At 38.7% G+C, this 72,089-nt stretch overlaps 2 protein-coding genes and 1 long non-coding RNA gene across 4 annotated transcripts; 2 read left to right on the forward strand and 1 right to left on the reverse strand.

Moving 5' to 3' along the window:
* The first annotated feature begins 11,344 nt into the window (after nucleotides 1-11,344).
* On the forward strand, nucleotides 11,345-22,620 carry LOC141598209 (uncharacterized). Of its 2 annotated transcripts, none has more exons than XR_012523327.1 (3): nucleotides 11,345-12,880; nucleotides 13,321-13,369; nucleotides 22,484-22,620. It is a non-coding gene; the product is annotated as an uncharacterized LOC141598209 (long non-coding RNA). The 2 variants fall into 2 exon arrangements; XR_012523328.1 differs by lacking the exon at nucleotides 22,484-22,620 and adding an exon at nucleotides 16,959-17,170.
* A 2,289-nt stretch (nucleotides 22,621-24,909) lies between these two features.
* Nucleotides 24,910-32,196, forward strand: LOC141601348 (uncharacterized). Its single transcript, XM_074421623.1, has 6 exons — nucleotides 24,910-25,050; nucleotides 28,715-28,870; nucleotides 28,974-29,374; nucleotides 29,472-29,585; nucleotides 29,701-29,839; nucleotides 32,024-32,196. The coding sequence occupies exons 2-6, from the start codon at nucleotides 28,861-28,863 to the stop codon at nucleotides 32,194-32,196; spliced, it is 837 nt and encodes a 278-aa protein (XP_074277724.1). The 5' UTR covers nucleotides 24,910-25,050; nucleotides 28,715-28,860.
* A 16,907-nt stretch (nucleotides 32,197-49,103) lies between these two features.
* LOC141601349 (uncharacterized) lies at nucleotides 49,104-51,941 on the reverse strand. Its single transcript, XM_074421624.1, has 5 exons — nucleotides 50,693-51,941; nucleotides 49,966-50,095; nucleotides 49,609-49,693; nucleotides 49,306-49,418; nucleotides 49,104-49,224 (listed from the first exon to the last, which is right to left on the reverse strand). The coding sequence occupies exons 1-5, from the start codon at nucleotides 51,939-51,941 to the stop codon at nucleotides 49,104-49,106; spliced, it is 1,698 nt and encodes a 565-aa protein (XP_074277725.1).
* Nucleotides 51,942-72,089: the final 20,148 nt, after the last annotated feature.

Consider the following 72,089-nt stretch of genomic DNA (forward strand, 5'->3'; position numbering starts at 1 on the left):
CTTTCCTTGGTTTAAGTGTTGATAAGGATCAGAGTACGCAGCGGTTAGGATTTCGAGATGACTTTTGTTGATGATCACTTGTAATTCTTACCTTCTTTTGATCTTATCTTTGAATTTCAAGTTTCGAGGACGAAACTTCTTTTTAGGGGTCGGATTGTAACACCCCGTATTTTATAATAATATTTTATTATAAAAGTATTTATTAAATTGATTTTTTCGGAATTTAATAATATATTTTAGAAATATTTATATTTATCATATTCGTTCTCTATTTTATTATTTCTCGTTTTGACCTAGTTTTAAATGGGTTAAAATGTCCGTGGACGATTTTACTATTTTAATTTTATAACTACTTTTCTAATATAAGCTCTCCTTACGTTTTAATATGGTCCAACCTGATTTGTAATCAGATAATCCATTGTATGAGCTAATGCGTCCAAAGCCCATTAGTTAATCTTCTTATAAATAGAATTAACCTAGCAAGCAACTAGGTCAATCCTTTTTCTGGCTCGCTTAAACATAACCTAGCAGGCAAGCTGCTCTATTTGGTTTCCCGTGAAGTGCCGCACGGCATCCCTCCTCTATTTCTCTCTTTTGTTCTTCTTTTCTCCCTTTAACTCTATTGTTGAATATCTTTTCTTCTTTCAAACTTATACACAAATTATATTTTCACAATCCTTGCTCTTATCTCTACAACATATTCATCTCCAAATAATTTTATGAGAATTATTTGTATGGACTTTTAGACCTACATTTTGGTTCTCCTATTTTATTGAGTAAAGAAGAGGAAGAGTATTTTTATGGTGCTTTCATGGATTTAGATTCGGGTATTCTATAATGTCGGTTTTTGGGGACGTTTGCACGTGTTGGAGACAAGGATTTGATGGTTGTGTCTTTCTTGGAGGTTTTCATTAATTTGCATCATTAATTGCTAAAAAGGTAACTAGGTGTTTTCTTTTAATTGTGTTTATGCCAATTGATGTAATTAATATGATTTAATGATTGTCTTGTATGATTGGTACGTGTTGGATTGTTTATTATCATGTTAATTATGTTTTCGCATGTTTGTATATGTTTTAATGTAATAATTATGTAGCGTATGTTGTTTATGTGTTTATTATGGGTGTCATGTGCATAATTAGGGTTTACGAATCAAACCCTAGTGGCGGCATGATAGGCGGCCAAGAGTTCTCTCCAAAGTTATAGCTAAAGCTAGTATAACCTTGATGATGATTCAAGTGTTATAGCTAAAGTTAATACAACTTTGGGTGGTTACTCTAGTTATGGATAAAACAGGTATAACCTTGGAAATATGAATCTAGGTTATAGGTGAATCTACTATAACATTGAAGTACGAGTTAAGGTTATAGCTGGAACTAACATACCCTGAGATTATGGCTCAAGGTTATGGTTGGAACTAGTATAACTTTGAGTTTCGTGTCAAGGTTATAGTTGAGGTAAGTATAACTTCAAGTTATATGCGTTGAAGTTATAGTAGAGGTTACTACAACCTCGCATCCAGAGTTCATGTTATGGTTAGGGTTACTATAACATTGAATTGTTAATGTTAAAGTTATAGCTGAAGTTACTATAACATTGGTTGCTTATACTTGTGTCATATGTTGTATTGTGTTCAATGTGTTATGTCCTTGTGTTTACATATATATCTTTGGTTACTCTTGTTCATATGATAAGTAGGATGGTCAGTTATACTATCCTATGGGTTGAGTCGTGATGTTGTTCACGCATGTTAGTACAGTCAGTTATATTGTGCATTGGTTTGTTTGCTAGTTTGAATAGATGACGGTAGTATCAATTATATACTATCGGAATGAACCAACGCTACCCGCTGATGCGGGATTTGTTTTGATATATGTTCGCGGGTGGCCAGAGGTAGTGGTTATACGCTCTGGGTCCCGAGTGTCGTTTGGTTTACCGAGAGTCTGGCCAGGTCTTAGACATATAGGCAGTGGTTATACACTATACATAGTACCGTGGAGGCAGTGGTTATACGCTCCACACCGATGGAGGCAATGGTTATACGCTCCATCAGCTAGAGGCAGTGGTTATACGCTCTGGCAAGTTAGATGCAGTGGTTATACGATCTAATGGGCGTTCGCTCTATTTGCTATGCTTTGTTGCTAGCTTTTTGCCTTCTGTTACTGTGGATTGTGTGTCACCATGTTTGCTATGCTTCAATGCAAGCTTTGTGCCTTAGGTCGTCGTGGGTCATTTGTCACTACTAGTCATGTAAGTGTTCATGGTCTAGTGATTGCATATGGTCTAGGTTTGCATGATTGCATTCGTCTAAGGTTAATAAGACGTGGTAAGCTTTGTTGGGTTTTCATGAGTATAGATGATCTCGCATGTTTACTGGTTTTACATTTCATTTGTTAATGATTGTTAATTATATTCAATTGTTGTAAACATGACCGAGAGAGCATCTAGTTACTCCCGACTGATTGTCGACCCCCATTCTCAGATTGTTCAGATGTTTGCTGTTTGGATCTTATCTTGCTGGGGAAGTGCTGTGCGGCGAGATAAATAATAAATTAGGAGTTTGTTTTCATGTTATGAGAACCTTTGAATAATGTATTAGTTTGTTTTGGTTTTAGTAGCGAACCGGATTGGTCAGGTATTTCCGCCACCTTGACTCTTTTATCAGTATCATACTCTGATATTTATTTTATATAAGTTTTCCCTTGTTTTATAATCCGGGTTGTTACAATTCTTGCTCAAATTCCTCTAAGTCCTTCAAAAATTGTTTGAATTTCCTTCGAGACATGGCAACACATGTGGCAAATGATAAACTCAACGCCCAAGACAGATCTATTGAGAAATAAATCTAAACCTGGCTCTGATACCAATTTGATATAAAATAAGCACGAATTTTACTTTTCAGAGATAATTTTGCAGCGGAAGTAAAAACAATATATAAAAGGATATGAATTAGTTGTGAAAATTTCGCAAGATCCCTCAACTAAAACTAGGATATGACGTGATCACGCTAAAATCTCAACCTCGCAAGAAAGAAATAAAGAACTTATAACGCGCAAGCAATAAGCACAACAAGAAATTCTTCTATTAATTCTCAAACTCTAATTGAATAAAACTGAATACAAAGCCCTCTATTTAAAGTAGAGTAGGCCGACTAAGAGGACTCCTAAAAATGCCTAAAAACAACTTTCCTAAACTCGACCCTTAGAGAATTGGCAAAATTGCCTTATTACAACTTGCTAAAATTAGGAAATAAACAACAATACCTTAAAATTATTAGGAAAAATAAAATAAGGAAACTAATAATAAAACTCGATTTAGGGAAGTAAACTTGAGTCAGTTCATCACCCGCGTAGAAGTTGGACATCTCAACTCAAAACGATCATATCTCCTTCATTACTTGACCAAATAAGCTGTATGACCAAAAATCACACCAAAAATAACCATATTTTCGGAGATATTGAGCTTTTAAACCAAGTGAACGAATCTGAAAGACAAAAGTGACTTGAACTTGCGTTTTTAATTTATACCTGCAGTGTAAGCTTTGGGGACAGACACTTTTTGAACATACCTTGAAACAGACAATGAGCAATTCTCAGAGAATGCAAAAAACTTAATGATTTTTGTAAAAACAGTAAATGGACTTAAAAATTATGAAAATTGGAGACAATTTAGTTAAAATGGAAACTTAAACTGTAACAAATCTCATAATTGTACACACACTCTAAGTATTTTTAACGATTAGAAAACCAGACTAACACAATTTGATTCTTAGACAGTTTTCTCAGATGGAATGAATGACTCTCTTTGTGACTAGAAACCAGGATATAATTATCAAATTCACCCTCAAGCAAGCACAGAGGTTAAACTTAATAATTTAGGGAGCCTGGAATGAATTTACTCAAGCAAGCACAGAGCAAACTCACAACAAACAGACAATGCACTCACAACAGTTCAAGCAAGCACAGACTTGTTCTAAGTAACACCACAGATCCTTAATCACCTTCTAAGCAAGCACAAGAAGATATTAAGTCTGACTTACAACTAAGGCTCAGCAAAGTTAATAAGATTTGCAAATTTTTGAGAGAAATCTCAAGGTTTTCATTAATCAAAGTCTGAGTAAAACAGACCGGGGAATGGTCCTTATATAGGCCTTCTTGTGAAGTTTCAGTACAAGTAAAACCCTAGATAACTCCATATAAGGGCCATGATTAGTCTAAGGAAGCAAACAAGAACATTGGAAATATATTACAACGGATACAAAAGGAAATTAAAGCAAACCGAACAAGAACAAAAGAGCTGCTGGTTGATAGTGACAGGTTGTCCTTTCAGTTGTTGTATTTCTTTGGCTGGTTGTTGAAGGTTAAATGGCCTTGGTTCAGGCATCTTCTGTGGCTCAAGGCTCTATCTAATGAATGCTGAAATAGGCCAAGAGTTCTTTTGTTGAGAATTTTCCCTTGTTTAGCCAAAAATAGCAACTTTGCTTTATCTGAATTTACTCTCCTACAACTAGCTTTTCAGTCTGATTTTTTGTGCTATGCTTTAGGAATTTGACCTGGCTCCTTAGGATTAATTTGTGATTAGTTGAACAAAGATTCAGTTGGCCAAGGTGGCAGCTGGTGGCTAGCCTGATTGCTGCATTGGTGGCCTGATGAACCTGGACTGACAGTTGATGTTGCCTGAGTGCTATTGATGTGATTGTTGTTGGCCTGATTTGTGTCTGGTATCCCTGGCAACACAAGGGTGTGCTTGTTTTGTCCCTGGCCATCCTCTAAAAGATTGCTAGCCTGGTTAACAGTTCCTGCTGGAATACCCATGTCCCTCATGTATCAACTCAAAAAATCAATATGTGGCTACAAGTCAACACAATATAGTGTCAACCCATACGTGAACATTTAAGTTCTTTATTACACTTCGAGTAGTTTTTAGATCTCCAATGTCAAATATTGCCTTTAATAAAATTTCCACACGAGTGAGTTTCAGCACTTGTCTTTCATTAGGATAAACTTCAGGTTTATCAAAACGTGTATAATAGCAACCCGGATGGCTTTAATTGTCACATATTAACCATTTCATGTCAACTTTCATAGTTTGCACATAATCCATATCCATCTTTAATAAGAATTGGCTGTGTAATTTCACTTATCACGCGCCACATTTTTAGTTGACTATATTTCTCATGCAAATCTTCTGGTTAGCAATAATCATATCATATAAATTCAAATTCATCATTCTCTATCTGGCCATATAAATGATTAGGGCTGTAAACGAGCCGAACTGAGCTCGGGCTCGGCTCGACATTTTTAGCTCGAGCTCGGACTCACCTCGAAGCTCGTCGAGCCTAAAAAATTGAAGCTCGAGATCGGCTCGGAAAAAGTTCGAGCTCGGCTCGAGTTCGAATCGAGCTCGTTTTGTCTTTATATTATTTTCACTTTTTCGCTTTTTGAATATAACTAAATATAAATATTTTTAAAAAACAATTAAGATTATAAAATACTAAAAAATATTGTGTTATAATATACTTATAAATGGCTAGATAACATATAATTTAAAATAACATTAATATTAAATTATATAAATTATACAAAATAAAATTATAAACGAGCTTCCGAGCCGAGCCTTGCTGAGCTCGGGCTCGGCTCGTATTTAGCCAAGCTCGGCTCGAGCTCGAGCTCGTTTTGATCGAGCACGAGCCAAGCTTTGACCGAGCCGATTCCGAGGGCTTGTCGAGCGGCTCGGATCATTTACACCTCTGTAAATGATGTGACATAATAACATAGGACATAACATGTGTCTCATATATATAGGCAAGACTCATGAAAATATCTATGTTCTCATACTTCACGAGCTGGTGGTATAATTTCCTCTAATCAATTCCATTATATGCTTCCATATTCATTTCAAGGAATAATGGTCATTAATCAAAATTCGTATATAATGTCATATTCACTACCAGGATTAATGACATTATATTAATCAATAGGACGAGGCTCATGATTATAATATCTCATATATTAATAACGTTTAACAACCATGCTAATTTATAAGGCCAACATTACCGTAATATGACTCATATCTCAATAATTATGCCTACCTTAGTAATCACTTGTATTAACAACATATTTGGCACAATAACCAATATCCAAACAAATTAACAAAGCATAGAAAATGCATATCAGTTTCATGATATTCTTATTACGCTCGGATTCAATCTTGGTCATGATTCAAACTATTACAAATTGATTATTTTCGTATGATTTATGATATGAAAGTACTCTAATAAATAGAAATACATGTAGAACCAAGCTAAGTCTCAATGCTAGATAGACATACACAAATTATACTTTATCATTACTTCATTACCATCCAACCCAAAAATATTATCCTATCTTAAAAAAAATATAATCTCAAACTAATTTCATGAATCATAACTTTGTAATCCATTGAACAAAATAATAACAAAATAACCATGAAAATGCATATTCATCCTTATATCCGACTATCCGAGAATTTTGTTGTGAGCAATGGGCATTATGATATAAGGAGTAGTAAACAAATACGTACACATGGGTTTTGCCTAGATCAAGTATTCAAAATTGGTTTGAGTCAAATTAGCCGCTTCTTATATTTGTAAGATATGGTTGAATGTGTGTATAAATCATTGATTACTTTGGCAAGGATATATGACAAAAGACAATTAATGTGTGTATTTGAGTCAAATTCTTGCGAACTTTTGTTCTTACCTTTGTGGCTTTTAAGGGATGAGTTTTTTTCTTGCCCATATGACTGATCAGAATTAGTATTAGACCTCTGGAAAAGTCTAAATTGCTGAATCCGCCACTGGTGGTGCACTTAGGTCTGTAAGGTTTATGAATGATTGAGTTTTTATTGATAAATTCAAGCAATACAATGAGGCCTTATATACTAGAAATACATTGGAGAACAAGAAACATATTTACCCTAAAACTAAACTAAGGTAATTACATAAGATTGCAAATAACAAATTAAGGAAATATAGATACAAGCAAGATTGTACGATCAAATATGGAAAGCTAAGATACGGAAATATTCCTAACATGTCCCCGCAAGACGGACGACACAACAGAGAGACTGATCTTGGACAGCAGTGAAGTAAAACGAGGTGACAGAAGCGGCTTGGTGAGAGCGTCAGCAAGTTGATCATTACCCGAAATGTGTTGAACACGAAGATGGCCGTGTTGAACCTGGTCACGAACGAAGTGAAAAGCGAGAGCCAAATGTTTCATTCGTGAATGAAACACGGGGTTAGAAGCATAATGAGTAGCACTTAGGTTGTCACAATAGATAACCGGTGGAGTGGCAAATGGAACACGAAGTTCAGTGAGGAGCGAGCGAAGCCAAGTCAATTCAGCAGAGGTAGTGGCAACCGCTCGAAATTCGGCCTCAGTGGAAGAACAAGCTATAGCCCGTTGCTTTTTCGAGGCCCAAGAAATAGCATTACGCCCCAAGTAAGTAATGTAACCCGTGGTAGATACGTAGGAGTCACGGTCCCCAGCAAGGTCAGCATCACAATAAGCATGAAGGCGAGTTGGTGATGAACGATACAATTGAAGACCAATATGAGATGTACCATTCAAATAACGAAATAGACGTTTCAGAGCACTCCAATGGAGATTGGTTGGGCGTTGCATGAACTGGGCAAGTCGGTTGACAGCGAAAGCAATATCGGGACGAGTAAAAGCAAGATACTGAAGACTTCCCAATGCAGCACGATAAGCAGTAACATTTGAAAGAACAGGACTCCCGTCGTTATGTAAGGGAGGGTGAACAGCTAAAGGTGTGTTAGCCGGTTTCGACTCAAGCATATTGTGATTGTACAATAAGTCATGGATATATTTTGATTGTGTCAAAAGAAGACCTTGGGGATTGGGGGTGACCTCTATGCCTAAGAAATACGACAAAGTACCCAAATCTTTGAGGGCAAAACGTGTGGCTAATGAGGTGATAAAGGATGACACATGAAGTGGGTCGGAGCCAGTGACAATAATGTCATCGATATAGACAAGTAAATACAAGGTGTGTGAATGTGTCGTGTATAAAAAGAGTGATGGATCAGCAAGAGAAGCCGTGAAACCAAGGCCAAAGAGGTGCTGCTTAAGTGTCGTGTACCAGGCTCGTGGTGCCTGTTTGAGTCCGTAAATCGCTTTGTTGAGTTTACAGACATGTGTAGGGTGTTCGGGATTAGTGAAACCCGGTGGTTGTGATATATAAACTTCATCGGAGAGATTATCTTGTAAAAAAGCATTATTAATATCGAGTTGGCGCAAACACCAACCTTTTGTAAGAGCAAGTGATAGCAATGTACGTACCGTGGCAGGTTTGACAACCGGACTAAACGTCTCAGAGTAGTCGACCCCAGCACGTTGTAAAAAACCTTTGGCAACCAAGCGAGCTTTATACTTGTCAATCGTGTTGTCGGGCTTGTATTTGATACGATAAATTCACTTACACCCAATAACATTATAGGATGGGTTATGAGGAACGAGTGTCCATGTTTTGTTGTTTTGAAGGGCATCAAATCGGAAATCATGGCAGCGCGCCACAAGGGGTCCAACAGGGCCTGTTTCGTCGTGTTGGGCAGACGGGATGGTGGGAGAAGAGTGGCGAGTTTGGCATATTTCGGGTTGAGTTTGAGAATGTTGTTGGTTAAACGAGTGACAACACGGGGAGGTGGTGGTGGTGGGGGGTGGTGGGGTGAGGTAACGGGTGTTGGGATGGTACTGGGTTCGTTTGTCGAAGGGGGAGTGGGTATGGTAGGCGAGGCAGGGGAGGGTAAAACAGGGGAGGAGGTGGTAGTTGTTGAGGTGCGTGGGGAGGTAGGGGGAGTGATAGGTGGAGAGGACAGGGGTGGGGAAGTCGTGGGAGATGAGTTGACAACTTCATGAAACCAGGAGGTGGTGGGAATGGAGGACAGGGAGTTAGAGGTGTCGGGTGTGACAAGGTCCGGGTAAGGAAAGCGATTTTCTACGAACTTAACATGTCGGGATATGTAGATTTTATGTGTGGCGGGATCAAGACAGTAGAATGCACTTTGTGTCGGAGAGTAACCAACAAAAACGCATGGTTTGGAACGTGGTTCTAATTTGTGAGACATATATGGTCTAAGCCAAGGATAGCATAGGCAACCGAAACTTCGTAGTTTGGCATAGTTGGGTTGTTGGCCAAAAAGACGAGCATACGGGGTAGAGTTTTGTAACGTAGCTGTGGGTAAGCGGTTTATAAGATAAGTGGCAGTCGAGAACGCGTGAGGCCAAAACGTTGGTGGCAGCCGTGAGTGGTTAAGAAGGGACAATCCGGTTTCGACTATGTGACGGTGACGTCGTTCAGCATACCCATTTAATTCGGGGGTGTGAGGTGGAGTAGTAAGATGACCAATGCCATTGTCATTAAGAGTATGAGCCATCTTAATATACTCACCTCCGTTATCGGAAAAAAGTTATAATATTGGTCGATTAAAGAATTTTTCAACAAGTTTTCGAAAACAAATAAAAACAGTTGTAGCATCGGATTTCAACTTGAGCGGATATAGCCAGATATACTTAGTAAAATGATCAACGAAAATAATATAATACTTGAAATTATCATACGACACAATAGGAGATGACCACAAGTCGGTGAAAATTAAATCTAAAGGAGCTTTGGATAATAATGTTGAATTAGAAAATTCAAGTTTGTGGCTCTTGTGTATATGACAAGAGTTACAAAATCGACTAAAGTACTTGGAATTGAAATAGAAAATTTAGTAATTAAATAACGTAATATTTTTGCCGAAGGATGTCCAAGACGATGATGCCAACCATAGTCTTTAGATAGCCGGCTAGTGTAAGCGATCGGTTTTGGAGGGTGCCATTCATAGACTCCACCGTTAGACGTCCCGCTTATGAGAATCCGATGAGTTTGAATTTCCTTTATAGAAAAAGAGGTTTGTGAGAATTCGAAATAAGCTTTATTATCGCGACAAAATTGAGAAACTGACAAGATGTTACGAGAAATTGAAGGAACAAATAAAACATTGTTAAAAAATAATTTGGAAGAGAAATTAGCGGAAGCAGTAAACGAACCTATGCGCGAGATAGGTAAAGCAGAGCCGTCACCAATCACTAGTTCATCACTACCTTCATAAGGGTTGTGTAAAGCAAGGTTTTCAAGGTCATTGGTGATGTGGTGAGTGGCACCACTGTCGACAAGCCACGGACGAGATGGGTCAGAGGTGGGCTGTTGTGTCGTGGCGGTGTGAGCTTGAGGTTGAGAGCGGGTTTGACGGGCATAAGTGAAAGTATTCGAAGGAGGAAACACGACATTGGGATAGTCACGTTTGAATTTGTAACAGCTTGAGATGACATGGCCAATAGCTCGACAATATTGACACTTGCCTTTGAATGGGGCAGGGGTGTAGTTATCAGTCACGGGTGGTGGTGGTGTGGCTGAGGTGGAGGCACGGCTGTGGTTTGGTGTGTAGGTGCGGGTGGTGGCTCGAAGAGCTTGGGCAGGATGAGCCGAGGCTGGAAACGGGGTGGGTTTGGTGAGGTTTTTCTGAGTGAGGTCGAAGTTAATGAGTTTTTCGTGTAAAGCATCGAAAGAGATAGGGTCATCACGAGCGTTGATGGCATCAATGATGGGTTTATAGGTTTCGTAGTCGAGGCCACGAATGATTTCAGCAATGATATCGTCGTGGTCCATAGGTTTTCCTAGGATGGCTAGTTTATCAGTGCAAGACTTTATGGAGTGCATATAGTCGGTGACAGATTGAGTGGACTCTTTTGAGATGGATTTGAGGCGATCTTTCACCTATAAAATATGACCACGAGTGGATTTGGCGTAGGTGTTGGTGAGGATGGTCCATACATCATGGGAGGTGGGTGCTCGCATAACGAGGGAGTGGGTTTCAGGGGTCAAGGTGCCAAGTAAGGCGCCCTTGATCAATTGGTCTTGGCGTTTCCAGGTATGGAAGGAAGGGTTGGTGGTGGCGGCTGTTTTGTCGGTGTCGGTGGGTGAGGTGATGGTCTCGGGTGGACAAGGGTGGGTGCCGTCAAGGTACTTGAGAAGATCGTAACCAACAAGGAACGAAGCGACTTGATCTTGCCATTGCATAAACGTCAATGGAGTGAGTTTGTCGACCATGGAGAGGTTAACAAGGTAGAGTGGGACACTCGGTTCATGGGTGTTTTTGATAGTATTGCTCGACATGATTAGGGTTTTGGGTGGGACGTTTTGTGTTGTTAGGATCGTAGGGCGATTGATATCATGTAAGGTTTATGAATGATTGAGTTTTTATTGATAAATTCAAGCAATACAATGAGGCCTTATATACTAGAAATACATTGGAGAATAAGAAACATATTTACCCTAAAACTAAACTAAGGTAATTACATAAGATTGCAAATAACAAATTAAGGAAATATAGATACAAGCAAGATTGTACGATCAAATATGGAAAGCTAAGATACGGAAATATCCCTAACAAGGTCTTGGGTGTTAGTATTCCCTATGACTGCTCTCAGGTGTTGAGTAATCCTTTTAGTCAAGTTTCTGTCAGTGTTAGATATTTAGATCAGCCTTTATAAACCACTGACAGAAACTTGACCAAAAATATTCATAAACCAATGCAGCCTGTGTAGTTTTTCATCCACTGACATGCATACTCCATATACCCAGTAGGTTTAGAAAATCACGCGGAAACAGTGAAAATGAGTGACAAAATCCCACCATCTGGTACCAAGTTCTTTTCTGAGAAATAAAATTGGGGAATTTTCCTTCAAAAATACAGGGGCATAAATACCCCAGTTGTGTGCTTGCATCTGTCACTTCTTGGGCTCAAGGTCATTGAAATTCTGTAGATTGGGGCCATGGCCTCATCTTGACCGGGTTTTAGCTGATTTGATATGGTTTTGTTGTATTGTGTCTCCTTGGTCCTAGCAACCCCACATTAAGCTTGTGAGATGATTGGCTGGATCTTTTTGTTTTTGCTCTTCACTCCGCCCGCTTTCAGCAAGGATGATATTGATAGTTTTGTTGACCTCGTCGATTAGACTATGCTTATTGCTGGGTTACTCAGACACACCGACACGGCTATTTGGGGTGAATTTTCCTGTTTTGTGGTCTAAATTGAAGTGTCGAAGTGTCGTGTCGTGTCGGACACCGACATGCGACACGACAGTTAAGTGAAGTGTCGGAGTAACATAGGCTTATTGTTAAAATGAGTGGTACTCCTATTTCAGCTTCTATTGTGAATTGTAAACAAGCACAGGAATGAAGGGTGTACATTATTTTTCTTGTTTTGGTCAATATTTTATTTTGCCTACTAAATGCACTTATATAACATATCCCAAAGGCAAATTTGATAAAGTTACTATGTAGAAATCATATTTCATATCTCTGGTCTCTGGACCTCATGGACCTCAGATGTTTTTCCTCACAAGAGGTTGGATGGAGCTTTTTTTTTAAAATTTATTCTGTATTTCATTCACGATGTCCTTCATATCTAAAGGAGTCAAAAGAAGCATCATTCTTCGGTTTTGGAGTAAGATAGACGAAAACAAAATGACTCTCTAAGATGTTAGTGCTTCTTATATTGTGATGTAGTAGTCAGTTTGCAATTCTCGACACAATTTTCATTATGGGTCATCAAGGGCACACAAGAAAGGTTATGTACAAGTACAACAAACCACTCTTAGCTCATTATAGACGGGAGCCTTTGAGGCAGTGGGGTAATGTTCTTCATAATTTAGTTATCAACATCACTATTGTTATCAACATCTTTTTATGATTACCATATTTATCGATTTCTTTCTTCTATTTTTCATGTGCCTGCAATCACTCAAACACAACTATGCAAAGATCAGAGGTATGGGACTTTAATTAATAATGGTTTTGTAATTGTTTAGGATGTTGTTGCTCATATCTTGGGAGGAGATTCTTTACTTTCGATTATGTGGTAGAAGTTGATGATGGGTGGTCTTGGTAATGAGTGGTGAGAAGTGGCTCTTTGTTGTAAGAGTTTTTGTTCCTTCAGTGACATAGACTGCAATTTCTTTTTATTGCTGTGTTGCAGCTTTAGTGTTCTTGGCTTTGCCATTCATTGACAAACTATTTACTAAATAAACTTATGTGTTACAGTAAAATTCAAATGTCTAGACATCAGATTGGTGTTAGTGATAGTGTCAATCAGAAAACACTAGATCTGCTAATAAAATGCTGCCAGCCATTTTCCTTGTTCCTGAGTAAACTGAATGCTTTTAGCATTGTTGGGGCTTAGCCTTAGATAACTCCTATTACTTGCCGCAGGCATCCATGTTATGCCAGAAATCGATGTGCCTGGTCATGCGGAATCATGGTATGTAATATTGTCTGACTTTCTTATATTTACTTTTATATCCACTGTTAAAAAAATTTGGTTTATTTATTTTTCTGATTTGCAATTATGTTATGGACCATTGGGTAATACTTCAAAGTCATATTTTATTTCGTGTACATGGGTATTGGATATCCTGACCTCTGGCCATCTTTAACCTCGATGTGTCCAAAAATTTCACTTTTGATGTGGTTTCTGGTATTATGAAAGGTAAAATATTCAGATTTTGTAGGCAGTTCTCATTGCTTTTGGACAATAGAATGACTCTTTGGAAGTCCATCCTAGTTTTTGGTGAAGAAGTCTGTCATAGTGGCATAGTGCTATCATTTGTATTAGGTTTTATGGTTGGATGAAACAGAAAGATATTATTAAAAGTGGAGTATTTGTTTTTAGACTTTTAGTCAGGAGCTATATGACCATTCCGTATATTTAAGTGGAGAACCATTTCATCAGGCTCTCCTTGTTTCCTTCCAAATATGTAGTGAAAGAACCTAGAGGGCTAGAGGGAGGGGCTAGAGGGAGTTGACTCATAACTCATAAGGCATGAAAGAGGCAGTCACGGCTATAGCATCCATGAAGCAATAGAATGTCATCACACTCCCGATACAGACTAGATTGTATTGATATGGTGACAACATTGATTCTGATATTTGAACTTTGAAAGAATGATCGTCTCTTTTATGTACCTGATTTGAGAATCAGTAGCACCGGGCAGCTCGGAAAATACTTTGAACCATATTATCATGAAATTGGCGTCTTAAAAACAAATCATGGGCTTTGTTCCATCGAAATTGGGAAATCAATCTTGGGGAGAAAGAGGGGTTCACTGGGGTTTACAGCTTCTCAAACCTCATCTTTCTTGGCAAATTGGATTTCCCTCTTTTCTCGATGTTTGGCGTGATAAATGGATTCAAGGGAAATCTTGAGGAGAAGCTCTAAGCCTTCCTGATGAGGTTATTAGTAGTAAACCTCCTCTCACCGTCTGTCAGCTACAACTGCCATCAGGGACATGGAATATTGATGCTATACATGCTAATTGTGGCGCTCTTGCCGTTCCTTTGGTGTGTTCTTTGTCAGTCCCTACTACTGATTCTGCAGATGTGGTCTACTGGATCCCCTCTTCCAATGGTAAGTACTCAATTAAAAGTGGCTATGGCATTGCTTTTCATCATCTTTGGACGACATCTGCATCAACTCAAGATAAAACTCGGATGCACCCGTTTTCCATATCTTTCTGTAAAAGAAAATTATGGTCTCTCCCGATTTTGAGTAAGTGGAAACTTTTGCTTTGGAAAATTCTATCCAATTCTTTATCGGTTGGTGAGGAAGCTGTTAAACGGAATCTTCAATGGTCTCCTAATTGTCACCTATGTTCTTCTTTCAATCCTGAAATTGAAACCTTAAGCTATCTTTTTCGAGATTGTCCTATTTCTTCACGGCTTTGGGCAGCTTCTCCGCTGGGTATCCGGTGTCAGATGGCTTCTAATATTCCTATCAGTCTATGGGTTGTTAACTGGATTCACTTCTTCAGGGATGATCCAAGTAATACTTCTCTTTCCCTCTTCATAAGCACTTTATGGAGAATTTGGAGTTTGAGAAATTGTCTTATTTTCCAAGAAGTTCCCAAGGATCTAACTGTCTCTGTTACTACCAAGGTTTCCGATGCCTATACTAATATTTTGGTGCAAAATATGAAGCTAGCTGACTCCAAAAAACAATTTCTATGTGTATCTGACCATCTCTCTGACTCTATGAGGATCAAGAAGCACTTTCCCTTCTTCTTAGTTGGGTCGTCTTCTTGTTCTAATCATATTCGATTAAAATGCGATGCATCCTGGAAATCTAATTTACAAGCTGCTGCTGGATGAGTTTTCTTCTCCCGAGATGGTCGCCCTTTTCACTATGGCCATTCTTCTTTCTGGGCTACTTCTGCTCTTCACGCTGAAGCTACTGCTTTGATGCTTGCTCTTCAGGACGCTCTCTGCCTAGGTTATCGCCATATTGACGCTAATACGGACTGTCTTGCTCTTGTTGTTCAATTGGCAAAGTTAACGGAGGGTCATCAAGACATTCGGGTTACGTTGTCCTTAGTTAACGGAGGGTCATCTATCTTCTTTGAATCAACGGGAGTATTGTGACACGGATGTCGCAACCCTATCAAAAATAAACCAACCGGCTCTAACTAATATAGTAGAGGTAAGTCGGGTATCGTACTCCACAAGAAGACTATTATATCTACTTGTTATTCTAGTCCGTCACGGTAACAAATTGGGGGTGTTTAAATTGTTTTCTAAACTACTAATGTAATACCCGTAATTTGATAATTATTTATATTAATAATTTACGCATTTTAAATAACTAATTATAATAAGCTCATAATTTATAAGCAGGTATATGATGGAATAATATATAATATCATGGAATAATATATAATATCATGGAATAATAAGTGAGTCGGAAAGTAATTAGGTAATAATACAAATATTACTAATATTACTAATATTACTAATTATATTATTAATTGTATTTTCTAATAATTAAAGTAATTAGGTAATAAGTTTCCTAATTAGTATTCTATACATCTAAACCTAGACTATATATATATATAAAGAAATCTGAAAATAATTCATAAAAAGAAGGAAGAGATCTAAAAGAAAGAGGGAGAAATCGTCTTGCATAATCGTGTTAAGGTAAGAATTAAAAACCGTCTTAAATTAATTGTATATACGTTAAACAGCTTGTAACATTGACAGTTAATGACCACTGTACGCCGCCTTACACGGAACCCTATGGACCACGACTTTGACCATAGGTATAATGGACCACCGTGACCTCAATGGACCATGCCGTGACCACCGACAACCGACCTAGGGTGGAAATTAAGGGTGGTTTACGCGGGTGGTGATGGTTATAGCTGTCGAATTGGAAACCCGAATTAGACCCTTAATTAGATGAGCCTTGACCTGGGCTTGGTGGGGTTGTGACGGGGTGATGTAGTCGACCATGGGAGATGTGTCGTGGTGGCTGTGCGTGGTGGTTTTTAGCGGCGGTGGTCGGATTTCGCGAAAACAGGGGAAACAGGGGAAGGATATGAACACGGTTTTAGGACGGGAACCGTGGCCATGTTGGTGGCTGCCGTGCTCATGGTGGGTATCAGGTGGTTGCGTCGTGTGATTGTATGGGTGTTAGAGGGATGCGGGTTGAATTGTCGTGTATGGAATTTTGGTTTACACGTGAGTAGGGTGATCATACACATTATTGTATTATAATATTTGGGTGAGGGACCCGAGTTTAAATTGTTAGTCGGGTGTGGACACGAGTTTTGAGAAGTCGGGATTTAAATATAATAACTCCGTATTTATCGTATAATTGTTTTATAATTAGTTTAATTATTTAACACGGGTTGAACATTGGTTTAGTTTGTATAGCTTGATATGGGTTTTGACCGATAATTAAGACGGATTTTACATAATAATTTACACGATAACATAATTAATATAATTAAATTATAATTGATTAAAATAATGAATATAATTTATAATTGAATTATTATTATTATTATATTTGTTAGGTGACGGGTTGTTGAAGAGTTATTTGATTGATTTGCTTTGCTTGGATTGCGTAATTGGAGTGCTTGCTTTCGAGGTAGGATAATCTACTCAACTATATCTGGTTTGCGTGTTTAATACGTGAATGCATTGAAAGGATGATTGGTGTATGATTGCTTATTTAATTAAGCTAACTGAGTGATTAACTTTGTTAATTGTTGGAGTTTTGTATATTTTATACGATTATATTGTGGAATGGTTTATGAGAATTGGACTGCCCCAGGCTTAGTCTCTGGTGGATAACGTGAGTGGTGATTGGACTGCCCCAGGCTTAGTCTCTGGTGGATAACGTGTGTGAATAATTGGAAGGCCCCAGGCTTAGTCTCTGGTGGATAACGTGGATGGTTGATGTCGTTATATGACACGTGAGCGATTGAGATTGGAATATTGACAATTGTGAGAGATTGGTTGTTTTAATGTTTTTTATCCTACTCAACCTCGTGGTTGACCGTGTATTCGTGAACACCTGTGATGAACCATAATGGGAGCAGATTTGTGGTACTAAAGATTAGCTGACTTGGGAGCTATGGGATGCGTGAGGACTTGGCCAATCTACCTAGAAGTCTAGACCACATAGAAGATTTTATCACTTATTTATTTTCCGCTGCGAGTTGTATTTATTTTATATTAAGTTTAGTTGGTTAATTTGTAATAAATATGTAATCATTAAAGTTTTATTTAAAGTACTTTGGTGAGTTGGACTTTGTTATCTACTACCTCGGGAAACCGAGATGGTAACAGTCCTATTTATTTGGGAATGTCTAGTTAAAGGCTCCTGAATAAATGGGGGTGTTACAAAGTGGTATCAGAGCAAAACGATCCTCAGGCCTAACCAATGAACATAATAATGAACATAGGATGTGTCTAATAAAATGAACCCGGATAGAAATTGTTAGGAGCCCACTTAAGGCTTGGGATGAGTTAGGGGCCCCCTCACACCAAACTTCTGGCCCTTTCAGTTTTGAACCGGTTCCCTTGAGAGATATTACAGAGTGGGGTAATTTAAAATGGATATTGTTTATTTTGTCGTAGGAGTTTTGGTTGCCTTGTTTGAATATTGTTTTCATTGATGACTGAGTTTACGGGACGTAACCTTGATTTTAAGGGATGTGGAGTGGATGAAATGAGGAGTTGATGTTGAACTGTTTTGATCATGAGCATGAAAGTAATTATAAATTGATTATATGGTTGAACTTTGTGTGATAGTAGAATCATGTCTAGTGATATGCGGTGGTGTGAATCCCAAAGCCATGTTATTTAAAATATATTATGAAATGATTAAGCTTGTGATATGAATGCTTTAGAGTATATACTAGTCGTGTGTGAAAGTTTATCGACCAAGTTGTGTTGATATAGGAGTAGAAGGGTGTTAATAAGGGTTTGTGACCTAGAAGAAAGGAACCTAGAGCTGAACTTTATTCCGTCAGATTTTACCTCTATTTGATTTAGTTGCCATTTGACCTCCGTTCATCATACATGGTTGGAATTTTTATGAGTGATAACCCAATGAGTTAGCTTACCAATTCCGTTGGTCTCGTGTTTAAAATTTTTACGTTTTGGGAGAAATAAATAATTTAGTGGACAGTGGTCAGAATGTTCCTGTACAGTTAAGTTTTCGACAAACGATTTTGTAAAATTTCTCATTTAATTTGTACTTAACATTTTTACCTAATTCCAACTCCATTGTTTAAAAGACTCAAATATCTTTTCAAATTGATAAGCCACGTTTCAAGGTGAATTTTTGACAATTAATAGTGATTTTTACAAGTTGACCTAAAACTTTGACTTTTGCTGATGAGTTTTTGTTTCGACCCACTGAATTGCAAAAATCTTTATAAATTAATTATTCGAGATTTGTACTTAATTCTTTTTCTTATGCTTTAAAAATTCTTTATGTTCTCTGGAAAATATAAAAAACTCAACGTGGAATGTAATAGTTAATTAATGGTGAATTTTGAAAGTTACAGCTTGACTTTGATTCCCGAAAACGAGAGTCTTTCCAAAAGATTAATATAAATGTCTTATAAGTCCTTAACCTATGATAGTTGAGGGGTAGGAGTGATCATGGGAAGATCTAATAAAGGGTTATAAAAAGGATAGAATTGACCACACCTTATCTTTGTAAGTGTAGAATATTTAAAATGTTAAGCTATCTTTATTCGGGTAGGAACTTATGTTGTCTTGTTTTACTTTTATAGAACCATGCCTCCAAAGAGATCTACACCTACACCCTCTACCATGTCCCAAGAGGAGATTGACCGTTTGATAGCTATGAATGAGGCTTTGACTGCGGCATTGAAGGCTAAGGGGTCGATTCAGGATCCAAAAAAATGAGTGCTAGTATTGCAAGGCACAACCCGACGAAGTATGACGGATTAGGTGAACCATCCTTACTAGGAGATTGGCATAGGGAGTTTGATAACCTTTTTGAGTTGCTAGGATGTCCTGCGGAGATGCAAGTAGATCAAGCTGCTTACTATTTGAGGGGAAAAGCGGGTTTGTGGTGGAATCGTAGTAAGGAAGTCTTAAGGGAAGCTTGGAGGGAGAGTGATGAACCTTTTATCACTTGGAAGGGTTTCAAGGAGAATATGAGAGCTGTATTTGTACCAGAACATATTAGGAGTAAGATGAGAGCTGAATTTGATTCTTTTCAAGATGATCGAGGAGATGACAAGAGAGACTTATTATAACAGGTTTATGGAATTGTCAGAATATGTAGCTGATTTGAATTTTAGTGATGAGATGTTGGCACTTAGATTTGAAAAAGGATTAACAACCACTATTAAGAAGAGGCTTGCAACTGGTCAACTAAGTACCATGGATGATGTTTATCAACGAGCTGGGCATGCGGAGAGGATTGCAGATATGTTAAAGGAAGAGAGGAGGGAGAAGGAGGAGAAGAAGGGAAAGAGTGAGAAAAGAAAGGTTGAGTCTTCTAGTGAGAATGTTGGGAGTAAGAAACAAAATTTTAACCAATACCACTCTTACTTTGCTAATAGTGCACCGATGGGAGGAGTGAGCCGTGGGAGTGATGGTCGGTCGGTGGCTAGTAGAGATTTTGTTGGTAGTTGTTTTAGGTGTGGTAAATTGGGCCATAAGATCATAGATTGTAGAGTAAATTTGGGCAAGCAAGGAGGTGGCAATGGAAATAGGGGTTATGAGAGTCAAAACCAAAGGAACTATCAAACTCCGCTACAGAGTACAGGGAGCAATAGAAATGCAGGGCAATGGGGTACCCAGAGGAGCTACAACAATAAGCAAGGCAATGGACGTGATCAGAGTAATGGTGGAAAGACATTTGGAACAGCTAGTACAGTACAAGGGAATGAGGAGAAGGGTAACTAGTATTTATTTGAGAGGATTAGACTCTTGTCATTTATATAAGTATTAAGTTGTTAGTAGTTTTAATAAAGTAGTAGTAGTTCCGAAACTTCGGGACGAAGTTTATTTTTAGGGGGGTAGAATGTGACACCTCTTGTTTTGAGTTAATTTTGTGATACATTTCGTGTTTTAAGTTTATTTGCGATACATTTTGATAAATATGATATAGTTTGATAATGGTTAAGTAATTTAATTGTGTTGCAATGATAATGAGTTAAAATGGCAGTCAGGTGTGTTGATGGTTCTTGAGACTTTTGTATCATTTTTTTTAGTGAACTTCGGGACGAAGTTCGTTTTAAGGAGGGAAGACTGTAATACCCGTAATTTGATAATTATTTATATTAATAATTTACGCATTTTAAATAACTAATTATAATAAGCTCATAATTTATAAGCAGGTATATGATGGAATAATATATAATATCATGGAATAATATATAATATCATGGAATAATAAGTGAGTCGGAAAGTAATTAGGTAATAATACAAATATTACTAATATTACTAATATTACTAATTATATTATTAATTGTATTTTCTAATAATTAAAGTAATTAGGTAATAAGTTTCCTAATTAGTATTCTATACATCTAAACCTAGACTATATATATATATAAAGAAATCTGAAAATAATTCATAAAAAGAAGGAAGAGATCTAAAAGAAAGAGGGAGAAATCGTCTTGCATAATCGTGTTAAGGTAAGAATTAAAAACCGTCTTAAATTAATTGTATATACGTTAAACGACTTGTAACATTGTGGTTAATGACCACCGTACGCCGCCTTACACGGAACCCTATGGACCACGACTTTGACCATAGGTATAATGGACCACCGTGACCTCAATGGACCATGCCGTGACCACCGACAACCGACCTAGGGTGGAAATTAAGGGTGGTTTACGCGGGTGGTGATGGTTATAGCTGTCGAATTGGAAACCCGAATTAGACCCTTAATTAGATGAGCCTTGACCTGGGCTTGGTGGGGTTGTGACGGGGTGATGTAGTCGACCATGGGAGATGTGTCGTGGTGGCTGTGCGTGGTGGTTTTTAGCGGCGGTGGTCGGATTTCGCGAAAACAGGGGAAACAGGGGAAGGATATGAACACGGTTTTAGGACGGGAACCGTGGCCATGTTGGTGGCTGCCGTGCTCATGGTGGGTATCAGGTGGTTGCGTCGTGTGATTGTATGGGTGTTAGAGGGATGCGGGTTGAATTGTCGTGTATGGAATTTTGGTTTACACGTGAGTAGGGTGATCATACACATTATTGTATTATAATATTTGGGTGAGGGACCCGAGTTTAAATTGTTAGTCGGGTGTGGACACGAGTTTTGAGAAGTCGGGATTTAAATATAATAACTCCGTATTTATCGTATAATTGTTTTATAATTAGTTTAATTATTTAACACGGGTTGAACATTGGTTTAGTTTGTATAGCTTGATATGGGTTTTGACCGATAATTAAGACGGATTTTACATAATAATTTACACGATAACATAATTAATATAATTAAATTATAATTGATTAAAATAATGAATATAATTTATAATTGAATTATTATTATTATTATATTTGTTAGGTGACGGGTTGTTGAAGAGTTATTTGATTGATTTGCTTTGCTTGGATTGCGTAATTGGAGTGCTTGCTTTCGAGGTAGGATAATCTACTCAACTATATCTGGTTTGCGTGTTTAATACGTGAATGCATTGAAAGGATGATTGGTGTATGATTGCTTATTTAATTAAGCTAACTGAGTGATTAACTTTGTTAATTGTTGGAGTTTTGTATATTTTATACGATTATATTGTGGAATGGTTTATGAGAATTGGACTGCCCCAGGCTTAGTCTCTGGTGGATAACGTGAGTGGTGATTGGACTGCCCCAGGCTTAGTCTCTGGTGGATAACGTGTGTGAATAATTGGAAGGCCCCAGGCTTAGTCTCTGGTGGATAACGTGGATGGTTGATGTCGTTATATGACACGTGAGCAGTTGAGATTGGAATATTGACAATTGTGAGAGATTGGTTGTTTTAATGTTTTTTATCCTACTCAACCTCGTGGTTGACCGTGTATTCGTGAACACCTGTGATGAACCATAATGGGGAGCAGATTTGACAGGTACTAAAGATTAGCTGACTTGGGAGCTATGGGATGCGTGAGGACTTGGCCAATCTACCTAGAAGTCTAGACCACATAGAAGATTTTATCACTTATTTATTTTCCGCTGCGAGTTGTATTTATTTTATATTAAGTTTAGTTGGTTAATTTGTAATAAATATGTAATCATTAAAGTTTTATTTAAAGTACTTTGGTGAGTTGGACTTTGTTATCTACTACCTCGGGAAACCGAGATGGTAACAGTCCTATTTATTTGGGAATGTCTAGTTAAAGGCTCCTGAATAAATGGGGGTGTTACAACTAAACTGAGAATAAGGCAGAGAGAAAGACAACAATAAAATTAACAAGGATGAAATAAGATGTGATCAAAAATAGAGAGAAAGGCTAGGATGTCGGTTCACCATGATAATTAGCCAATTCGGTCATAATGAGATCAGTCGGTCTAATGTGAGAAGGTAAAGGAAAGGTCCTTCCGGTCCGCTATCCGCCCTAAAATACTACTAACTTAGCTTTCAAGCTCATTAGTGTAGTCTATTGTCCATAACAGGTCTATTCATTCCAATCTTTCGATCTAGGTCTGAATTTAACGAGATTAACTAGTTTAGAAGCGTGCACTCAACTAAACGATTACAATTAAATTGCTATGAATCAATTCTCACATGTAAACCGTCTAGTCTAATTATAGCATCATTGTTTTACTACCATGGCTCCCCTAATCCTAGTAAGAGAAGAATTAGATACGCATGTTCATAATGAAATTAGCAATAATCTATCTATCTATATCTATATAAAAATATAATACAGAAACCAGCTGACATCAGCTATTACACGTGGCAACACCAGGTTTAACACATTCCCGCCTAACCCACTTCATTATTCAGACTAAACTAGTTTTAAACCCGTGAAATTCACGGACTGTTTTATACCCCGTGGTTAGATGATTATCTTTAAGCTAATACTCCGTATATTGTTAATAAACTTAAAGTCATCCGAAAGTCAATATTATATAAATGTAAAACACAACAAATTAGAGTTGGTTATTTGTACAATTCGTATCCATATTATTTTAAGTAAATGATAAGTTATGAGTTTAAGACATGACTAAAATATAGACCTGTCAAATTTCGACCCGACCCGATCTCATCCATTTTTCCCAGGGTTAAAACTCGAAAATCTTGAGCAGTAACCCGTTCGATCTGGAACCCGAAATGGGACCCGTTAATTTAATGAAAGTGTGAAACCTGACACGAACACGTCGACCCGTTGAGACAAAGATAAATTAAAATAATTTTTATCAAAATATTTATTATATAATATATTTGAAAAAATAATTAAAAAACTAACCGTTGAATATGATTAAAATATTGATATTAAATATACTTTAGTTTTTAAAAAATATTTTTCCGATCTATAAAAGGCCTTAGATACTAATTGTTGACCCACACTTTGCCCCTAATAACCCGACTCATAACCTGTATGACTCGACCAGTATTTGAACCCACTGTACCTAACATGTATGATCCGACCGCCCAACCTGTTTGAGATAAATAGACAACATAAAGGATATATAACCCTACTTAAATGGTGTAAGAAATTATCGGGAATATATCTCAAATGATGTCCGCCCTTCTACCCTCGTCTACACATTAAAAAGTCATCGGAAAAAAAAAATTATAATGCTTGTAAAATGTATTCATAAATTATAGGTTAAAACAACCTCAACTATGAAACTGTCCATTCTTGTAAATAAAAAAAACGTTTTATTATTAAATTAATAAAAAAATTGTCTTTTTACGAGTTAAAAATTACTCGTATAAAATAAGAGGGTCTCACACAATGAGACGATTCATTTTTATAAAAAAAAACCTATTCATTTAATGCTAACAAATAAGTTGTCTTTCCATATTATAGAACCGTCTCACAGTATAAGACCCTCTTAACTTAGTAATTATTGATAACCACAATAGCTGATGAAGGTTTATTTTTTTTACCATTACTGTAGTTTGTAGATTTAACGTGGTTAAGAGTACGTTTGTTTTTGGGAAGAGTACCATCAATATAGGAATTTAAAATATATTCCGTACCTTCGGTTATAAATTAGTTTTAGAATCATGTATTCCGTATGTGCTTATATAAATTTATTTTGTAATTTTGCTTGTAAGAATATCATATACCTATAGACCTATAGTAAATTAGTTTATAATCTGTTTTTTCAATTGATTATATGAACTTGAAATATTCGTGAATTTAGAAATTGATTGATAATCATAATTTATTTTTGGTAAATAATGATATGTTTTATATTGCTTCTTTAATTGATTTAAGTGTCATGTTAAACTTTCCTTTTTTTTCCGTAATATATGTAGTGTTCAAATAACTCAAAATAATTACAGAATGTCATGTAATCATGGCTGATATATTAGCATGCCATTTGGCAGTAAATGTTAGAGGATTAATATATATATAGATAGATATAGATAGATAGATACTAAAAACAACACAAAGAAGCATCGCTCTTCCCAGCAGTTTCACCATGGATTCACACATTCATCTATGAGGTATAACAATCCTATCTTAAGGCAAATTTTTCTTTCCTTTCTCAAATTTTAATCATTCAACCCAAATCCCTATTTGGATGAATATTTGAACCCTATTTGCAATTTTAGACGATCAAATAATCAATTTTATACGATATGACCTTCTTATTTGTTCCCTTTACCAATTACGGAGTATTTGATTATAATTTGATGATTTTGTGCATGAACTTCAGTCACTTCGTTATTTTAAATATTGCTCCATATTATTCTGCACTTCTAACATTTATGAATCCATCATGAAACATTGATTGTTTTTGGTATACTGATTGACTATGTGTTTAATTGAGGAAAATGGTTTGTCCAAACACATACTTCTGATGAATTATTTGTTCATGCGTTTTGTCTTAGTCGATGACTTTGAGATTGCGCTGAAGGTGTTTGTCGAAATGCCACTTCATTGTATGTCTTAACATTCTTTGTAAGCACTGGTGTATTAATCCGCAAGTGTTAGTGTGAATAGTAGTCTAATGACCAGAATAGTCTTCTTTACTGTTTAATGGAACGGGAGATTCAACCAAACGTTATGCTAAATGTTGGATTGATCTACTCGGTGAATTAATGGTTCTAGACACTTTAGTTTTTGTCCAACAATATTGTATCAGTCTGATACATCTGAACATTTTCAAAAGATTACGGAATATGATTTAGTTGCATTTATGTATAATGTACAATGATTAAACCCTTCGTCAGGATACAAAATGAAGAGGGATAGGGAATAAGATTGATAATGGGAGAAGGGGATGGCGGTAGGGATGGTAATGGGTAGGGTCTACCCGGACCGGAACCTGGACCCGAGATTTTTCCATTGGACCCGTACCCGACCCAGACCCGCAAGGGTCTAAAATTTGAGGACCCATACCCGGACCCTATGGGTAAGGGTCGGGTCTAGGTCTACCCGCGGGTCCGAGTTTCAGTCACTTTAATAGCAAGATTAACAACTATGGGATCTATAATATTAAAAAAAAAAAAAAAATTCATACTACCTTAACATTATGAGTTTATTAATCTCTATTATACACTACCAAATCTAATATACATACCAAGAGTTTATTAATCTCTATTGTACACTACCAAATCCAATATACATACCAAAGAGATTAAGAAAGACAAAGAAGACCTAAATTAATTTTACCTCCAAATACACGTGAAAGAATCAAACTCGGAACCCTAAAATCAATACCATACTTGATAGCCGTCTCCATCTAACCGTCGCTGGCTGCCTTTAATAGTGGTTGTCGGTTGCCGCCTATTAGAGTGATGGTTACCAGTGGCGTATCAGTGCTGTGGTGGTGGTTTCCTCGTGTCAGTGCCTCAGTGGTGGAGTGGTGGTATTGTCAGAAGAGTTTGGTTTGGTTGGGTTTTATCACTTTATGAGATGAGGGAAGAGAAAGAGACTTTAGTTGCTTTGTTTTCTACGGTCTGCCAGTATGAATTCAGAGATGTTGTGATTTTTTTTTTTTTTTAATAAAGGGTCTAAGGGTTGGGTATGGGTCTCATAACTTATACCCGGACCCGAAATATTTTCTAAAGACCCATACCCGGTCCATACCTGTTGGGTCTGAAAAATGAGACCCATACCCGACCCATTAGGGTCCGACCCTCAAGGTCTAGGTCGGGTCCCCGACCCACTGCCATCCGTAGATGGCGGAGAGTAAAGGGAGTGAGATGGAATGCACTATGGAGCAATGGAATACTGTTGTTTGTTTTCCATATCTTTGTATATTGGACAAAGTTCTACTTCATTTTATAGTAATAATACATACTCGACTTCATAGTTGAAAATCATTAGGTCTTCCTTAAGACGGATATATTCTAAGAATAAAACGGGTCAAATAATACTCTACTTGCATAGATGGAACAAATCTTTTATATTTTGTTTGTCTTATGCGTGATATTTGACCCGTCTTAAGGGTTAAGACAGATATGCCCGAAGACAGATATGCCCGTCTTAAATGAGAATTTGTGGTTAAACATTTTATTGTTAGATAACAAGATTTTAATATGTATGGTAATTATATGAAGTAGTTTTTTTTTCGAGATTATAGGTGCATATAGTTTGAGGAATTGAAAAGTTTGGTAGCTATACAACATAAGATGTAACAAAAAGCAATTTTGATTGCTAACTTACATAATAATGGTTGGTCTAACCATACTATCTGAAATGTTGCAAATGTAATCTACAGGTCCTCGCATCGAAAAGCTTGCTAGCTGCATTATTTTCCAAACGGCTGTTTTCACTATTCCTTACAAATTTTATTATGTGATTTTTTTAAAACCCATGCCTAAATTGATTTTCGTTGAGAGTTGCCTCCCGTCATTAGTGACATTGCAATCAAAGATCAACAATCAGTGACAACAAGACCATTATTGATTATGAGACTTGCAAGAAGGACTAACCTTTGATTTTTTTTTCCCATTATGTAATAGAGCAGAGTATACTGTTTTGGGTAAATTTTATCAATTAGATTTTAATATGTGAGGTCAAAGTGATCGTCTGTGACTTCGAATAAGTAAAGATATCGATGAGCAAAAATAGAAAATAACGAAAGGAGAAAAATGACACGGGGGAATTTTGGTGACGCGGAAAACCCGTTGTGGGAACAACCGCGGGGGGAGTCGGAATCCCGCCGAATATTTTCACTATAATTTTCGAGGTTTTCGTAGCAAGTAAGGGAATACAATGGAATTTCTTAGTCAATAGTCGGCTTGAGAATGATCTCTTCTCACGTATGCTCCTCCCTTTTATAATTATTTTTCTAGGGTTTTGGCTGCAGCAGGCTCCTCCGGGTCAGGCTCCTAGGATCCAGGAGACGTTACCTGAAAAATAGGAACAGTTTGTTTTGACTTTTTCTTCTACTATGATTTATGCATGCCACTTGCGTGTGTTTCTTCAAGATAATCTAATGGTCTTCTCTTTGCCACGTCAGCGATCCTCAAGCCATGCGATTGTCCAGTCAATTTGCGCCACGTGTCCTGCTAATAAAATTTGTGAATTTTATCCCCAACAATTGCCCCCAAATTCCTGGGCAAGTACACTTGAGCGGGAATTTCAGTTTCTCAAACCGTCAGAAGTTTTATTGACGTGACAAGACTGGACTTTTCAGTTTCCCTGGGCACTTCAACTTCCGCATCTCATCATTTCTCCAACCACCCACTTGCTTCCCTATTTCCCATAAACTCTTTTAATACATCTCCCTTTTTTCCTAGGTTTAAGGTTTCCTTTTCCAAAGTTAGTTCAAGATTTTCTTCGTTTTAACAACCTTGCCACATGCCAAGTTGCTCCTTATGCTTGGCGTACTCTGATCCCTCTTTGTATTATGAATGACTTATATGATTCTGGAATTGATCTTGGGGATCTGGGTCATCTCTTCACCGTGAGGTCTCTGGGACATGGCCAAGTGACCTTACGCGTTAGGGAGAATGAGGAGCACTGTATAATCTTTCCTCCAAAACCCAACGATGCCGACTGGTTCCGCCGTTTCATTTTCGTGGAAATTAGTTCTCTCCCTCCTCCGGTTGATTATTTGTTCTCTAAGTGGAGATCTACCACAGGTACATGGTACCTTCCACCGTTTGTTCCTTTGTTCTTTGCTTTCTTACTTTCCTTACTTGCTTTTTTGTGCAGGTTTAAATCGTCTGGTTCCTTCGTCGGACGAAGTAGCTTCCTTGACGAAGCTCTTTGGTCTGTCTCCTGAAAAGCGCTCCTTCAACCGCCTGCTTGGTTTTTCTCCTGGTGCACCGACCCCTGCTGTGGAAGAGGAGGAAGAAGAGATGTCGTCTGGTATGACCTTTTTCCCTTTATTTCTTGCTTTTCATCTATGGTTCCCGAAATTTTCTGGCTCCTGAAAATTCCTGGCTCCTGAAAATTCCTGGATCCTAGCTAGATTCTGCTAGGCCCAAGGTTACCTTGCAAATGATATTGGCTCAGAGGAGGAAGAGGGCCACTGGAGGTGCCCCCAAGCCTGCCTCTAAGAGAAAGAACGAGTCCTCTCTAGATGCCGAGGCTGCTTGCTCGAAGAAACCTGCTACTTCTTCTGACTCGGTGCCCGTTGAAGTTACTCCCCTTGCATCGCTGCCTCCTGAGGATAGGGAAGTTTCCACTCCTAAGGGCCCTAATGCTCCCCTCCCCGAAATGAACTTGAAGCTCCCAGAAGGATTTGGCAGGTCCAGGGCCCTTGGTCACTGGCCTTACTTGGAACGTTTGCTGCTTCCTGGACCTCGTTCGTCGCTGGAGAAGAGGCCCCTAAAAGAGATGGCAGATCTGGAAGCTGAGCATGCCTTTGAGGTAGACCTTTCCTCCAGCTTTTTTTTTTTTTTTTTTTTTTTTTTTTTTTTTTTTTTTTTTTGAATTTCGTATTGAGGATTTTCCTTCTTCCTGACAGTCGCTGCAGATATCTCTCCTTATTAGGGAGAAGCTTGCTAAGCTGGAAGATGAGGTATGCCTCCTGCAGACGGAAAAAAGGGAGCTTCTTGATCAGTTGGACGAGGAGAGAAAGGTAAATTTGGTCTTCAAAGGAGATCGAATCGGTGCGCATCGGCTGACTGAAGGAGTCAGAGGAGCGTCTTGCTCAAGTGCTAGAGGTGAATAACTCTCTGACTGCTGAGAACAAGGTTTTGAAGGAGAAGAAAGCCAATCTTTCCAAGGCCCTGACTGACGCTGCCGCTTGTTCTTCCTGGGAGATGAAGATTGCTTGCATCGGGGAGTTTCGGGAGGGGAAGCTTTGTCTTGGGATCCGGAGGAGGAAGAACGGTTGTTTCCGACTCTTTCCCGAGAGAAAGTTGACTTGGGAATACCGTCGGATTTTGAGATTGACGCTTTGGAGGAGGATGACGGCTTCTCTGCTGGCCGAGGAGGAAGAGGTTCGGGGAGGAACCCATACGGTGACAACCTGGTTCCGGGGGCAACTCGTTGTTCACTGCTCCCGGAAATGTTTCGGCTCCCGCCGCAGAGGTAGAGCGTGTTGTCTTTGGGTCGACGAGGCTCCTAAACCGACTTCCTTTTCCATTCTTAGTACTTTAGTTTTCGGGCCTGTGTGGCATAAAACTTTATTAGTTTTTCGGATAATTTTCGGTATGTTTTGGCCTTGCTCATGGGAGCAAGGCGTACTTTTGATATTTTGCCGTTTTCAGGCGCTTTAGTTAATATTCTGCCGTTTTCTGGCGTACCTTTATTTTGTCGTGCGTGCACCTTTTTCGTTGTATAATTGCGGCTTAGTTGATTGGAGGCTCGGGATCGATTGCCCCTGTTTGGAGGAACCCGCTTGCACGGATCGAGTCTCTGCGGGAGCCTAGTTCATCCGATCTGTGGGTACTTAGCCATAAATCCGTGCTTCTCTGTGTAGGGACATAAAAACTCCACCAGATTAGCTTTCGCAGGCTCCTATCTTCTAGAGCATGCAGATTTTGAAATAAGCCCAGAGTGCATTTGTTGATAAAACTTTAGATTTTTAGATTTTTAAGGCATACTGAAATTTTGGTTATAATTTGATAACTTTGAAGTCAAAAGTTTTATTTGGAAGCTCATAAAAGGAAGTTTAAGGTTCTATTTGAAAAATTGAAGCTCTTAGAAATGAAAAGGACACTTTTGCAAAACCTGGAACCTGGTGGGGTCATATTGCATGTCTGGTTGCTGACTACTCTGGTCGCTTTATATGTAATACTTCTTTAGGTGGATGATATTCCATGATGCGGGGACCATTTGCCCTTCCATTGTCATGAGCCCGTAGGCTCCATTTAAACGATACTTTCCACGGTACGGTCCTTCCCAATTGTAGGCAAATTTGCACGCTTTGCAGTTTTAGTGTTACGGAAAACTTTCCTCGGGACCAAGTCTCCTACTTGCGGGGTCCCGACCTTTACATTTTTGTTGTAGCTCCGGCCACCTTTGTCCGCCTGTATGAGGCCATCCCGATCCGGGCGCGGTTTCGAGCTCATCCACCGTGTCTAGGCGCTTGCCATTTCCACCGGTTCCGCTCCTCGTCGGGCATCCGTATCGTGTGTAGGAACCCTAACCTCTCGAAGGAATAATCGCTTGACCCCAAACACCAGTGAAGGGAGTTTGCCTGTTGCTACTTTAGGGGTGGTTACGTCGCCCCACAGGACTAGTGGTAGCTCCTCCGCCCATTTGCCCCCAATTTCTTCCGACTTCTTTCTCGGGTTCTCCACTATGATTTTATTCTTTGGACTCTGCTGGCCATTGACCGAGGGTTTCGGGAGTAGATTTTGCAATGAAATATTCCAACTAGCACAAAATGCTTCGTTTTTTTGCCGATAAAGCGGGACCCATTATCGCATATTATTTCGGATGGAATACCAAACCTACAGATGATGTTGCGTTTAATAAAAGATATCACCTGGCCTCGGTAACTGGGAAAATGATTCGCCTCAATCCACTTGGAGAAGTAGTCCGTCATGGCAAGCATGTAGACCTTGTTTCCTGGTGCCTTGGGCAGTGGTCCCACTATGTCCATTCCCCATTTCATAAAGGGCCAGGGAGAAATAATCGGGTGCGAGAGGTTCGCAGCCGGTGGTCGATCGGGTGCATGCCTTTGGCGGGCGTCACACTTTTTGCGTATTCCATAGCATCCTCGCGCATCGTGGGCCGAAGTACCCCCTGCTGAGGGCCTTGTTGGGATGTGCTCCCGCCCCCGCATGGTTTCCACATTCACCACTTTGTGGATAGCATGCAAAAACGACTGGGCTTCATCCTTATCCAGGCACCTCGGGTAGGGTCTGCGTGGGATTTCCTGAACAAGACACCATCAATTAACACAAATCTGGAGGCTCGCATTTTGAAGCTTCTTACCTCTTTTTTGTCTGTTGGAAGTGTGTCATTCTGCAACCACTCTTGATAAGGCTTCCTCCAGTCTGACCTCCTCCTCCGGGCCGTGGCGGTGTTTGTTAACACCTCTTTTCTGTGATTGTGGTGAGCCAGTGTGCCTTCGTTGCCTTGCTTTGCTTTTGATATCGGGTTCTAAAGACGTGGACGATAGGTACGGTGGAGATTGTACTGCCTTGAATGTTGCCCCCGGGCGGCTAGGGCGTCGACCTCCACGTTCGGTCCCTGGGGATTTGCTTGATGTTGAAGGTCTGGAACCTGAGTTTTAATGCTTGCGCTATTTCCAGGTAGGCCATCATAGTGGGGTCCCTGGCTGCATAAGTGTTATTTACATGATTCACGATGAGTTGGGAGTCACTGTATACCTGGAGGTGCCTGATTTTTAGATCTAGAGCCAGCTGCAGACCCAGGATCAAGGCCTCGTATTCTGCCTCGTTATTGGTAGCTTTGAATTCGCACCGAACTGCCTGGACCAGCTGGTCCCCTTGAGGTGACTTAAGGACCAGACCAACTCCTGCTCCCTTCATATTTGAGGCTCCATCCACATTCAGCTCCCATACTTGCTCTCCTTTATCCTCCTCCAGAGTGAGGATTTCCTTCTCAGCCTGCATCTGGAGGGAGGGGGAAAAGTCGGAGACAAAGTCGCCAGAGCCTGGGACTTGATTGCTGTCCGAGGTTCGAATTTCAGATCGTAGCCACTCAGATGTATGGACCATTTAGCCATTCTTCCTGATAACTCTGGTTTCCTCATTATAGTCTTAAGAGGGTAGTTAGTTATCACAGATATAGTATGGGATTCAAAATAAGGTCGCAATTTATAGGAGGCTGTCACCAGCGCAAGTACAAGTTTTTCGAGTGAGGTGTACTGGTCTCTGCGGGTAGCAGAGACTTACCGACATAGTATCTTGGATCTTTGCATTCCTTCTTGCTCTCGAACTAACACCGCACCGATGACCACCTCCGTCACCGAGAGGTACAAAGACAAGGGCTCTCCGTGTTCTGGTTTTGATAGGAGTGGTGGAGTGCTCGGATATCTTTTCACTCGTTGAGTCCGCCTCATGTTCCTCCGTCCACTCGAACTTCTCGGCTCTTCCTTAGGATGTCATAGAACAACGCGCACTGTCGAGGACCTTGCTATGAACTGTTCGGAGCGACCACCCGTCCCCGACGCCGCACGTCCTTCGGCTTTTGAGGTGACTCTAGCCGGAGTATGGCTTTGATTTGATCGGTCTTGGCTTCTATCCCCTCTGCGTGACCATATATCCCGGGAACTTCCCACCTGGAGACTCGAAAGTGCACTTCGAGGGATTGACTTCATTTCATATTTCCTCGGGAGTCTTTGAAAGTGTCGACCGGATGTTCAACGTCTTTGGGCGACTTGCTTCGATTTCACCACCATGTCGTCGATGTATACCTCCATGGTTCGGCCTATTTGTTCTTTGAACATAGTGTTCACCACGGCCATTGGTAGGTGGAACGCATTCTTTAGACCGAAGGGCATCACGTTATAACAATAGATACCTCGTTCGACACGAATGCCGTTTTCTCTTGATCATCGGGGTGCATCTTGATCCGGTTGTAGCCACTCCAAGCATCCGGGAATGTGAGCATTTCATGGCTCTTTGTGGCATCCACCATAAGCGTCTATGTGCGGCAAATGAACGGGTCCTTAGGGCAAGCTTTGTTTAGGTCCGTAAAATCGACACAAACCCTCCACTTGCCATTCTTTTTCGGAACTACCACCACATTAGATAGCCATTAGGGTATTTTACTTCTCGATTTTTCAAAGAAAGCGGGTTGTCTACCTCCTGGTTTATGACTGGTTCCTCTCGGAGCAATCTTCCTCCTCTTCTTTGGATAGGCTTATAGCTTGGGTCCACACTCAGCTTGTGCGTTATGATACTCGGATCTATACCTACCATGTCATTGTGGGACCAGGCAAAGCAATCCATGTTAGCTCTCAATAATTGAACAAGTTCCTGACGGACTTTACTGTGCATTCGACCGATGAGTATGGTTCGTTCGGTTGCGGCTCATCCAGTGACCTCGTCTAGCTCCGCCCGAGGTGGCTCGACGTATTCTTCCTGGATGCTCGGCTCTGTAATTGCTATCTTTGGCCGGTGTCCATTTGTTGATTTTAGGGCTATCTTGTAGCAATTCTTGGCTTCTTCCTGATCCCCACGTATCTCTTGTACTCCCCAAGGCGTTGGGAATTTCAGGCATTGGTGGTAAGTCGAAGGTACCGCCTTCATTTCGTGGATCCAGGGCCTGCCAAGAATCACATTGTAAGTAGAGGGCCCATCAATAACCAAGTATCTTACCTGCTTGTTGATTCCTTTGGCATAGGTCGGGATGACGATCTCTCCCAGAGAGTGCTTCGTTTCGCCACTAAAACCGACTAGAGGTACCTCTTTTGTTGCCAAATCCTTCTCGCTGAACCCCATGACCTTGATGTTTCAAAGATAATCGAGTTGACGGAGCTACCGTGTCCACCAGGATCTTCCGTACCTCGCAGATTTCCTATGGGGAGGGTGATGATCGGAGCGTCGTGATGTTGTTGGAGCATTTTGTGCATCTGTTTCATCAAAGGTGATCGCAGGGAGGTCTGGCGGCCGACTGCAGCAGAAAACTCGGCTTATCTCCTTTGGTTTGCGTGGCGTGTCTTTTTGGTCGCTTTGAATAGGTCGAGCCGCACAATTCCGAGCCTCTGTAATAACATTTACAATTCTAGTGCACACGGTGGAGGAGTAGGCGGAACCTGGTTAGTGGAATGAACTTTGGTGGAGCCCCTGGCAATAGGTGGTCCAAGTTTCCTCGATCGTCGAATTTGACCTCCTTTCTCAAGGTGTAGCATTCGTCGGTGTCGTGGCCGATGTCATCATGGTATTCGCACCTTTTCTCGGAGTCTCTTTTATCGTTAGGACGTTCGTCGTCCGCTTCTGGGCCATCGACTCCTCGGATCTCCTTTAGGGCCTTGAGTACACCTGCAAGATTGGTTGAGAATTTATACTCACTTACTTTCGGAGGTGGCTCTGAGTTGTTTTTTCCTCCTGGGCCCTCTGATACTTTATTCACAGGTTTGCTGTAGGGTTTAGCTCTTTCATTCTGCTTCTCTACAGGTGCCTTTCTGGATGTAGGATCTACGCCATAAGTGGCTCTCCTGGGCTCTGCATCTTCTTCCAGCCGCATGACTGCAATTGCCTTTTCTTGCACCTCCTCGAAGGTAGTGCATGGGTACTTGGTCAGATCTTTATATAAGTCCGAGTCCTGGTGTAGCCCTCGTCGGAAAGCTTGTATGGCGGTGGCTATGTCGCACCGGGGGATTGCCACCTTCTCCCTGTTGAACCTGTTTAGAAAATCTCTGGTAGTCTCTTGAGGTCCCCGCTTTATCCGATATAGGTCATTTGGTTTGTTTTTTCGGTTTCGGTGGCGGCAAACCGCCGGTGGAAGGCATTGACTAGGTCGGCAAAGCGGTTATGCTCTGTTAGGCGGTGACGAACCATTGCAAGGCAGCTCCGGATAGGGTGGACCCAAATCCTTTACACATACAGGCCTCTTTCAAGGAGCCTGTCGCGGTGGTTACCATCATCTTTTGCTTGTAGTGGTTGATATGGTCAAGAGGATCTGTGGTTCCGTCGTAGAGCGTCATTCTTTGGCGTACGCATCCTTTCGGGACGCCGACAAGGGCTATCTCATCCACGAAAGGGGAGTGCGCGTAGGCGTCTCGTGTTACCTTCTCCGAGGTCGTGCTACGCCAGGAATCTCGTACATCGGGTCCCTCGATTCCGGTATTGCTTTGCTCAGCAGTCCTGTTCTCGCAAGAGGGTTAGGGACAGGCGGATAAGAGCCTCCAGACATACCTCCCAGCCAGGTTCCTCCTGGGAATTGACTGCCTGGCTGACTTGCCAAGGGTGTCGCGTGGACGATGGTCCCTGGTTGCCATTCTGGTGCCTGCTGAGAAGAGGCTCCTCCCACCCAGGTTCCTCCAGGGAAGTATCCGCTTGCTGGATTCGTTACGCCGTCTTTGGGTCTGGATTCCATCCCGCTTTTTCTTTGGATGGGGTTCCTGCAAAAGATTGCAAGTTAGTCCCTGGCTGACTGTTAGACAAAACACTACCTGGTGTTGGCTGCAAGCTAGACGGTCGATCAAAAGACAGGAATCCCAATCCGCTAGGCTCGATGGCTCCTCTAGGTGGTACTCCTTCAAGATCCAGTCTGGTGACCAACTCCGACGGAATCTGCCTGGGACCCGCGTTGGTAGCCGGAACTGGGGCCTCAGAAGGTGGAGGCAGTACGGCTGACGGGGTCCTGGTTACTGTTGCGATCTGGTTCCTGAGATCTTGGTTGTCCCTCCTCAGGCTTTCGATGGCTCGATGCAGGGTATCCATTCCTTCCAACACCACTCGCATTGGATCTGGTGATGAGGCTCCTGACTTTTTTAGGACTCCTCCTGATGCAGTCTCGAACACGGGTCCGCTGGGCCGCTTTCCCTGCTAGATCTCGTAACAACGGGTTCTGCTGATGCCTTAGGCGCTTGGGGTGGCTTGAAAGGCGGTGGCATGGCTCTCGGGAAGGTCTTGCGAGGGCCATCTGTCGTTTCTTGACGGAGCGATGGATCGATCCGTGCTCATTGGAAAAGGTCTTCCTCCAGAGGATTGAGAGGATACCCCCTGGGTGCTAGACGAACTCGCGCTGGATCCAGACATGATGACGGACGAATTGCTTAATTTTGACTTTATGAGAAATTGATCACTAGGGCCCCACGGTGGGCGCCAAATTGTTTTGGGTAAATTTTATCAATTAGATTTTAATATGTGAGGTCAAAGTGATCGTCTGTGACTTCGAATAAGTAAAGATATCGATGAGCAAAAATAGAAAATAACGAAAGGAGAAAAATGACACGGGGGAATTTTGGTGACGCGGAAAACCCGTTGTGGGAACAACCGCGGGGGGAGTCGGAATCCCGCCGAATATTTTCACTATAATTTTCGAGGTTTTCGTAGCAAGTAAGGGAATACAATGGAATTTCTTAGTCAATAGTCGGCTTGAGAATGATCTCTTCTCACGTATGCTCCTCCCTTTTATAATTATTTTTCTAGGGTTTTGGCTGCAGCAGGCTCCTCCGGGTCAGGCTCCTAGGATCCAGGAGACGTTACCTGAAAAATAGGAACAGTTTGTTTTGACTTTTTCTTCTACTATGATTTATGCATGCCACTTGCGTGTGTTTCTTCAAGATAATCTAATGGTCTTCTCTTTGCCACGTCAGCGATCCTCAAGCCATGCGATTGTCCAGTCAATTTGCGCCACGTGTCCTGCTAATAAAATTTGTGAATTTTATCCCCAACATATACGAAGATTATTCTCTTCCAAATTTCAAGCTAAGATAAGATGCAGTGAACCATCGAGATTGGTTTTACTGCGTGTCGTAAAGATGATGGATATCTGAGTTGAAAATTCCAATTTTTGTTTGGCGTTTCTTTTTGTTTTATATTTACGAAACTTTTTTAGTTGTACGTGAGTTTAAAAATGTTGAAACTTCTCATTAACGTGTTAAGTATTATACTTTAAAATCGAGCAGCTCACATGTATCCATGAGAATTGTTGTAAGGTAACTAGACTGTTAATATTAATAACACAAGTCTACTGAGCTACTGTATTAATTAATAATCTTTGCTTTTGCAAATGAGTATTAATATATCAATCTGCCTCGAATCCATGATACGTGAGTACATGATGGTTTATGAATGTTTGGCTTATTGTAAGATCGTTATTTATGAATTTGCAGATTATTTTATTTGTAGTTTCAGTTTTTGGTGAATGAGTATTTGCTTACCTTCTAAACTATATAAGCATGGTGGCCTATGAGGCTATGAGTTATGACATATGAGTACTTGGGCAAAAGACTAAACGATATTGGACACTTTAAAATGAAATAGGTAAACAAATAATCGAGGTAAAAGACTAATTCATTTTTGAATGAATAACTATAATAAATTGCTTGGGTAAGATATTATACATTCAAACTAATATAATTTTGTAACAATAAAATTTCAAATTATCTATGCAATTCTTATATATGCCAGTGCAATTTTGCACGGGTTCTAAGCTAGTTGATGAAATAATAGAAGACATGTTATAGAGATGAATAAAAAAGAATTGCATAAATTAATTAACAACACTAATAAAATCAGAAATTATCGGGAAGAAATAAATTATGCAATACAAGAATTAAACTGAATAGAGAGAGTAAGAAGGATTACAAAGTCTAAGATCCGGCCAAAAGAACGAAATAACGTCGAACAACGGAAGAAAAGTGCCTTGTAACTGAATGCTTAAGAATAACTAGTTTAGATCCCGCGCAATGCATGCGCGGTATATACAGGGTAGTTATTCTTAGTTTGTTTTTTTTTGTAAGGAAATTATTCTTAGTTTGTTTTAGTTATAGGTTAAAACAACACATTATTAATTTTCATATTTCACGCCAAAGTATTTTGATTGGAGAAAAAAAAGTAAATGTGTGTTCTAATGATTTTTTTTAAAACTCGAAACTAATTATGTCTATTATAAATTTTCTCAAAAAAAAATTCACCATATATTAGTGTGTTTTAGTTAATTATAGGAGCTTATAGTTTTATTTTCTACAGGTAATTATGTGCCCAATCATTAGTAAAAACTTTAAATGAAAAATTCAGCAACACGTTAATTTATGGGTTTATATCAAATTTATTTTATTTCAATCAATAGTTATATTTTAGAGTTTAGTAACAAAATTATACTTTGATGAAAAGAAAATATGATAAAAGGATAATGGTTTAATGGAAGAAAATCAATCTTATTTGTTTCCTTAATTTTTTATTTTTTTTTTAACAGAAATTTGTTTCCTTAATTAAGGAGGTGCTTTTGGAGGGAAAATTTCATAATATTTATTTTTTTAGTATATGGGGGATGAGGGATGGGAGATGAGATAATTTAATTATAGCAATGATTGTCTTATGAGCTTGCAGATTTGGCCTTGCACGTTATACTTATTTTTTACGTTATATTTTATGAGCTTTGCAGATTTGTCCCACAATGTATTTAGTAGAATGCAAAATTAAAGGCCCAATTAGAAGTTAATATAGTTTAGGCGGGAAAAAACGTAGAATCACCTATTCATTTAGTAAATAGAGGATTTTGGGATTAAGAGATTAAAAGATAAATGAAAGATAACCTAACCTAATGACGTCTTTTCTTTATATAGGAAAGATATTTATTAAACATAACTTAATAAGATAAATAAGTTCACGCGAAATAAAATCTCGCGTTCAGATAGAAATCCTCTCGATCGAGGAGTTTTAAACTCCTCGATCGAACACTTCCTTGGCAAAACCTCTCGATCGAGGACTTAGTCTACTCGATCGAGGAACCTCAAATATGCACCTCTCGATCGAGAACAGCAGGGTCGTCTCGATCGATCGAGCACTGTTAACCACCCACATTTACTCGATCGAACAGATTGGCCAACAAAAGCCTTCGATCGAGGTAAATACCACTGAACCAGCTCCTTGCTCGTTGATTTGGCTTTCGAGACGACTTCACGCTTCCCGAGGCATAGTAATTCTGCTCCAATTCTTCCATCTCCATAAATGCATACTAAGGGACAGAAAAAGACATGATTCCGCTACTTTCGGGTCCATTCCTGCAAATAAAGCAAGGCAAACCAAAGTAGACTATCCGGGGGACATTTGTAGCATAATACTACGAGAATCGCATAGAAATACATGCAATAAAGGCTCAAAAAAGACTATATAAAATGCACGTATCATCTTGATTGATCAAGAATGAGAATAAACATATATCTATTACTTTGTCCCTCTTTTGTAAAACAAATCAGGAGACGAGTTTTGGCGTGTCTCTCTGTACTCATATATCCTATCCTATAATAACACAGCTAGAAGTAGTAGAGTCAAGACTCACGAGTGCTTGTCCAAGAGTCGGAGTCTCCTATTTAACGAAAAGACTGATGTTCTTGGCTTAAATTGAGGTATCTTTGTTATAATCCGAATTTTCAAAAAGTGAAATTCACTAGACAATAAAGTCTAATCACACTTTTAAGTACCACGTTGGGGGAAATACCTAGATGCTTGCTCTTTATTAATCCAAAACCAAATTAATCTGATTACAACTTTGGAATGGAAATAAATACTCACTCTTAAACAACTATAGTAAAGTTATTAAAATGTTCCAACTAATATATCCTTAACCACAAGTCGAGTTCCCAAAGCCCAAGCAAGTAGCTAAACAAGAGTCGAGAACCAACAAGATTTTGAAACTCATGTAATGTTAGCGGTTAGTTTTTATGCGCTTCTAGACCTGATAAAGTTGACCCGGCCCATACTGGACCCGATGCTCGTAACTCGAATTCACCTGGACCAATTTGACATGTCCTGAATGTTTATCTTGCATGCTGATAATTATCCCTAAATAATTACAAGCCTGAAAAATGACCCTTGAAATAACTCGATTCCTTGCTAACCCGAAATGACCCAACCCGCACCCAATCCAGTTGACCCGTTTGCTAGTCTAAGCGCTTCCCAGTTACCAAGTTACATTTTACCCAAAAACGCATGAATTTTTAATCTTTAGGTATGTTATATAAGAATCATTATAAAGGACTGCCTATACGTTCCAACAAGATCTAAAGTCATTTTGTATTCTGCCATTTGAAGTACTCGAATCAACAATAAACAATAGTAGATCCAATTAAACATGTGATTCACAAATCCAACCATACTAACAATCTACATGTGTTGCTCAACACTTTGTGCAAAACACAACCACAAATGAGTACGAAAGACGACAAGTTCCACCTGAACACATCCTTGGCGAAACAACTTCTCACACCGTCCGTCACCTTATGGTAGAAATGGAACCTCTTAATCCTAGTCTTGTCTAAGATTGACCAAACTCTCAAGCGACATAACTGTTAAGCTTAGAGAGCAGACAAACGACAAAAAATAGACATGAGCATCTCTATGAATAACCTATCCGTAAAACGGCAAACCACAACCTTTTGTGAATTGATCTAACTCATAGCGTGTAATATTTCACAATGCTAACTATTCAAGTGCACTACAACAATGACCCAAGCCTTACCTAGTCCGGATAGGCGTAGGACAAAATTTCCATACAAATGATAACGATATTCAACAGCCTTGATAATTGAGCATACATTACAAAAGTAACCATTTCAATATATTCTCAACCGACACTTAAATTTAGTTTATTCACATTATTTTTGATGTACACGGCGTAATAGTAAGTATTAGATGATTAAACATTCGTTTGATTTCATATTAGATAGTTGGGACAAAATAGGTAATCATCTATGTGACTGAACATCGTCTTGGGTACCAAAACTCACGACAATCTAACAGAACCCCCGATCCAGGACAATGTTCTCTCGACCGTGGATCATTGCTGAAACAAAATACAACAGCATAGTAATCCCGATGCAGGACATGAGTCCTGAGTCCTGACCAGAACCTCATGCCTCGATCTAGGACACCTTCATACTCTTCCGTTCCCGGAGGCCTTTTGTGCATAACAATATCACAAACATCTTGAAATTGAATACACAATCGCTCCACACACTTCAACTATGATAGAAGCGCAACATCAACATACAATTACAAGCTGACCACCTTCAACTTGAAGTACGTTAAAGCATTACTTTATGCATTAGTATTACAATATGTAACAAACACACCCACATCCAACAACTTAAGCCCTAAGGGCGAAAATACACAAGCCCTCGCTACCCTGACAAAGTGTAGCAGGTTAGAAATCATCTTCAACAACAAATTCTGCACCTTCACCAAATCTGTCTTTCTCGTCGTTTATGGATTGATGAACACACAAAGAAAAGGCAATAGTTGGTCCTTAGGTTAAAACTTAAGTCCTAAACTTATAAGACAAAATAAAACACTAACTTACTTACAAGAACGATGCTGAGAACGAATTAAGCTCACACAGAGTAGAGTTGAAGAGCAAATATGGACTAGAAAGGGAAATAAGAGCACGTTTGAATGGAGAAAAAGAAGGAAAGAGGGTAGCGGTTGAAGTTTAACGTAAATGTTGAGAAGTTAGTGGGTTATCTTGTTGCGGTAGTTTTAGATTATGGGTTCGTAGTGATTTTAGGTAGTGGTTGGGGTTTCAAAACACACAAATCCAGCCAATCACTTACCATGGCCCAAGGGGAAGCTTTTTTTTTAGGTTGATAATGTTCATCTTGGTCTGATTTAAAAGACAGAAATACAATGGTTTTGAATTTAATTTCGGTAAACTAGGATTTAGTTCCTAAAAATTAAAATTTTAAAACTTATATTTGGAAACATGTGTGTAGTCTAGTTGTCGTAGAGGCTACCAAGTGTGAGTGTCATGTGCCGGACACAGATACTCCAGGTAATATGGTGTGCTAGAGATGTAGCTCATATATGAAGAATTAAACTTCAGGTAATATGGTGTGCTAGAGATGTAGCTCATATATGGAATTAAACTTCAGGTAATATGGTGTGCTAGAGATGTAGCTCATATATGAAGGATTAAACTTGATGAATCTGATTTTTTGTTTTTCTTCACAGATTGTTGGAACACTACACCACATATAAAGCAATGGTACGTTCCTTAGTGTTATATGTTCTGTCTATCTTGATTACTGTTTCCTATTTTATGATGCATTTGAATATTAATAACTTTCATTTCAGTATAGATAATTAATACGTGGAACATTCCATATAAAATCTGGTAAAAATATAGAGGAATCTCTTTTCCCTCCTACAACCCTTACCAAAATCCCATCTATATATGGAAGGTTTGGAAGGAAAGCTCCCTTGTGCCATCCTGCCAATAATGTAAGGTCTTGTTTGGAGTTGGAGATTTGGACTGAAAGGAGGGACTTGTTTGGTTAGCAAAGAGGGTAGGAGGGAAATTGAGTTGGGGGTGGCGGGTAATAGATGGATTCATTTTCTTCTTCTGCAACCCTTACCCCGCCATCGACAACCCTACCCAACCCCGCAGTCGACCATTCGATCACCCTATCTTGCCTCCCTAACAACTCCAATGTTCCTTCTCCATCCGTCGACGCACACGACCGCACTCTACTCAACCCCGCCCATGCCCTCACCGACGACCACATTACCTAGACTCGTCGTCAATCTCGATGTTCTTTCTCTGTCGACCACCCTACCTAGCATCGTCGTCGACTCAACCTACCCAACCTCTTCTCTGTTCTACGCCGCCGACACAATCCCTTCATCCCCTCTCTGTCGCCGATTAGGTAGTGATTGTGGGCTGCCTATTACATGGTCCCCCCTCCTTATCTCTTTCTTTCTCTATCCAGGGTTTGTTTGTGGGTAAGAAATGTGAGAGGTAAAGTCGGAAAAAAAGTGTAGGATTAAGTAATGTTTGTGTTGCAAATAGCAAGTCCCTTTTTTTCACCTTTGACTATTACCCAGTCTAAAAAAAGCTTTACTAGGAGTTTTAAACTTCCAAATCTACATCACAGGTGAATTGGAAAGTATTTCAATGATGACGGTTGTGTTCCTATGAAACAACTTCCTCAACAGTGACTTTCTTTTAGAAGAGATTGTAAAGAGGTTAGGGAATGGGGGTTTTATTTGTCAACTCAACACTCTAAGAATGAAATAATAGGGAATTTAGTGTTGAGTTATGCAACATGGACGTCATCATCAACATTTATGTTTGAAGTCATTTTGTGCGTGATCAAGAGCCAAATTAAAGGGTCTATTTGTATTTCCACGGCAGAAAGAAGAAAGACCAACAAGTCCTCACTCCTTTTTTTTTTCTCTACCTACTTTTACTTTTTTTATTTCCTGATTTCTCACCCAGCCTTTAATTGTCTACTATTTTCTTATGGTGCTACTCTTGTCTGTATATTAATGTTCAACACTCCCTATTTCTATTTGGTAATAATTTTTTAATGCAAGTTAACTGACAGGAACATGACTACTAAAGATGCTTACCAGTATTTTGTGGTTAAAGCTCAAGAAATAGCTATTTCAAACAATCGGACCCCTGTCAACTAGTATGCCTGTGTACAACTAATCTTTGTGTATTGACTCAAACTTTCTCTGATTAGTGAGCAATATAACATCTCGTGGGGCTCAAAAGTCAGCGCCCTACCTAATCTTGAGTCCTTGTAGATGAAAGATAGTATGTTAATAAAACCAAAGTACTAAGCCGCAAATATAAGTGTGAACCTATTTCTACATGGCGGATAGTGATAAGGCTAAAGACATATCACCTATATCAAAATAAACCTAACTCATTACTAACTAATAGCTAGCGGTAAGTAGGGTATCGTATCCAAAGAGAGGCGGTAATTAACTATTTGCTATTGTATTAATCCGTCTTTAAGGTAATTCTTGAAGGTTGTGATAGGCTTATCGTGTACCTAAGCAAAGATAATTACCCTAGACACAAATTAATGTAGCAATAGGGGTTGAACACAAGGAGACGAGAATTGCGTTGTGAAAAGCTATGGGAAGATTTCTATCAAGATTGTGACACCCTCCTTTATTGCGGAAAAGTAAACACATAATTCTAGATAAAAACTGCATGTATATGTTTGTAATAGGTTCATTTGGGTAAAAACCTGTAATTTTTAAAATCGAAAACGAAACCTGAACCTGTTATAAAAATATCCAAATGGGAAGGTGTCAAACATGCAAGGTCTAAAATAAATCTCATAAATAAAACATCGCTAAAGTCGCGGAACAAAGTTATACAACCCAAATATGAAAAAGGGAGACATATGTCCCTAAAAAGTATATGACATAAAAAGTGTTTAGAGGTCACAATAAAATAAAGCCAATCTAGGTACCAAGGTTACTTTGCTCGCTAGCTCGTCCATGTACCCCATATATGCATCACCTACCTGTCAATCGCATTTTATACAAATACGAAAGCCACAGTCAGTGGGGGAGTAACTCTGAGTTCTCCCAGCCACGAAATGTCATAGTTAATATAACATGTAAACATAAGAATATGAATATGAACAACACATAGCCTTAGCATACAAATGCAAGACAATCATGCTTATCATGTGAATAAGAATATAAACAACACATAGTCCTAGCATGTGAATACTAGACTGACTCATACTACACTATCATGTGAATCACATAACATCCAGGAATCCAAACACTATCAACCGTAGCCGGCTTGCATCTCACCTTCTACGACTCATAGGATCATCAAACAAGAAAGGACAATATATCTAGAGACAGGCATAAGTTCTTAGGACGGTCAATAGTCACTCTGTAACTCGAGTCTATACCACGAGGTAAGGTAAACATACCCTAATCCTAGACCTACGCAGACCTAAAGACATGCGGATACAATCTACCGCATCCAAGACTCACGATAAAACCACATGAGTACACCTAAGGAGTCCACCAAAGGGTTGGATAGTACTTAAGCTGACCACCTACTCTAAGGTAGGGCAAAGAGGTCATGCCCCAACTTGGATATAAACCCACCAAGCTAGGACACAGAGGCTATTAAGCCGCAAACATACACTCGTCAAAGACTATAATGGCCTATCTATGATGAAGGCCGAAATACTCACCTAGGACCTAGTCCCAGCTTGAATACTTTAGCCCACACCACACAAGACAAGTAGGACACCCAATTAACCATAAGAGGGGCAAAGAGTCCAAACTTGCACACACAAATGATCATACACACCCTAGCATATGAAAGGCTACGCAAGAGCATATTCAGCTGACAATCCAACAATATCTCCAATATAAATAATAATCCAAATTCCAGCTAACCAACAGTACCATAATCCATGAGAACAAGCTAAAATGGCAAAGAGGCAACAAGACTCAAGCATAAGGCATCCAAAGCATCCAACAATCAACATGTGAAATGATAATCACAAATATCAAGGCATCAACATAAAACATCCAATAACAACCAATCTCACCTTAAAGACAAACCCTCGACCCGAGTCCCGCGACGGGTCATCGGCCAAATCGAGGCTGACCGGTTTAAACTTAGTTTGACCAAACTCGTTGATCAATCAACGCCCGACTTAGAGTCTTGGCCTACTTTGGCCCAAATCACAAAATTCATCACAATATCATTCTCATGCCATTTCCAATTTCTATCATGTGAAAAACTATCAACATAAGGAAATATATTCCAACTTACAAAATATCCAATTCAATTAAATTCTCGCATAATAATGATTACCCACATGCCAAAAATACCAAAATACATAAATACGCAAACAAAAGACCCAAAACATCAAACAATAGACCCAAGACCCGACCCACACAACGGGCCATGAACCGGGTCGACTGCCCCGAACCGGCAGAAATTTGTTTTTGGTTCGATTTCTCTGGTCAACACAAGTCTCCATTTGCAATTTGTTCCAACATCAATACAACATCCCTTTCAAGCAACATTCAACAATATTCATTCCGTTTCAACACTTAAACATTTGAAAAACAACATATTTAACAAACTTTAACAACAACAATTCATGTGAAAATTAAAGTTAACATGTTATTAATCACATAAGCATCCAACACATCATAAACAACACTAATGTGACTTTATTTCGTCGAGTAACTCGGAATAGTTACCTTAAGCCAGAAAGAGAGCAAAATAAACTTGAGAAAGATCCTATAGACCGAAATTATGCATCATCTTCCACAATATATGAGTCTCCTAACTCATCTTCATATTCTACACCTATAAGAACAACAAAAACACATAAATTAGTCCTAAATTCGAAACACTAAAAAGATAAGACCCGAAACGAAATTGGGGGAAATGAAAATAAAGCTTACTAGTAGACGAGGATTGAAGAGAGGATTCCAAATATATAAGTTTTATGCAAATTGGTGGAGAAATGAAGGATTTATGGTGGTTTTAGGGATTGTAAGGAGGTTATTTTGAGAGGAATTTGGTTGTTTGATGAAAGGAAGAGAGAGAGTGAATTATGGAGGAATGAATTGAAGAGTGAAGACCCCTAGAGGGTGAATAGTGCCCGGATGAACAGTACCAGGCAGTCAAAGGGTGAGTCGGGTCAACTTGTTTTGTTCGCGGTTTGGGTTTGTTTTGACGGTAATTAGAAATATTCGTCGAACGCGATTTTCAAAAACGCTAAAGTTCTTAAACACGATTTTACTAAAAGTTTAAGTACTCATATGCCCAATATCCAAACTTGTTTACCCAACGACCGTAAGAAATGGAAAATCCCAATTTTACGACTTTCATCCGAAATCTATTTTATCAAAGGAAAAGGTTTAAATATAGTTTAAATCACTTTTAAACATTTCTAAACTATCAAAAATAGTTACATTTCTTCAAAATAAAATAAGTTTATATTTTATCAAATAAATTTTATTTCAAATAAATTAATATTAAATTAAAATAGATTAAAATATTACTCTTAAAATATAATAAAGGTCTTCAAATTTACGGGGTGTTACAATCATCCTTCCTTTTAAGACGTTTCGTCCCCGAAACTTAGAAGAAGGAACATTGTATATATTAGGTCTATCTCTTTAAAATCAAGTAAACAAAATCTTCAAAATATGAACGTATGAAATATAAGTGTCTTTTCAATGGATCGGAATATCCTCGTCGGCCGTTCAAGAACATCATTCCAGATCAAAGATATAAAAATATATATTTTTATAGCAACAAATGAGAAAACCAATTATCGGACGTCTCCAATAACGAGCTTTACCACTCATTGACGTTAAAACCAGTGGAAAACATTAAAACATTTTCAAAAATCTTTAGTTCGAAACTCTATAATAAGGATAATAACTCCACTAGCTATGACCAAACTCTAACTACGACTTTTAAACAACTAAGCAAGGACTACTAACGCGGAGAGTATTTAAGAGAAGGAGAGAAACACTCGAAAGGATAGCTAAAACTCACAAGAATTAGATAAAGGAAAGAGAATTACCTCACGAGAAAAGTTCGGGATATTTAGCTAACATAGAAGATTCAGGCTCCCAAGTTTCTTCTTCGACATTTCCACAACGCCAAAGGATACGAACTAGGGGCACAACTTTGTTTCTAAGTTGCTTGTTTGCTCTTTCGAGGATTCGGATTGGCCTTTCTTCCAAAGTCAAGTTAGGCTCCGAATCTGGGATTTCTTCTTGAATGACATGGCTCGGATCACTAATGTACTTCCTCAACTGAGATACATGGAAGACATCATGAACCTTGCTCAAATTCGGGGGCAACTCAAACGGTAAGCAACGGGACCAACCTTCTCAAGCACACGGAAAGGTCCAATGTACTTGGGACTCAGCTTTCCTTTCACACCAAACCGTTTCACCCCTTTCATAGGTGATACCTTAAGGAACACTCGATCATCAACCTCAAAGGCAAGTGGTCGACGACGGACATCGGCATAAGATTTCTGTCGGTCTTGAGCGATTTTCATACGCTCTCGAATGATCTGAACCTGATTGATGGTCTCAGTCACCAAATCGGGTCCCAACACATGAGCATCTTGGACTTGATCCCAACAAACAGGACTATGGCACTTCCTACCGTACAAAGCTTCATAAGGTGACATCTTGATAGAGGAATGATAGCTATTGTTGTAGGAGAATTCGACAAGAGGTAAACATTTCTCCCAAGAAGTGTAGAAGTCTAAAGCACAAGCATGGAGGAGGTCCTCTAAAGTCTGGATAGTCCTCTCAGTCTGCCCATCTGTAGCGGCATGAAAAGCGGTACTCATCAGTAGCTTACTACCCATGGCTTCTTGCAAAGCAGTCCAGAAACGGGAACAGAATCTAGGGTCACGATCTGAAACTATATCCTTAGGCACTCCATGATAGCGTACTATCTCCCTCACATAGGCCTCAGCTAGGACAACTAAGTTCTATGTCTCCTTGATAGGTATAAATCTATCACACTTGGTCAATCGATCTACAACCACCCAAACAACATCTTTTCCACTCGCAGTCTTAGGTAAAGCCATCACAAAGTCCATGGAAATGGACTCCCACTTCCAAAGAGGAACATCCAAAGGTTGTAGCCAATCTCCGGGTTTCTTATGCTCAATCTTCACTTTCTGACAGGTAAGACACTTGCTAACATATTCTAGGACATCAATCTTCATCCTAGGCCCTCAAAACTGTAATTTCAAGTCTTTATACATCTTGTCACCACCAAGATGAATATAATAAGGATAAAGGTGAGCTTCATCAAGGATCTTCTTTCTCAACTCTGCTACCCTCGGAACATACATTCTACCATGGTAACGAAGGTATCCATCATTATCCACCACACAATCCTTAGCTTGCCCAAGTTGGATTTTTGCTTGAATGGACTTGAAGGTAGCATCCTCAGGAAGGCAAGTACGAATCTCACGGTAAAAGTCGGTTTCTGCACTCAAGACACTAAGATAGTCAAAGCCCTTCCCAACAAGGCTTATCTCCAACTTCTGAAGTTCCGCGGTAAGTTCATCAGGTAACACACGGATAGTGCTCAAAGAGTGACTAGTCTTCCTACTCAAAGCATCGGCCACTACATTTGCTTTCCCTTCATGATAAATTAACTCAACATCATAATCATTCACTAGCTCTAGCCATCTTCTTTGCCTTATATTCAACTCTTTCTGGGTAAAGACATACCTCAAACTCTTGTGATCGGTATAAATTCGACAATGAACTCCAACAAGGTAATGTCTCCATGTCTTCAAGGCATGCACCACGGTAGCTAACTCAAGATCATAAGTCGGATAGTTCAACTCATGAACTCTCAGCTGTCGAGAAGCATAAGCAATAACCCTTCGATTTTGCATCAAGTCACAACCTAAACCATGCTTTGAAGCATCACAATAAACATCGTAGTCCACACCATCCTCAGGTAAGGTCAACACCGGAGCGGTAGTCAACCTAGTCTTCAACTCCAAGAAGGCATTCTCACACTCATCGGTCCACACAAACTTAGACTCCTTCTTCAACAATTGAGTCATCGGTCTAGCTAACTTAGAGAAATCTTTCACAAATCGACGGTAATAACCAGCCAAACCAAGAAAACTTCGAATCTCAGACACATCTTTCGGACTCTTCCAATCAATAACAGCCTCAATCTTAGCAGGATCTACCATAACACCATCTTTGGATATGACATGTCCAAGAAAAGTTACTTGATGCAACCAAAATTCACATTTAGAGAACTTAGAAAACCACTTTTGTTGACTTAGAATGTCTAAGATGATATGGAGGTGTTTGGCATGTTCTTCATCATTCTTTGAGAAAATCAAGATATCATCAATGAACACCACAACACACTTATCGAGGTACTCACTAAAGGTACGATTCATTTGATCCATGAAGATAGCAGGAGCATTAGTCAATCCGAAAGGCATCACTTTAAATTCGAAATGACCATATCTCGTGCTGAAAGCAGTCTTAGGAATATCGGATTCACGAACCGGAATTTGATGATAACCCGATCTGAGATCAATCTTAGAAAAGGTAGAAGCACCACGTAATTGATCAAAGAGATCATCAATTCGTGGAAGAGGATACTTGTTCTTAATTGTCACACGATTGAGTTCACGATAATCGATGCAAAGTCGCATAGATCCATCCTTTTTCTTCACAAAGAGGACGGGGGAACCCCAAGGAGAAGCACTAGGCCTAATGAAGCCTTTCTCAATCAAATCATCAAGTTGAACTCTCAACTCCTTCAATTCGGAAGGTGCCATACGATAAGGAGCTTTAGCAATAGGTCCAGTTCCGGGAACTAGATCGATGGAGAATTCAACATCTCTTTCAGGAGGAATCCCGGATAATTCATCGGGAAAGACATCAGGATATTCACAAACAATAGGAACATCCTTCAAAGGAGGAGGAGAAGGATTAGAAGTAGTCACTACACATAGAAATGCTTGATGACCCTTCTTCAACGCATTGACCATTGTCATGGCCGAGATCAACTTCACACCAGTTTGCTTTCTAACTCCTTGATAAGATACGCGAGTACCCAAAGGGCTTTTAAGAATAATCTTTTGATCTCGACATTCGAATCGAGCATGATAAGTGAATAACCAATCCATGCCCAAAATAATATCAAACTCTTCAAGCGGAAATCGAAGGAGATTAGCCGGGAAAATAGACCCCGCTATTGATATGGAAACATTTGAATAGATATAAGAACAAGAGAAGATGTCGCCGGAAGGTAAAGATATAGATGTGCTTTCACCAAGTGAAGGTTCAAGAGATAATTTGTCGGAGAGTCTCATCGATAGAAATGACAAAGAAACACCTGTATCGAATAAAACCAAACAAGGAACATCAAATATCGAGAACGTACCGGTGACTATGTCTGGGTGTGCCTCAGCCTCAGCATGGCTCATCACAAAGATACGACCTCTCGGCCTCTCAGGAACAGCAGGTGTAGTAGTAGTAGTAGTCTTCTTCTCAGGACACTCATTAGCCTTGTGTCCAGGCTTGTTGCAGAAGAAACACACAAATGGCTTATCAAAGCAACCAACTCCGGGATGCATCAGCTTCTTACAATGGTAGCACATACGAGGCTTGAAATTTTTGTTGTGGTTAGGAGGTTGAACACGAGCACCTTGATTTGCTTGTCTACTCGGAACAAACTGCCTCTTGTTAGGATAAGAGGGAGAAGAAGTAGGGAAATGGGGCCTAGAAGGAGCAACATAAGGCCTAGAAGTGGAGTAGAATGGCCTCTTGCCAAAGTAAGTATTAGAAGCACGAGCCTCTTCATCAATAGCCCGAATAGAGCTCTCAGCCCATAGTGCATCATCATAGATTGAGATAAAGGATGTAGAATCTCTACGAATCATGCTCTTAAGCTTTGGAGTAAGCTTGTCAAGGTAAAAGAAAGCTTTTTCATCTTCATTTTTGACAAGTCTAGAAGCATAGTGAAAAAGTTCATTGAATTTATCGGTAAAGGCTTGAACAGAAAGACTTCCTTGCTTCAAATCCATGAACTCTTTAAGCCTTTGTTGTTTCAACTCTTTTGGATATAACCTAGCCTCAACTAGATCCTTAAAGCGATCTCAACCAAAGCCAAGCTCAAGAGTGGAAGTAGGACTAGTCATGGACCACCATCTATTAGCTTCTTTCACAAAGAAATGAGAAGCCAATTTCACTTTGTCTTCTTCACGAACATCATACAAGGCAAAGCTTTTCTCCAATTCACGAAACCATTTGGTGAGTGCCACAGGGTCTACTTCACCACCATAAGTTTGAGTTTTGTTTCGAGTCAATTGACTTGCCACCCAAGTGTAAGAACCAGGTCTTTCGCCTTCTAGAGGGAAGGGAGGAGGTTGGTTTTGTTGGTTTTGTTGTATGTTTTGCTGGTTCTGGAGAATCTGAGTAAGAGCTTGTAAGATTGCATTATCAACGTTTCTTGTAGGAGCCATTTTGCAAAAGAGAACATTAATTAGCACCTAATAAATAGCAATCACAAAGAGACTACAACATAAAGTCTTAAGTCTACCCATCCTACCCATCTCTCGAGTTTATTATTTGAAGGTCAAGTTATTTATATTGGGGTGCACAAACGTGCGTCGGGAGCAAATAAGCTCTGATACCAATTGTGACACCCTCCTTTATTGTGGAAAAGTAAACACATAATTCTAGATAAAAACTGCATGGATATGTTTGTAATAGGTTCATTTGGGTAAAAACCTGTAATTTTTAAAATCGAAAACGAAACCATAACCTGTTATAAAAATATTCAAATGGGAAGGTGTCAAACATGCAAGGTCTAAAATAAATCTCATAAATAAAACATTGCTAAAGTCGCGGAACAAAGTTAGACAACCCAAATATGAAAAAGAGAGACATATGTCCCTAAAAAGTATATGACATAAAAAGTGTTGGGTCACAATAAAATAAAGCCAATCTAGGTCCCAAGGTTACTTTGCTCGCTAGCTCGTCCATGTACCCCATATATGCATCACCTACCTATCAATCGCATTTTATACAAATACGAAAGCCACAGTCAGTGGGGAGTAACTCCGAGTTCTCCCAGCCACGAAATGGCATAGTTAATATAACATGTAAACATAAGAATATGAATATGAACAACACATAGCCTTAGAATACAAATGCAAGACAATCATGCTTATCATGTGAACAAGAATATAAACAACACATAGTCCTAGCATGTGAATACTAGACTGACTCATACTACACTATCATGTGAATCACATAACATCCAGGAATCCAAACCCTATCAACCGTAGCCGGCTTGCATCTCACCTTCTACGACTCATAGGATCATCAAACAAGAAAGGACAATATATCTAGAGACATACATAAGTTCTTAGGACGGTCAATAGTCACTCTGTAACTCGAGTCTATACCACGAGGTAAGGTAAATATACCCTATTCGTCCTAGACCTGCGCAGACCTAAAGACACGCGGATACAATCCACCGCATCCAAGACTCACGATAAAACCACATGAGTACACCTAAGGAGTCCACCAAAGGGTTGGCTAGTACTTAAGCTGACCACCTACTCTAAGGTAGGGCAAAGAGGTCATGCCCCAACTTGGATATAAACCCACCAAGCTAGGACACAGAGGCTATTAAGCCGCAAACATACACTCGTCAAAGACTACAATGGCCTATCTATGACGAAGGCCGAAATACTCACCTAGGACCTAGTCCCAGCTTGAATACTTTAGCCCACACCACACAAGACAAGTAGGACACCCAATTAACCATAAGAGGGGCAAAGAGTCCAAACTTGCACACACAAATGATCATACACACCCTAGCATATGAAAGGCTACGCAAGAGCATATTCAGCTGACAATCCAACAATATCTCCAATATCAATATTAATCCAAGTTCCAGCTAACCAACAGTACCATAATCCATGAGAACAAGCTAAAATGGCAAAGAGGCAACAAGACTCAAGCATAGGGCATCCAAAGCATCCAACAACCAACATGTGAAATGATAATCACAAATATCAAGGCATCAACATAAAACATCTAATAACAACCAATCTCACCTCAAAGACAAACCCTCGACCCGAGTCCCGCGACGGGTCATCGGTCAAATCGAGGCTGACCGGTTTAAACCTGGTTTGACCAAACTCGTTCGGTCAATCTGGCCCAGCTTAGAGTCTTGGCCTACTTTGGCCCAAATCACAAAATTCATCACAATATCATTCTCATGCCATTTCCAATTTCTATCATGTGAAAAACTATCAACATAAGGAAATATATTCCAACTTACAAAATATCCAATTCAATTAAATTCTCGCATAATAATGATTACCCACATGCCAAAAATACCAAAATACATAAATACGCAAACAAAAGACCCAAGACCCGACCCACACAACGGGCCATGAACCGGGTCAGACCGGGCCTGAACCGGGCTGTTTTGGTTCGGTTCTCTTGGTCAAAACAAGTCTCCATTTGCAATTTGTTCCAACATCAATACAACATCCCTTTTAAGCAACATTCAACAATATTCATTCCGTTTCAACACTTAAACATGTGAAAAACAACATATTTAACAAACTTTAACAACAACAATTCATGTGAAAATTAAAGTTAACATGTTATTAATCACATAAGCATCCAACACATCATAAACAACACTAATGTGACATTATTTCGTCGAGTAACTCAGAATAGTTACCTTAAGCTAGAAAGAGAGCAAAATAAACTTGAGAAAGATCCTATAGACCGAAATTATGCATCATCTTCCACAATATATGAGTCTCCTAACTCATCTTCATTTTCTTTACCTATAAGAACAACAAAAACACATAAATTAGTCCTAAATTCGAAACCCTAAAAAGATAAGACCCGAAACAAAATTGGGGGAAACGAAAATAAAGCTTACTAGTAGATGAGGATTGAAGAGAGGATTCTAAATATATAAGTTTTATGCAAATTGGTGGAGAAATGAAGGATTTATGGTGGTTTTAGAGATTGTAAGGAGGTTATTTTGAGAGGAATTTGGTTGTTTGATGAAAGGAAGAGAGAGAGAGTGAATTATGGAGGAATGAATTGAAGAGTGAAGACCCCTAGAGGGTGAATAGTGCCCGGATGAACAGTACCAGACAGTCAAAGGGTGAGTCGGGTCAACTTGTTTTGTTCGCGGTTTGGGTTTGTTTTGACGGTAATTAGAAATATTCGTCGAACGCGATTTCCGAAAACGCTAAAGTTCTTAAACACGATTTTACTAAAAGATTAAGTACTCATATGCCTAATATCCAAACTTTTTTACCAAACGACCGTAAGAAATGGAAAATCCCAATTTTAGGACTTTCATCCGAAATCTATTTTATCAAAGGAAAAAGTTTAAATATAGTTTAAATCACTTTTAAACATTTCTAAACTATCAAAAATAGTTATATTTCTTCAAAATAAAATAAGATTATATTTTATCAAATAAATTTTATTTCAAATAAATTAATATTAAATTAAAATAGATTAAAATATTACTCTTAAAATATAATAAAGGTCTTCAAATTTACGGGGTGTTACAAAGATCGATTTCGTTTTGGGTTTGTTTGTTTTGTTTGTTGATTAACAATAATGAAAATGTAAACTATATGATAAAAGGGAGTATAGGGGAGTCGGGTTACACATGCAAAGGTAAATATATGATCATGTTAAACTCGGTATCAACAACATTGTTAATTGTTTAGGCTTAGAGACACCCACCTTACGGCATTAGTGTCAACCATAGACCGGGTCCTAGAGAAACTCTCGTCCATGACTAGGTCGTCCTACTACACATGCTTAGTCTAATTCAATTCCGTGCCTCTCGACTTTAGAACGAATGAACAAACTTAATCGATGAATAAGGCCTTTAAACATAGATTAAACGTGACGATGCAAACATGTGATAGAAACAATTAAACAATATTATGTCAACCTAATTTAACATTTTATATACTTGATTTTGCATGGCTTCCCTAGCCCTTAGACTAAGGAAATTTAGCTACTCATAATGCAATGTAAACTAATAACTTTGTTGTAAGAAATGCTAAACGTGATTGTATGAACTATATATGCTAAATGATATACCAATTACATGTAATAAAAATACTACTAATGTAATATAATAAACGTGCTAACGAAAAACTATGCGATAACTAAATAGAAATGTAAAATTGTAAACTAGAAATAGAAATACCGTAATGGAAATTAACTTGTATTGCAAAGAAGAGAGTAGAACCAAATGCTTGAATATATAAATAACCAAGTGTTTGATAACCAAATGCTTAACAATATTGAAAACAAATATGAAAACTATTGAGAGAATTATGCTTAAGGCTATTGTAAAGTATGAAAGACGTAAGAATGAGATGATCCTCAGCTTTGGAGTGCCTCCCCATTATATAGGGGAGGGAAATGAAACGTAAACAATATGCGAACAGCAAACCCCGATCGGGGTTGCCAGCCCCTATCGGGGGCGTGTGTTTCCGGATTAATTCTCTTAATTCCTCGATTAATTGCTCGAGGAATCTCTATGTTTATGTTTAATGCTCCTTAATCATCCGGTAATGCTCTAAATTCATAGCATCCTAAGCTTCTTGGTATCCAATGCTTTCCACCTTGACTTGGACTTGAATTTGGGCTTGACTTTGATTGTTGGCAATATTTACATTACTCACATTGGTCCATCAATTTCTTGATGTAAAACCCATGCAAATACTCCATGCTAGTCCAATCTTGTTCCTACTTAGCTTAGTGAACTTGATGTATGATAATGTTGAATCATATAGCTTATATGTTTATGTTTTGATGATGTCAAGAGTGTTCTATATTTTATATACTTGTTGCGCGTAATCGTTTGTCTAAGTATTTTAGATTCAAATCATCTAAAGCAATAAAGGAAGTTGTGACAAAAGTATACAAGTCTCCATTGAAGATTAAATGATGTGAAGATTCATTCAAGATTTATATGAAGACGAAGTCCGTCTAGAAGATTAATCAAGCTTGGATGATGACGTAGCCTATACTCGAAGATCTCTCTGAAGATTAGAATAGTATAGGTGTTTATCTCGTAATGATAATCAAGAATGAGTTTCTTAAATTAGTAAAGTTATAGCTTTGCAGCTATAACATTACTTGTAAAAGAGCTCAATGTTATAGCTCTTCTACTATAACATTGAGATGCTGAGTTTTTACACACGACTTATATTGTTTCGAAAATTGTTTTTATAATAGTTTAAAGTTTATTTTAAATGTTTTAATGAAAGTATTTATATAATAAAGCCCGGTTTAGTGAGAAGTTCGGTTTTGTATTGGACGTTGATTAGTAGTCATGATGGGTCAACTTATGAGTTGGACTTTGCTACTAATTAGGGTTTCAACAAAACTTATCTTAAAACCTAAATTCTAACCCATATGTTAAAACTAGGGTTTGCACGAGTCACAAGGCATATGAGCCGTGACATTTCGTGTTACCTAGGGTATATTAGGTAAAGATTTTATTCTATAATAATATCTTTACATATCTTATATATTTTACTTAACATATTTATTTATGATAAGAGATATTCTTGTTTTAGGAAATCTTATCATAATCTTAAAATTTATAGTAAAGATAATATTTGAATAGATTATATTCTATCTCTTGAAATATTTTTTATTATCTTTTAAAGTTTTTATGAAAGAGATAATAAGAAGATATGATTAATTTACATATCTTATTATTTCCGGCTATTAGGGTTTGTGCAAAAACCGTGTGGCCTACTCCTTTTTTCCTATAAATACTTTGCTTTTTTCAACATCTAAAAGAGAGACCTTAAGCATAAAAATTGATTTTTAATTTACAAAGCAAACTGTGTGTTTTCAAACAGAAAAACCGATTTGTTATTTTGAAAAGGTCGTGTGTTTTTAAAGCTGGCATACTTGTTCTTATTTTATCGTTATAAGATAATAGTGCTTAGTTGATTTCTTACTTGTTAATTAACGTGAACCTTTGTTAGAATCATTAGTGCTTTCTTATTAGCGTAAGTTAGTCACTCGAGTATTTAACGGTACTCATTGAGTTACAGCTAGAGTTAGTTGTACGAGCTGGGTTAGTAAATTTGTAATCCGTAGAAAGGTACTAAATTTATTAATCGAGAATAGTGGACGTAGGTTTCGACTTGTGAAACTGAACCACTTTAAAAACCGTGTGTCTCTTCGTTATTTCGTTTATTTCGCTTACTTTCATTAGTTGATTAGTTAAGGTTTAATCAATAAACATTAAATAATCAATTACATACGCATAATCGAAAAAGCTTTAAAAAGTTTTAAATCCTCAATTCACCCCCCTCTTGAGTATTTTGGATCAATAGACTCTTCAATTGGTATCAGAGCCTCGTACTCTTGATTGCCTAACCGCAAAGAGGCTGATCTATCTTGATTTTCATTTATCTTATCGTTTTATATTCCGCTGCCTATCACGTGATAAATGGATTCCAAATATCTCAAATGTCCGTCTTTGATGGGAAGAATTATGGATTGTGGAAAAACATGATGATTCACTATGTGAAAGGTCACGATTGGGAGTGCTGGAGGATGATTCAAAACGGACCGCACAAAATTCTTGTGGCATCCGAGGAAGGCACTACCTATGAAAATAAAGAAGAGGACTATGTCGAGGACGACTACAAGAAGGTCGAAAATAACTCCAAAGCAATAAGTCTCCTGCAAAACGGAATGACTTATACTGCGTTTGATCGATTCTCTTCATGTTCCACGGCCAAGAAGATATGGGATGGGCTTGAATTAGCTTATTAGGGTACTTCCATTGTTAGGAAGCACCGAATAGATTTGCTTATGCAAAAATATGAGCTATTCATTATGGAGCCTAATGAGTCCTTAGATAGCATGTCTGCAAGGTTTTCAAGCATCATAAACGAACTGAAAAACCTAGGTAGGAAATTCAGTACAGTGGACATTGCTAGAAAGGTTCTTAGGAGCCTTACTAAGAAGTGGCGTGCTAAGGTCACTGCAATGGAGGAATCACGAGATCTTGAAACCCTATCCTATCAAGAACTCATTGGTGCTCTCATGGCCCATGAAATTACTCTTAACAAAGATGACGCTGAACCAAGTCGCAATAAGAGTATGGCCTTAAAGAGTGAAGAAGTTGACTCTGAACTAGAGGATGAAACTGTTCTGTTTGCACGCCGTTTCAAAAATAAGATATTTCGAAACAAACAAACAAAATCATCCTACAACAATAACAATAAATCGTCCAACAAAAAGGTTACTGAATCAAAGTCATCTTTCGCAAATAGAGGTTGATTCAAGTGTGGAGAATCTGGTCATATGATCAAGGATTGTCCAACATGGGAGAAGATAAAGGACAAGACAAAGCGTGAGAAGACAAAGAGAGAATTCAAGCTAGTTATGATGGCTTCGTGTTGGGGAGACCTTGACTCAGAAGATGACGAGGAATCTGAAGATGACGAAGTAGCAAACCTTTGTCTCAGCAGTGTTAGTCTTGACCTAATCTCCGACAGCGACGATGAAAGCACAAACTCACAATCAAACTATTACCTTCTCGGAGAATCAGACGAAGATGACGATGAAGAGGTAGGTTACCTTGAGCTCAAAAAACGCGTTAAGAAATTGTCTAAAAGTGCTTTAATTGAATTCTTTGAACAATCTCTTGATAAGTGTCACGAACAGGATTTGGAATTGAAAGATCTAAAGGAACAGATTCTCGAAATCGCAGAAGAGAATCATATCCTCAAGGCTAAAGCTAAGAAGTTGAAATCTAAAGTTATAGCTGAGAAAGCAACAACATTAGATTCTACTATGGCTGAAAAGAAGGAATTAGAGTCCAAAGTTATAGCTAATGAAGTTATAACTTCCGACCTAAAGCTTAACATCAAGCACCTTCAAGCCAAAGTTATAGCTAATGAAGCTATAACTTTAGAACTTAGAAAAGCCAAAGAACTTTTGGAAGCTAAGGTCACATCTGATGAAGCAGTGATCTTAAACCAAAAGAAAGAGTTAGATTCCCTTTCAAAGCAGTTAAAGGAATCTAAAACCGATATGGTCAATGTTAAGAAACAACACACCGATGCTGTGTTCATTCTTAACAAACGATTCCAAGACTTTCGTGATAACTTTAAAAAGGACAATGATGTAAATCACACGAAATGTCAAGAGGAAATTAAAAACCTAAAAGACTTACTTCTACACGCTAGAAAGGTCCATGATAAGTGGGAAGGTAGCACAAAAGTCCTAAACTTCCTAACCGAACAATCTGACAATAATATGAAGATGGGGTTAGGATATGAGTGCTACAGCCATAGAGATCACTCTAAATGCAAATCAACACCTTCGGATTTTGATTTCAGAAAAAGGAAGTATCTTTGATCTTCCGAATACGATTTGCAATTCTTTTTGTGGTCATACGGGTCACATCCAAATCAATTGTGTCAAAAAGGCTCATGATATACGAAAAAATGCCGAACATGCTAAAAGCTGTTGACACGAGTTGACGAGGATAAGGAAACCCCACTAACGAACCTAACGAAGAAAGGAACGATAAATTTTATTTGGTTCTATGACATGGCCTTTGACTACACCAAGAAACCTAGCACTTCACAAAACCCTTGTCGATCTCAACCTAGTAAACCTACTTACAAGGGAAATAGTCGTGAAAGACCTAGAGAAATTCCTAGACATAGAGAAAACCCTAACCCTAGAACTCCTCCCAAGCCAAATAAACCAAGGGTTAGAAAAACGGTTATTAGACAAGTTTGGATTCGAAAAGATCTAGTATATAGAGTAACTAATCATAGGGGACCCAACTTAGCTTGGGTACCTAAAAACTGTATCTAATCCTTTATGCAGGAAGAAGTGAAAGAAAACAATCAATGGTATCTTGATAGTGGATGCTCAAGACACATGACCGGAGATAAGAACCTGTTTCTTTCACTCAAACCCTTCAACGGAGGAAAAGTGACGTTCGGGGACAATAAAAAGGGAAAAGTAATCGGCATTGGCAAAATCGGAATTTCTAAATCTCACGCAATCAGTGATGTTTATCTCGTGGACGGTCTAAAACATAACTTGCTAAGAATATCTCAACTATGCGACAAAGGTAACAAAGTAGTTTTTCATAATAATAGTTGTCGCATTATTATTGAAGGAACTAGGAATGTTATTCTAGAAGGCCTCAGGAAAAGAAATGTTTATATGGTAGATTTAAATGCTGTGCCTACTAACTCTTTTTCATGCATGAAAGTCACACTTGATGATCCTTGTTTATGGCATAAACGCTTTGGTCACATTAGCTCACTAACCTTGAACAAACTCAAGAAGTGAGACTTGGTTGAGGGGTTACCTAAGATCAAGTTCGACCAAGAAAAGATGTGTGACACGTGTGCAAGGTGCAAACAAGTAAGATCATCGTTCAAACCAAAAAGAGTAGTAAGCACAAATCAAGCATTGGAATTGGTACACATGGATTTATGTGGACCAATGAAAGTAAGGAGTAGAGGAGGATCTAGGTACGTCTTTGTTCTTGTAGACGACTACTCAAGGTATGTATGGCCTATCTTCCTTCATTCAAAAGACGAAACATTTGATGAGTTCGATTGTCTTATGAAACATGTTCAAAATAAATATAAGACTAATCTAGTATCTATTCGTACGGATCATGGCACCGAATTTGACAATCAAACTTTTATAGAATATTGTAGACTTAATGGTGTAGTGCATAATTTTTCTGCAACAAGAACTCCTCAACAAAACGGTGTTGTTGAACGTATGAATAGAACTTTAGAAGATATGGCACGTACAATGCTTTTGTGTAGTGGTTTACCTCGTAACTTTTGGGCTGAAGCCATTAGTACTTCTTGCTACATCCATAATCGTGCTATGATCCGACCTATTCTTAAGAAAACCCCCTACGAACTCCTTAGAGGTCGAAAACCTAATATCTCCCATCTTCGTTGTTTTGGGAGTAAATGTTTTGTACACAATAACGGTAAAAACCGGTTAAGTAAGTTCGACCCTAGGAGAGTGATGAGGCGATTTTCATAGGATATTCAGATCATAGCAAGGCTTACAAAGTCTTCAATAAAAGAACTCTCTGTATTGAAAAAAGTGTCCACGTTATCTTTGATGAGGATAACGTGTTTGATAAGCCTTTACAGGATGAGGAAGAAGACTTGGATGAACCCGACTTTCATCTTTCAAGAGACGATCCCCCGAAATTGGAATTGGAGGACAATGAGATTGAGGGAACGAATGATGAACTTGATCGTTCCTCAAAAGATAAAAAGGAGAAAAACAAAGTTATAGTTGATGATACTATAACATTGACTCAAGACAAGAACTCCCAAACCAATGTTATAGATAATGTTACTATAACATCGAATCCAAATCAAGGTGTAGAGTCCGAGGTTATAATCGGCTCTAATGCAGCATCCGGATTGGATTCAGGGGGAACTTACTCAAATTCCAATCCAGATGAAGTTGGGACAAGCTCAAATAACGATGAATAACCAAGCACCTCAACAAAATGGAAATACAAGAGCTCACACCCCATGGACAATATTCTAGGGAATATTAAAAAGGGTGTTCAGACAAGACGTTCCTTGAACAACTTCTGCTCTTTCTACTCCTTCCTATCCATGATCGAACCAAAGAATATCAATGAAGCTCTTGCTGAATCTGATTGGATTATAGCTATGCAAGAAGAGCTACAAAAGTTCGAAAGAAACAAGGTTTGGCATTTAGTTCCTAGACCAAAAGATCGTTCAGTCATTGGAACATGGTGGGTCTTTAGGAACAAATTAGATGATGCCAGAGTCATTGTCAGAAACAAAGCAAGATTGGTGGTCCAGGTTTATAATCAACAAGAAGGAATAGATTATGATGAGACTTTCGCACCTGTCGCTCATCTTGAATGTAACACCCGCGAATTTTCCATTTTGACATTTATAATTTAATTAACCATTCTATGGTCTTATTTATATTTTAAATTTTTTAATTTAATTAATTTCATTATTAAACATGATTTTTATAAATATTATATTTTTAAAGCTTAAGTTATACAAAATAAATATTTTGGTCGGATAATAATGATAATAATAATAATATTCTCCGTCTTGAGTTGTAGTGGGCTTGAGACGTAAATTCATGTGTATATCGACTCAATTTTGCTTATTGGGCCTAGTATGACCAATGGACTCACCTACTACTCCTTCCTCCTCATCAAAATAATGAGGGAAACCCTAACCCCTCCTCCTTCCTCACAATTTCAGCAACACCACCACAAACACAAACACCATTTTCATACTCTCCTCTTACAAATCTTCAAAACACCATAACTTGCTCAATTCTTATCCGAATCAAGTGATTTTCGCGTCTATCTCTTCCTCTCATCGCCCTCCATCTTTCTAGGTAAGAAAGACACTGACTTTCCTCCTTATATAGGGCTGTCGAGCCGTTTTATACATGGTACCCTTTTTCTAATTTTGATTCTTAGTCTTATTTTGTGTTTTCTTATGTTTAGGAGAAGTTTTAGTTGACCCGGAAGTGGATTCTTGAAAGGTAGACGAGTCTTTTGTGGATTTAAGTGCAAAAAGGTAACGGTGATGGGTTACTCGACATTATGTCAATTTGGGTGTTCATACATGTTATAGTTTGTTCACATGTGTGTTAAAGTTAGATTCTTTACATGTTTTTACTTGTTTGTTGTTGATTGAGTTTTGTGTGGAATCTCTCTTGGTGGTTTGAAGAATTTTCTAGTATTTTGTATACATGGATGAATTAGTAAAGAAACCGTCTTATTCATGCTTAATAATTGTGTTTAATTATGTCACGAATTTGTTAGTTTGGAATTGTTTGAATTTGAATCGAACCTTGTGTTTTAATCCCTCTTTTATGCTTTGATTTCACCCTTAATACTTGTATAAAGTTGCTTGGGTAATATATGGTGGAATTAGGATTGTAATGGCATGATAAAAAAATGATTTGGGGATGAAGGTGAATTTGTTGTGTCGTGCAAATCAGCACCACGGCGCAGGCTGCGCACACAGCCTGGACCAGTTTTCGTAAAATGGCCATAACTTCTTCGTTACTTGTTTGATTGAGGCTTATGACCTACCGTTAGAACCGTAAGAGGATAAGCTATCACCTCCAACTGGTTTCACCTCATTATCATGTATATAACTCAAGTTATGACCGTTTGAAGTTGACCCTTTTGTAGTCGAGTACTAAACTTGTTGTTATAGATTGGGTTTTGAGTTTCTTGTTGGGTATGCATCTTAACTTTGGTTCTAATGCTTGTGTATGATGTGTTGAGACTCTTTTATCATGGGAGTACTTGATATTTGTTATACTCTTGTACTTATGCATGCTTCACATGAATTGTTTACGTTATGTTTATATAATCATTGTTACTCGTATTTGTGACCGGAGTGTGACGGTTTACATTGTGTGACTACTCGACATTCCTTATTTATTTGCCCTCGGATATTGGGTCACGATTAGGTGCCATTGTTTCCGAGTTGGGCTATCTTCCTTCCGCCTCTTCGGACTTTGGGGTACGGCTAGGTACCATGGTTCCGATTTGGGGTTACTCGACCTTGGGGCACGGTTAGGTGTCATGGATCGAGTCTTGGATACGATTTGGGATTGTATGTCGAATCGGGTGTCGTCCATCCCGAGAGTCTGGCCAGATTTAGACTAGGACCGTATTATGAGCGTCGTCCTACCAGGAGGTTGGAGTCTAGGGGTTTGTCTTGTTTTGAGTCAATCCTTTGTAAATGTCTTGCTTGTTACGGTCATTGGCGTATTCTTATATACGAGAGTGCACGTCTTCTATGATTGTTTGTGAGAGTCTTGGTCCTATCGGATACTAGTGGTGAGATGCAAGCCCCTAGTTGCGATATGATCGCCGGGATTGATGTTCCCATCCGTTCTTATGGTGAGATGCAAGCCATAAGTATGAATGTGACATTAGTAGCCACGTCCCGTGCTATGGTTGTTGAGAGGTTTTCAAGTAATGGCTATTGGTTTCCATCCATGTATTTTCTATTCAATTGATCCGTTGTTTACCTTCTTCATATGATTCGATGCCTAATCTCATATCCATGTTTTGGTTACCTTGAATGCATGTTTAATATAATGTACCATGCCTATCTCATTAAGAATGCAATGTGCCTATCTCATTAAGAATGCAATGTGCCTATCTCATTATGATTATCGTTTATATTCCCTTGTTCATATTATTCAAGTATGATGCATGATCAATATGTTTAATTAAGTTCTTGCTTATGTGCATTTTGACATATTGTGGTGGGAGAACCCCGAGTTACTCCCCATCGATCGTGGCGTTCATGTTTACATGAATGACGGGGTTTGTGATGCGAGATTATGGGGAAGACGTGTGAGCTAGCGAGAACGTTGAACCTTGGTCCTTAGTTATAGTTTGCTTAGACTCACCTATCGTTAGACTTGTGTTTATTCGTGGGATATCTTTTCCCCAACGCACTTCGTTTTTAATTGTAAAACTTATTCATCTTACTTTTCATTTTCGTTTGATCACTTATGGTGGATTTCACACTTTAAACTTTAAAGGTTTTAAAAATCCCTTATTTTCCGCTTAGACTTAATAGTTCTTTTGAAGCCTCATCGAGGGGTGTCACAGTTGGTATTAGAGCATATGTTGCTCCCGACGCACACACGTGTACCCCGAATTTAACCTTGAACTTGACCTTGAATAATGAACGAGAGATGGGTAGAACTAAGGACCTAAGTTGGTAGTCTCTTTGTGCATGCTATTTGTTAGGTGCTAACATGGTTGACTCTTTGGGTGTCTTGAGAAGATGGTACGACCAACCAAGGTGGAGAATACTATCATGGAAGCTCTTACTCTAATTCTTCGGAATCAACGGAATGCCAATGCTCAAGTGAATCATCGCCCTATCCGTCGTGGCAAGAGACCCTTTGTGCCCTCACCTTCATCACCTTCTAGCAAGAAGAGGTTGGTGCCGAGGGTCCAAGGACAAAGAGTACAAGACCTTGGAGGACAAGAGCCAATAGTGCAAGAGCCAAAAGGACAAGCCCCTACATCTACTAATAGGCTTAGGGAGAACCGCAAGTGCTTCAAGTGTGGGCAAGCTTATCACCCCGGGATTTGATGCTATGATATGCCCTTGAAGTGTTACCATTGCAAGAAGCCCGGACATCTCTTCAAGAATTGCCCCGAGAAGAAGACTACCCCTCTTCCTCTCCCTCATGCTCCGGAAGCCGAGCCAAGAAGAGTCATTCTTGTCGAGAATCAAGTCGGAACCGCCGTTCCTCCCGACACCGTTATGGGTGTGTTTTCTATCTTTGATCCACCTTTCCTTACTTTTATCCCGTGATGCTCATCCTTCCTTTCTAAACTCTCTTTTGCTTTACCTTTGAAGCTAGTTTGGTACCCACCCGACCTATTCTTCGTTTTTGTTTCTCCTTACATAACATCTTGCATACGGATCTCTTACTCTTGAAGAATGTCTTTACCGTCTTGAAGATACCTCCCTCTCTTCGAGCACCTTGTCATATTCCCTTATCCTTGTGCTTCTATGCCTTTCGCAACTCTTATTCCATATCTTGGGAGCTGTCTTTGTACCTTTTCTCCTTATAATGCCCCTCTTGTATACCTTCATTTTTGCCTTTATGGAATGTTAACGGTCGATAAGTTGGCTTTTGTGGAGTTTGTTTGTGTTTGACCCTTAACCCCGGTTTTGAGAGGTCGTGATGTTAGAAAGGCTTAGGTAATGTGATGATAAATACTTAGTGATTCTTATACCTAGTGCCTTGACCAAGTGAGTATAATTGATTGGTGGATTCTTTGTGTTAGGAATGAGTTGCCTATGTGATTAAAGTTATAGAACTTGGCTTTGTTGTTTATGTTTGGGATTTGAAAGCTTAGTAGGTTGAGCGTCGTCACCTTAGGAGTAAACATGAGATAAATTTATGATAGGAGCTTGGAAGGAGACCCATTTTTAGATGTTAATGATTCCGTATAGATTGGTGATGCGATTTGATGTTAGTTGTCCCTTGAGAATTTTGTTGAGAAGTCTTTGTTAATTCTTTCTTTGGTTTTTAAAACATTGAGGTTGTATCAAGTACTTGAGATAAATGGGTGCTTTTATACTTGAGTGGTAGATTTGCTTTAGTGAAATCCTAATATGTGATAGGATAGGTGAACAACGAATCTAACCAATTCATCAACCCTTAAGCGAGCGTTTATTTTTACCTTGATCAGTCATAGAGGTGTAATCCTTTAAGAGAGAATTGCATATAAGGAATGAGATGAATTGCCTTGACCCTCGTTTTGGAATTTGGTCGTTTTGTTATGATGGTACAATATCCTAATAGGCGTGACCTTGTTAGAGAGAACCTTAAGTCTTAGAAAGTGTATGTTTTAAGCCCTAAAATCCCCCTCGTACCTTTAATCATCTTCCTTCCCTTCATTCATACCTTGATTAGATTTATTTCTTAAGTATAAAAGTTTACTTGTCGTTTCCTTGCCTTGAATACCTCTCTAATTCTAATGTCTCTTACTGGTGTTAACTAGTTACCTTTACTATTGACTCCTTTAATCTCACACCTCGTCATGTTCATGTATCCCATTGAAATTTCCTATCATTTCTTGACCTAGTTATTGCTCTTGTTTCTTTAGTGGAGTGATGGCATCGTTGGCTACGTTGTAGAGTGAGTGAGATGCTCTTTGAGGATTCTTTGTGAACCTTGATTTCGTCAAAATTGGATTAGTGGAACTCGAGTTGAGTTGGGTAGGAAAAATTGTATGACAAACCTATTTACTTTTGGTTGGTGGTCTTTATGATTTGGGGAATGTGATCATCTATGCTTGTGAATTCGGGTGTGAATAAGATTTTGGTTTGGAGTGTTAGAAAGTATGAAGACCTTGAGATTTTGACCTTTGATTAAGGATTTTACCATAGTGAGAACTCCTAGTATTCGATAGTTGGTTATGTGTGTAACTCTGTTAGTAGTTTTGATCTTTCGTGGAAATCGTTTATAGATGACTTATATTTGAGGGTTATGGAATCACAATTGTGGTGGAGTGACTTGACCCACGGGATAGCATAGGAGTAAAGTGTGCAAGTATTTTGAGGAAATTCTTGGGAGTTATGTGGTCATGAGTTACCGTTCAGGATGACTTTGTTGTTTGAGATTTGACTTTCTGGCGTTTCCTTGTTGTTTAAATTCCTTCCTTCCTTAAGCATGAGCATTTCCGTTCATACCTCTCTTCTTCGCTTCATCATGCTCCTCCTTTAAATTTGATACTCGTAACTTGTGAAATTCAATCTTTGATATCCTCGTAGACTCGATTTCAACACTTCTCCTAGGAAGTTCATCATAGCTCTTTTGTTGGTAAAGTTTGAACCCTCTTAGCGTACCTTGTGTTCATGATATCTAAGTTCTCTTCATTTCGTACTATTTCTAAACATTTCAAGCTACCACTTTTGATCCATTGTTAAAAGATTATGTTACTTTTATAAAACCCTACCTATTTTAAAGGTTTGAAAATGGGAGTTTGATTTAGTTCTCCTTTTGTTCTATGAGTACAACTCTTTTTTATTGATTTTAATTGCTAAACCCGAGTTACTTTTAATTTTGCTCAATTTCTAACTAACTTTGACCTACTTATGATCCCTTTGTCAGAGTTTAATATTATATTTTCGGAAATTTGACTCCATTTGAGTTTAAAAGTGAAACCTCTATCTCTAATTTGGCTTTGGCAAAAGAAAATTTGAGTGAATTACCTTTTTCTTTCGATTTTGACGTTGATCGGATGTTAGAACTCGTTATTTGAAACGTTTAATAACTTGTTCTACGCTTGTCGGTGAGTGATTTCTGTTTTAAATTTGTCTTTGACTTGGAAAGTTAGCGTTCTTGTGTGCACGACAAGAGCAATTTCGTTCCATGAATGAGACTTATACCTTTGAAAACTCTTCATTAATGTTTTTGAAAGTATTTTAATTTTCGATTTATACAAATGATTTGCTTTTGACCATATCTTCGATTTGGAATGTGATGTTCTTGAATGCGCAACGAGAGCATTTTCGTTCCTTTGATGAGAATCAGTCCATTCGGAAAATTTTATTTGAGACTTCTGAAAGTATTTTCATTTTTACGATAAGTAACCTTTTATTGTTTTGGTTACCAATTTTAAAAGTTCAGTTTTACTTTTTATAACCTTTCTTTTCTACCTTCAAGTTTCGAGGACGAAACTTTTTAAAAGATGGGGTGATTGTAACACCCGCGAATTTTGCATTTTGACATTTATAATTTAATTAACCATTCTATGGTCTTATTTATATTTTAAATTATTTAATTTAATTAATTTCATTATTAAACATGATTTTTATAAATATTATATTTTTAAAGCTTAAGTTATACAAAATAAATATTTTGGTCGGATAATAATGATAATAATAATAATATTCTCCGTCTTGAGTTGTAGTGGGCTTGAGACGTAAATTCATGTGTATATCGACTCAATTTTGCTTATTGGGCCTAGTATGACCAATGGACTCACCTACTACTCCTTCCTCCTCATCAAAATAATGAGGGAAACCCTAACCCCTCCTCCTTCCTCACAATTTCAGCAACACCACCACAAACACAAACACCATTTTCATACTCTCCTCTTACAAATCTTCAAAACACCATAACTTGCTCAATTCTTATCCGAATCAAGTGATTTTCGCGTCCATCTCTTCCTCTCATCGCCCTCCATCTTTCTAGGTAAGAAAGACACTGACTTTCCTCCTTATATAGGGCTGTCGAGCCGATTTATACATGGTACCCTTTTTCTAATTTTGATTCTTAGTCTTATATTGTGTTTTCTTATGTTTAGGAGAAGTTTTAGTTGACCCGGAAGTGGATTCTTGAAAGGTAGACGAGTCTTTTGTGGATTTAAGTGCAAAAAGGTAACGGTGATGGGTTACTCGACATTATGTCAATTTGGGTGTTCATACATGTTATAGTTTGTTCACATGTGTGTTAAAGTTAGATTCTTTACATGTTTTTACTTGTTTGTTGTTGATTGAGTTTTGTGTGGAATCTCTCTTGGTGGTTTGAAGAATTTTCTAGTATTTTGTATACATGGATGAATTAGTAAAGAAACCGTCTTATTCATGCTTAATAATTGTGTTTAATTATGTCACGAATTTGTTAGTTTGGAATTGTTTGAATTTGAATCGAACCTTGTGTTTTAATCCCTCTTTTATGCTTTGATTTCACCCTTAATACTTGTATAAAGTTGCTTGGGTAATATATGGTGGAATTAGGATTGTAATGGCATGATAAAAAAATGATTTGGGGATGAAGGTGAATTTGTTGTGTCGTGCAAATCAGCACCACGGCGCAGGCTGCGCACCTCGGCGCAGGCTGCGCACACAGCCTGGACCGGTTTTCGTAAAATGGCCATAACTTCTTCGTTACTTGTTTGTTTGAGGCTTATGACCTACCGTTAGAACCGTAAGAGGATAAGCTATCACCTCCAACTGGTTTCACCTCATTATCATGTATAGAACTCAAGTTATGACCGTTTGAAGTTGACCCTTGTTGTAGTCGAGTACTAAGCTTGTTGTTATAGATTGGGTTTTGAGTTTCTTGTTGGGTATGCATCTTAACTTTGGTTCTAATGCTTGTGTATGATGTGTTGAGACTATTTTATCATGGGAGTACTTGATATTTGTTATACTCTTGTACTTATGCATGCTTCACATGAATTGTTTACGTTATGTTTATATAATCATTGTTACTCGTATTTGTGACCGGAGTGTGACGGTTTACATTGTGTGACTACTCGACATTCCTTATTTATTTGCCCTCGGACATTGGGTCACGATTAGGTGCCATTGTTTTCGAGTTGGGCTATCTTCCTTCCGCCTCTTCGGACTTTGGGGTACGGCTAGGTACCATGGTTCCGATTTGGGGTTACTCGACCTTGGGGCACGGCTAGGTGTCATGGATCGAGTCTTGGATACGATTTGGGATTGTATGTCGAATCGGGTGTCGTCCATCCCGAGAGTCTGGCCAGATTTAGACTAGGACCGTATTATGAGCGTCGTCTTACCAGGAGGTTGGAGTCTAGGGGTTTGTCTTGTTTTGAGTCAATCCTTTGTAAATGTCTTGCTTGTTACGGTCATTGGCGTGTTCTTATATACGAGAGTGCACGTCTTCTATGATTGTTTGTGAGAGTCTTGGTCCTATCGGATACTAGTGGTGAGATGCAAGCCCCTAGTTGCGATATGATCGCCGGGATTGATGTTCCCATCCGTTCTTATGGTGAGATGCAAGCCATAAGTATGAATGTGACATTAGTAGCCACGTCCCGTGCTATGGTTGTTAAGAGGTTTTCAAGTAATGGCTATTGGTTTCCATCCATGTATTTTCTATTCAATTGATCCGTTGTTTACCTTCTTCATATGATTCGATGCCTAATCTCATATCCATGTTTTGGTTACCTTGAATGCATGTTTAATATAATGTACCATGCCTATCTCATTAAGAATGCAATGTGCCTATCTCATTAAGAATGCAATGTGCCTATCTCATTAAGAATGCAATGTGCCTATCTCATTATGATTATCGTTTATATTCCCTTGTTCATATTATTCAAGTATGATGCATGATCAATATGTTTAATTAAGTTCTTGCTTATGTGCATTTTGACATATTGTGGGCTGGGAGAACCCGAGTTACTCCCCACGATCGTGGCGTTCATGTTTACATGAATGACAGGTTTGTGATGCAGATTATGGGGAAGACGTGTGAGCTAGCGAGAACGTTGAACCTTGGTCCTTAGTTATAGTTTGCTTAGACTCACCTATCGTTAGACTTGTGTTTATTCGTGGGATATCTTTTCCCCAACGCACTTCGTTTTTAATTGTAAAACTTATTCATCTTACTTTTCATTTTCGTTTGATCACTTATGGTGGATTTCACACTTTAAACTTTAAAGGTTTTAAAAATCCCTTATTTTCCGCTTAGACTTAATAGTTCTTTTGATGCCTCATCGAGGGGTGTCACATTGAATCTATTATACTTCTAATTGCCTTCGCTGCACACAAAGGGATGAAGCTCTTTCAGATGGACGT

The sequence above is a fragment of the Silene latifolia genome, chromosome 9 (genome assembly GCF_048544455.1).
Source record: "Silene latifolia isolate original U9 population chromosome 9, ASM4854445v1, whole genome shotgun sequence".
Classification (NCBI taxonomy): Eukaryota; Viridiplantae; Streptophyta; class Magnoliopsida; order Caryophyllales; family Caryophyllaceae; genus Silene; species Silene latifolia.

Bases quoted from the DNA above. Each gene is read 5' to 3' on its own strand.
- LOC141601348 (XM_074421623.1), top strand. The intron at 29,375-29,471 runs GTAGACCTTTCC...TCTTCCTGACAG, and splicing joins AAGCTGAGCATGCCTTTGAG to TCGCTGCAGATATCTCTCCT. The intron at 29,840-32,023 runs GTTGTTTCCGAC...GTGGTGAGCCAG, and splicing joins GATCCGGAGGAGGAAGAACG to TGTGCCTTCGTTGCCTTGCT.
- LOC141601349 (XM_074421624.1), bottom strand. From the start codon at position 51,941: ATGGATTTGAAGCAAGGAAGTCTTTCTGTTCAAGCCTTTACCGATAAA. The intron at 49,694-49,965 runs GTTAGCTAGACC...ATCTTGAGTTAG, and splicing joins TTTGTGAAAGATTTCTCTAA to CTACCGTGGTGCATGCCTTG. The intron at 49,419-49,608 runs GTATGTCTTTAC...GCGGAACTTCAG, and splicing joins ACCGATCACAAGAGTTTGAG to AAGTTGGAGATAAGCCTTGT.